At 32.0% G+C, this 72,089-nt stretch overlaps 3 protein-coding genes across 6 annotated transcripts; 1 reads left to right on the forward strand and 2 right to left on the reverse strand.

The window, feature by feature from the left end:
- The first annotated feature begins 3,467 nt into the window (after positions 1-3,467).
- LOC117923472 (BTB/POZ domain and ankyrin repeat-containing protein NPR1-like) lies at positions 3,468-13,131 on the forward strand. 4 transcript variants are annotated; one of them, XM_034841771.1, is made up of 4 exons: positions 3,468-5,063; positions 9,282-10,035; positions 10,967-11,164; positions 12,306-12,585. In XM_034841771.1, exons 1-4 carry the CDS (start codon positions 4,515-4,517, stop codon positions 12,530-12,532), a joined length of 1,728 nt encoding a protein of 575 aa, XP_034697662.1. In that variant the 5' UTR covers positions 3,468-4,514; the 3' UTR covers positions 12,533-12,585. The 4 variants fall into 4 exon arrangements, with proteins under 4 accessions (XP_034697662.1, XP_034697663.1, XP_034697661.1 ...); XM_034841772.1 differs by having other exon boundaries at positions 3,472-5,063; positions 12,349-12,464; XM_034841770.1 differs by lacking the exon at positions 12,306-12,585 and adding an exon at positions 12,715-13,131 and having other exon boundaries at positions 3,475-5,036.
- A 4,125-nt stretch (positions 13,132-17,256) lies between these two features.
- On the reverse strand, positions 17,257-19,963 carry LOC117923302 (transcription termination factor MTEF18, mitochondrial-like). The gene is made up of 2 exons (XM_034841527.1): positions 19,532-19,963; positions 17,257-19,384 (listed from the first exon to the last, which is right to left on the reverse strand). Exon 2 carries the CDS (start codon positions 19,131-19,133, stop codon positions 17,385-17,387), a length of 1,749 nt encoding a protein of 582 aa, XP_034697418.1. The 5' UTR covers positions 19,134-19,384; positions 19,532-19,963; the 3' UTR covers positions 17,257-17,384.
- Positions 19,964-55,917: 35,954 nt separating this feature from the next.
- LOC117923918 (60S ribosomal protein L8-1-like) lies at positions 55,918-56,428 on the reverse strand. The gene is made up of 2 exons (XM_034842407.1): positions 56,057-56,428; positions 55,918-55,980 (listed from the first exon to the last, which is right to left on the reverse strand). The coding sequence occupies exons 1-2, from the start codon at positions 56,426-56,428 to the stop codon at positions 55,918-55,920; spliced, it is 435 nt and encodes a 144-aa protein (XP_034698298.1).
- Positions 56,429-72,089: the final 15,661 nt, after the last annotated feature.

The following is a 72,089-nucleotide window of genomic DNA, read 5'->3' on the forward strand; positions in this document are numbered from 1 at the left end:
AAAATATAAGCACAAGTTACTTAATGCATAAGTGATGATAAAGGAAGCTAAAAACACAAATAAACAAATTTATTAAGAAATCTAAATTTGTTACATTATGTCATATTTTCCAAGGTTCTATCCCACCAAATACAACTTGTCATTTTTACCAAAATGCTCTTATCCACACTTATGAATTACAAACCTATAATACCTTAAAAAAAATTTGTCACCATGAATCTAAAGCTCAAATGAAGACCATTAGGACCTATAAGAAAATACTAACTCACTCAAAATCCAATTATGAAGTTGACTCAACACCCCACTAAAGAAAGTTAGTTAAACTATAATATTCTATGATTTATAATAAAACAAAGTTCGGACTTGTGACCTACTATTCACTACATGCAGACTCCCTATGAATTGGTATCCATAATCTAATTATCATCCTATTATGATTACCTATACCCTCCTATTATGTGATTAACTAACATACTCTACCTCACAAGAAGCATATGTCAAATTACACTCAAGGAATTACTATGACCATAATTTTCCTTATCACATGTCCTTAGGATCACCCTATGGGACATGCCTTCTTAGTCCCATGAAATATCATGGTGTTTCTATTGAGAATACCTATTGCCGCCAAACTTCATCAATAGTGACTCAATTCGTAGGAAATATATGACCTCCTTAGGGTTTTACCCATATGTCAAAGTCTTTTATTAATTTCAACATAGACTTGCTATTTTCTCAAGGTTAAGAATCCATGCAATATAGTAGCTTGGTGAATCATAACTATCTGATAGCTAATTTCAATATTCATCAGAGGTCTTGTTCAATGTGTAACCATACACACTAGTACACTCATCATAGGAAACCTATTCTAATGATTAAGATAAGTCATCCCTCAAATTAGGAGGTAGCACACTACCATCTTTGATGGTTTACTTAAATCCATTAATCGATTGTGAACAACTTATCATCCTGCATAAGAGTTGCATAGAAGATCTTCTTGTTGGGATTGATCCCTAAAAATCATGATGTGATGTAACAGATATAGGTTCATTTATAAATTTATTTATTTATTTTTTTGTTTTAATTAATTGGTTATTTGACCATGCATGCTTCACATCACTTGCATTATTCATAACTTGGGTGTATTAAGAGTTGCAAAGAAGATCCAAGTCATGGGTTCCTTGTAGAGTGATGAGTTATCCATAGTCAGTTCATGGATTTAGACAATTCATCTGATATTGTAGTGTACTATCTCCTAATTAGAATGATGACTTATCTTAGTCACCAGGATGGTTTTCCTATGGTGAGTGTACTAGTGCATGTGATGTTCAATTGACTAGACATGCAGTGAATCACAATGTAAGGCTATCAATTGTCATAATTCACCAAACTACTACTATATGGACTCTTAACCTTGAGAGGATATTGAGCCTGCACCAAAGATATGAGGTTTTGATGTATGAGTAAGACCCTAAACTGATCATATATTCATATGAATTGAGTCATTATTGATGGAGGCTGATGATAACATATATTCTCAATAGAGGTACCATGATATTTCATGGATTAAGACAATGTATCCCCTTAGGTGATCTAAAGAACATGTGATCTGGAAGACTATGACCATAACATTTCTTTGTGGAAATTTGACATATGCTCCTTGAAGCTAGAGTATGTCAATTGATCACATAATAAATGAGATTTGTAACTTAAGGATTTGAGAGGTAACCTTGATAACACTATCTTGTTAGATTACAAATATTAGTTCATGGGGAGTTTGCATGCAGTAGATAGTAAGTCACATACTTGATATTCATTTCGTCGTTATTTACATAAGGTATTGGAGTGCAGTTGATTCTTTTTAGTGCAATATTGAATCAACTTCATAATTGGGTTATGAGGGAATCATTACTCTCATAGTCCTAGTGGTCTCTTCTTTAAGCTCATATACCATGATGATATATGGTTCATAAGGATTGGAATGACTCTTGGTTCACTCTTATGCATAATGGCGTTTTGGTAATTTCACACAATTACACAAAAGATATTGAACAAGTTCTCTAGATTAGGCTAATTGATTAATTAGATGACCCTTTGTGGTTAACTAATCAATTAGAACTCATTTGGGTTAGATTAAGTGACCCAAGCCTTGATGGGTTAAAGTCACTTAAGTCTAGTAGGAACACCTTATAAATACCTCTTTAGTGGTTAGAGTTTCCATCACTTTTTGGTGTGAACCGTTTTTCACCTCTAGAAAGACAAAGCTTAGAATTCCTCCGTTCCAAAGCCAACACTTTGGAGTATTAAGATTGTGATTTCAATTCATCAAGAGGAAGATCTTGGGTGTACGAGACTTTTAGACTTTTCACGCTTTATCTTCACCAAGCGAAAATTGATTTGAGAACGTCAAAATCAAAGGTAAAGTTTTATAATGATTTTTTCTTATGTTGCATAGGATCTAGAGGCCTAGGATAGTTTGCATGCACTTATACGATCCAAGGCATGAGAATGGAGTAATCCAGGGTTCCCAACATTTCTATGCAACTCTAAACGCATTCAAATCATGTACAATACAAATGATAATCAATTAATGCAAATAAGATAGTAAAATGAACCAAAATCATAAATAAATAATTTTATTAATTAAATTAAAATCTATTGCATCATGTCATTCTTTATATGACTATTGAAGGTTTGAGCAACTTGATGAAACCTGGACCTATTCCTTATTATTTATTTAATTTAACTTAAATTAAATTAAATTATATATAGGTATGTATATTATTTTATTAAAATAAACTATAAATTTGATAAATCTTTTCTTCATTTTTAATTATATTAGACTAATGAATTTATTATTTTTTTTAACTGTTAAAGTATTAAAGATAGTTAAAGTTTGAGTTTATGAATAATTATTTATGTTCAAAAGTAGTAAGAAATGTTGGAGAGTGTTGTATAAAGATGTTGATTGTGAAATGAAGGTGGGGAGTGTTGATTAAATCATGTTTTGATTTTCAAGAAAATAATGTTGAGAAAGCTATGATGAGTTCATATGTGCATGTGATCCTAAAGGATGTCGACACAGGAGAACTGCTCATCCTATTTCTACCTTATCTATCTCCTGTAGCGTACAACCATATGTTGAGACTCGGCTGCATATAAAATTTCAGAATCCAGAAATGAAGAATCCTTTACCTAACATTAGAAAATTTAGAAAATACGTCCGCACAGTACCATGAAATGATTCCCGATAAGATAATAGGGGGCATCGTAGGAGGTGAGGCCCACCCAATTCTTTGCCGACCACTTCGCATATGGTATCTTTTCCTCTTTATGAAATCTCTTTCGCTCAATCGAAATGCGAAGACTTTTGACCCCAAGGGTGACGCCAGTGAGGACGCAAGCCAGCCCCAGCAATAAAGGGTGACACCACCTCAATCGTCATCAAAACGACTTCACCTTCCGAACCTCAAAACGCTGCGTTTTGGTCCCATCAAGGAACCGACGATACCCCTCCCCCATCTATTTCCTTTCTTTGAAAGCGCTGCTATGAAACTTCCTTGACTTGTTTGGACGTGTCGTACCTTCTTATCCTCTCAAAACAACGCTGCGTTTTGGATTGTTCGATTCAATAGGGGCTTGGGTTTATTGGGATCGAATGGGAGTGCAGAGATTTTACTTTTTTTTTAATGGGTGTTGTGTTGAATCTGATGTGCTGAGATTAGAATATGAGTTGGTGGAGGTGATTTGCGTTGCCTCTTTGGATGAATTTGAGGGCGCCCTTGCAGTGAAATTATCATTGAAACGCTTGGAGGACGGTTTTGAATGATATCCCATATTGATATGATGTTCTTCGTATGGCTTTTGTAAGGTTTGTGAGATCTTTTCAGATTTACAAGTTGAAGAATTTTCTGGGTCTTTAATTTTTCTGTTATGTTGGTATAAAATTTTTTATGAAAGAGAACTGTTGTGATCATGGAATTATACAGCAGAAGAGTTGGGTCAAATAGATTTGAGTTTGAATTTGAATTTGTCGGGATATTGTGATGAGTATTTGGGTATTTGATGTGGAAACTTTACGGGTGGAATTCGTAATTGGACGGCTATTCACACGAAATTCGGTTATAGTGTGGCTCAAATTCCTCCATCTTAATTCACTCCGGCAGTCCCATTAGTTCTCGTTTAGAATTTAGCAACATTACTTCTCTTTTGGAGAAGTCGGTTTCGTGTTTTCCGAGTGTTCAAGTGGTCGCTTATCATTTGCAGTTGACTTGGGGTGTGACCCAATTCTTTGAGCTTGTTATTGTAAATTCTGTCCAGCCTTATATTCCATATGTTAGTTTTTCCAGGCTCGTATGCTTAGGTTTTTTCTATGACTAGTAACTAGAACCAAAACTTCATGGAACCATAGTATTCCTCAAAGTATAATTAGGTTCTTTGGCGTAATTCACTTTGGGTGGTTGATCTGTGTGTGCATTCTAAAGTGTATACGCCTTCAGTTCTAGATTAGATTGATGGCCAATTCATCTGAGCCATCATCATCCTTGAGCTTTACATCATCTTCCCATATATCAAATGCGGTCACCAGTCATAACATGTCTTCCTCCTCTGGCTCTGAGACAGGGCCTAGCCTCGAAATCATCAGCCTAAGCAAGCTCAGTTCTAACTTGGAGCAGCTATTGGTTGATTCAGGTTGTGATTATAGTGATGCAGAGATTATTGTTGAGGGCATCCCAGTTGGGGTTCATCGCTGCATTTTGGCTGCCAGGAGTAGGTTTTTCTATGATCTCTTCAAGCGAGAAAAGAGTTCTTCTGAGAAGGATGGTAAACCAAGGTACTGCATGAGTGACTTTTTGCCGTATGGTAAGGTTGGATATGAAGCCTTCCTTATTTTCTTGAGCTATCTGTACACGGGAAAGCTGAAGGCTTCACCTCTGGAGGTGTCAACGTGTGTTGATACTGGTTGTGCCCATGATGCGTGTAGACCCGCTATTGATTTTTCTGTGGAATTGATGTATGCCTCTGCTATTTTTCAGGTACCAGAGCTGGTCTCACTTTTTCAGGTGAGTATTACTCTTTAGAGGCACCTGGTTTTACTAATGCTGATTAAAGTTAAGCTATTTAGCAAGCTCTTGTATGGATTATATGTATTATCAACTTGTCAAGGGAGTGAGTATTTTAGTGTTGAGTCAGTGTTGAGTTGTCTCTTTGATGTTCTACTATTTGATTTTATTGCTTGAGTTCTGGAACCAACTAACCAAAGAAATATAAGGGGAAACTTGTGCTTGCTGCAATTTTTATCACTCTCTCTTGATTGTATCTCACTAGCTCCAATAATGCATCAACCAACAACCTATTTCTTTGGTGAATGTGTTGTTGCCTCACAATGAGGTTCATGGTTCAAGCCCTGTGGGAAGTTTTGAGGTCAGGTGACTTGCAACCAATAGATGGGATGGGAAAGGGAAAGGTTAGAGTGGAGTGGATGCTTCTATGTAAACGATGTGTGTGTGTGTGTGTGTGGATATGTGCTTGCATTTGTATGCTATATTTCCTGGTCTCTAAGGAAATTCATATTGATAGTCTCTCTCTCTTTCTCTCCCCCTCCCTACCTCCCTCTGTTTGTGATAAGCAAAATTTCTATAAAAAGGCAAACCATAGTTCATGGATCATATACAAGGGGGAGAAAAGGCAAAAGAAAAAAGAGAAAAATAATGCAATAAACTCCTCCCTTTACAACCAATCATCCAAGTCTAACGTAGACGTCTCATCATTTATGCCCATGCTTAGCCCCTCCAAAAAGATACATAAAAAGGAGTGTTCTAGTGCTTGATCTGTTTCTTTCATATCTTCAAAAGACCTTGGATTTTTCTCCCTTTAAATATTCCAAAATAAGCATAAAGGGGCAGCCTTCCATGTTTTCTTTTCCTTCCTTCCGACTAAGGATCCTTACCAACTTAAGATGAGCCCTTTGACTAAAGATGACATCACCCAAATTAATCCAAAGAAAGAGAAACTAGTTGCCACAAAATTCCTTGTTTTGACGCAATGAAGCAGGAGGTGGTCTATTGATTTTTCCTCATATTTGCATAAAAAGCATTTATTCACCATGGTCCAATCCCTCTTGTTTAACTGATCTATGATAAGGATCCTAACTTAGGCTACTTCCCATTCAAAGAATCCCACTTTTGTTGCCAACAAAGGATTTTAAACCATAGCCTTGGGAAAAAGTTTAGATCTCCCTAATAACAAAAAAGAGTAAAGGGATTTTCCACTATACATTTCTAGCTGGATCACCCTATCCTCGCCATTCCTACTCATTGCTTTCCCTTGCAATCTTAAAAGAAATTCCTATATTCTTTTAAGCTCCCAATCATGGAGTTGTTGCATAAAATAAAGGCTCCAACATCCCCTTTTTCTTGACTACTTCCACACATCTACTACTCACTTAGATATAATTCCACCACACCACTTATCTTTCCAAAACTTTACCCTCCTTTCATTCCTCACAATGAAACTAGTTCTACATTTATTGGCATCCCATCCTCTCTTGATTGCCTTTTTCAGTCCCACTTCATAACTATTCTTTACAATGTAAGATCACCTTTTTTCTTCCCCAAACTTCCCTACTACTACCACCTGATTCCACAAAGCTTTCCTTTCCAAGGCAAATCTCCAACTGCATTGCTAAGTAAAAGCTGTTTGAGAACGGACATATTCTTAATACCAAGACCAGCCCCATTTTATTTTATTCGTGCAAACATTGGATCAGTTTTACTAGGTTAAATCTTTTCTCTAGTGCTTTAGTCCTCCCCCACCCCCTTAGAAAGTCTCTTTGAATAGTCTCAAACCCTTAAGTTCGTCCTTTTTAGAATGTTGAGAACAAACATGTAAGTTGGAAAATTCAACGAAGTACTTTTAATCAAAGTGAATGTTCCCCACTTTTGAAAGATAACAGTCTTTTCCACAATGCTAACCCTCTCTAAAACCCTCCACCACACCCCACATTGATGACAATTTATAAGAGGCACTCTAGCCTTCTTTGAAATCTTTTTTATACTACATCCCACGCTAATGACAATTATGAGAAGCACCCAAAGGGAGCCCAATTAGGTGGTGGGGAGCTCTCCCACCCTACAATGCAACATAGAAACCAATTCCTCCATATTAGTTACTCCACTAATTAGGATTAACTTTCTCTTTTTTAAATATAATCCAAAAATTGGTCCAAGCCATATGAAAGTCTAGCTTAGATATGTTAATGGCTCATGGCTAACATCATAGTATATAAGAATATCATCAATAAATAGGAGATGAGACACCTTGAAACTCGAGATGAAACTCCCTTCTCTTGCGTTCTGCAAAGAAACTAAGAGCCTCTATTGAGATTATATAAGTAAGAATAGAGAGGATTCCTTGACCTCAAGGTCCTTGAGCTCTAGAAGAATTCAATGGGAGTCCCATTTACTAGAATTGAGAATTTTTCTTAAGATATGCACTATTTTATCTAGCCTATCCACTTCTAAGCAAAGTCCATGTTTTCCATAACAGAGAGAAGGAAAACTCGTCATAGACCTTTTCCAGCTTACAAAGAACACGCTAATAAAGCTCTTTAGTCTTGAATCTATGACTTCAGTTTTATTAAAAGGCACTTCTAAATTTTTCTACCCTCTATAAACGCATCTTGAGAGCTAGATGTAACTTTTTTCCCATGACCTTAATTCTATCACTTAGCACCTTTGTCAGGAGCTTGTATAGATCTCTCACCAAGTGTATGAATTTAAGGTCTTTCAAGTCCTCTACACAGCCCTTTCATAGGAATGAAAATCATAAATGTGTCGGTTCGACTTCTTTCAAAAGAGCCTTGCTCATTAAACTCCCCAAAGATACCCAACACCTTGTACTTCACAAACTCTAAGCAAGGCTGGTAAAAAGCCAAAGTAAAACTGTTTAATTTGGGGGCTTTGCCCCCAAATAGAATGGAAAGAGCTAAGAAGACTTCTGCTTTTGAAAAAGGGGACTTCCAAACTCCTTAAATCCCCAGTTCCCAACGAGGCGCTTGACAAGCAGCTGATTCCAAGCCAACCAATCCTTTGACTCAAACAGGAGGCTTTTAAAAGCATTAGACACCCTGTCTTTGATTTCTGACTCCTCGTGCAACCAAACACCATTTACTCTTTAACTAGGCGATTCTTTCTCCTACAGGTATTATCCATCTTATGAAAAATCTAGTATATCTATCCCTCTCCTTCAACCATAATTCTCTGGACTTTTGTCTCCAGCAACTTTCTTCCAACCTGACCCATTTATTTTACTCATCCATAGCTACCTTTTAGCTTCAGCCTCTTCAATAGAAAGGACCCCTTCCCTCTCCTTGGTGTCCCAAAAATTGATCTAATTTAGGGCACTTGCTTTTTTGATGGAGACATTCCCAAACTTCTCTTTGTTCCAAGATTATGCTTCAGGATATGACTTAAAGAGCCTCCAAATAATTCATCAACATTTTTTTTCCCTTTTTTTTAGCTCTCAAAAATCCTCTACTTTCAGCCACCAATTTTCAAATTTTAATTTTACCCTTCCTCATCCCATCTCCATCTAACAAATTGGGTGCATGATTGTTCAAACCACTGCGCCACATGAATTTCCCTCCAGTCAACTGAAGGCCACACAATTTTAGCTCCTCAATAATTGCCAGAAAAAACCTCATTGCTGAAATAAACCTGGTACACTTCATCCTTTCCCTTAGGAACCTTTATATTTCTCATCTTTCTTTTCTTGTTCATTTACCTTCAAGGGTGTCAAAACAATCTTGTAACATTTGGATAGCTCAACTATTTAATTCTTGAGCACAATGTACCAAACAAGCTTTATCAATGAAAATTAAATCAATAATGCAGTACACTACATATAATTTATAAAGCAATTTCTGTTAAAGAAATACATAAAGTGCAAACCACCCTCACTGTCTTGTCAGACTTTTCCTCGATGATTAGCTCATGAACTGGGATATGTGACCTGTTGATGGTACAGCCTGAAAAATAAAAAGGAAACACAATGACTGAACCCAAACAGAAATAATTGAATGTGCATAAAGGTGTTAACAGCCTGGTATTATGTCCCTAATAGTTCTAATGGATAGATGCATGGCTACTACACCTGATGAAATAGAATTATTAAAATAACTATTGCTTCTAAAATGCATTTTTCCCTTTTTTTCTGGGCTTCAATAGAGGCTTGATGAGGTTGACAAAAATTCTTATTTGACATTTCATGTATGATTGCAGCGGCGTCTTACCAACTTCATCGGAAAGGCTCTTTTGGAAGATGTTATCCCAATCCTTGTAGTTGCCTACCATTGTAAATCAAGTGTTCTTGTCAACCAATGTGTTGACAGAGTAGCCAGATCAGATCTTGACAGCATTTCTCTTGAGAAAGATCTCCCTTATGAGGTTGCAGAGAGCATTAAATTGCTCCGCCTCAAGTCTCAGCCTGATGATGAATGTAACACTGTACCTGTGGACCCTGTGCATGAAAAAAGAGTCAGGAGAATACTTAAGGCATTGGACTCAGATGATGTTGAACTCGTGAAACTTCTTCTAAGTGAGTCTGGTATAACCTTGGATGAAGCTTATGCCCTCCATTATGCTGCAGCATACTGTGATCCCAAGGTTGTCTCTGAAGTGCTTAGTCTGGGTCTGGCTGATGTCAACCGTCATAATCCTCGAGGTTACACTGTTCTCCATGTGGCTGCAATGCGTAAGGAGCCATCAATAATTGTTTCACTTCTGACAAAAGGGGCTCATGCATCAGAAAGGACTTCAGATGGGCAAAGTGCTGTTAGTATCTGCCGCAGGTTAACAAGGCCGAAGGATTATCATGCAAAAATGGAACAGGGGCAGGAAACAAACAAGGACAGGATATGCATTGATGTTCTGGAGAGAGAAATGCGGAGGAATCCACTGGCTGGAGATGTGTCAATCTCTTCACCAACAATGGCTGATGATCTGCACATGAAGTTGCTGTACCTGGAAAATAGAGGTGATTTACTGCAGATGTAGTCTTTGTTTCTCTATTTGATTAGTGAAAGGTTTTTTCTTTTCCTTTTTATTGGAGATTCATGACTTGTCATTGGTTTTCACTGCAGGCATTTATCCATTCTAGAATTATTTTGTTTTCTTTCTTACTGGCTTACTGTATATCTTCTTATAAGTCAGCTGTTTCTATTTTAATATAAAGTTTCCATGTTTATTTCATTTTAGGCCAATTATTTTATGGGAAGATTGATATATGAGATCTGTCCCAAGCATATCAGTTGACTTTTGCACAGTAAGCAAAGAGATTCTTGCACATGAATAGAAACTATTTGTCATAGATGTAAAACAAACCAAGAATTTTTTTGGATAAATGATCTTCTTTCTTTCATGTTTTTTTTTTCTTAATTTTTATTTCCTGCTTTTCTTTTTGACAGTTCACCTGAGAAAATCGTGATAATGTGGAAAATGTGATAATAAGCGGCAAATACTTTTCTCACATATTTTTCTAAATGCATGCTTACATTGGTTTTGGCTAATGTTTCTATCATGAAATGTTCCTCCTTATTTATCTGGCTTTGGCAACAGCTGTGAAAGTCCACTGAAAAAATTGGCAGACTTCATAAAGATAAAAGTTGCAAATAGGCAGTTGAACCAGTGGTGCATCTGCTGGTGTTGGAACTTACTAGTAAAGAGGTCCTGACCAATAATTCTGTCTGATCATTAGAATTTGATCATATATTTTGGTTGGAGCTATACCTTGTGAGATTTGTATGACAATTGGCTTAATCCCATCCATATTTAACACTTTTTAAGATTTCAAGTAATCCTATTTATTAAGTTATTCCACAGGCTGCTTTCTGGCTTCAACTTCTTCCATTTCTTGAATTCCCCTGTTTCCATGGATTAAGATTTAGACTTGTTATTGAATTTCACAGTGGCATTTGCACGATTATTCTTCCCTAGTGAAGCGAAGCTAGCCATGGAGATAGCGCATGCTGAGACAACCTCCGAGTTTGCTGGCCTTTCTGCATCAAAAAGATCTAGTGGGAACCTAAGGGAGGTTGATTTGAATGAGACACCCATAATGCAGAACCAGAGGCTTCGTTCAAGGATGAATGCCCTTGTGAAAACAGGTATATCCAACCTGTGAATCTCTTTGCTTTTTAGATGCTTGGTTTTCTGTTTTGAGTCGATAGTGGACTGATGCTTAATCAATCCCATTTGCTTGTTTAAGGGAGGCCCCGTGTGTTATAAAAAATGCTTTCCTATAAATTGCTTTTCCTTCTGTAGCTGCCCAGGTTACTTACTCTAAATCGAGATGATATGATGCCTTGGTAGTATAGGTTAGGCTCCTTCTATCTTTAAATTATGTCCTTGGTTCATTTTACATCAGCTAGTACTTTTTAGGAAATTAGAGTTTAGAACAACTCAATAGAAATTACACTTATTCACATCAGTTGAAAAGTAGATTAAATAAATTAAATTTTCTAATAACTTAACACATAGTATGAATTTTTTTTTTAAAAAAAAACAAACCCTTTCTCTAAGAGGAGATTATTTAATCTTTTGCAATTTACTTTTAATGTTGGGGATTGTAATGGGTCTTCCGGTCCCTGCATGCATGATATTGTGATTGTGATTGTGATGGATCTTTTAGCCACTGCTTCTATAAGGTAGTCATCTTATGTGAATTTACCATAATTAAATATTTTTGTTGTTTTTAGCCTTTGTTTACTGAATTCTGAGATGCATTGTTGCGAGTGGATTTCGATGATCAAACCTAAATGCTAGTGTTGCTTCCTTTGATGATCAAATCTAATAATACTCCAGATAAAATTTCATCATTATTCATGCTTTATTATATTTATTTAACAGTTTCTTTGATCTGAATATTCATTTTTTTCCCTTTTTTTCTTGTTCCATCTTACTTGGTAAGTGAACATTTTTGGTTCCCAGAAAATTTGTAGGATATTTTGAGAAAAAGTAAATAGAGGAAAAAAAGTAGAAGGAAAGAAAATAAAAAATAGATTTAAAGTTAATAAATTATAATTCTATACTTCTTCAAGTCTATTTCATTTATTTTCACTATTTGATATAAAAATTAAATAATTTGAAAATATATATATATACATATTTTAATATTTTTTATAGAATAATTGAACATAAGAATATCATTTTCTTTAAATTTTTTTTCTTTCCTTAGTACTTTTCGGGAATCAAACATAATCTAATATTTTTTTATTTTTTAAATTTCTCTTCTCTGTTATGGTTTAGCACATTTATCTATACACCCATCACATGTATATTGGTTGAGCAGCCCAGACAACCTCAACAATCTGAAAGACAAGAAAAGAAGGATTCTTAGTGATTTCAGATGTCAGATATTCAACAAATTGCCAGCCGAAATGCCCCTGAGTTCGCAGAAACTTATTAGGCTCATTTTATCGGCAAGCCAAATAAATATGGACCTTAAAAAGTTAAAACAAAAGAATTCTACCTGAACTACTCAAGCAATGATGGGATGAATTGTGGGAGGGCTCAGGGCGGAGGCCGGGGGGGGGGGGGGGGGGGGGGGGGGAGAGAGAGAGAGGAAGGTTTACCCGCTAAGGAAAAAAAAAATCTGAACATCAACATTTTATTCTGCAATGACTTATTTTTAGTTTTGTGGTTGGCTTTGTGACAGTGGAGATGGGTCGACGCTACTTCCCACTTTGCTCACAAGTCCTGGATAAGTTCATGGAGGACGACCTTCCTGATTTGTTCTACCTTGAGAAGGGCACTCTGGATGAACAGAGGATTAAGAGGACGCGTTTCATGGAGCTTAAAGAGGATGTTCAACGAGCATTTACGAAAGACAAGGCTGAGTTCAATCGCTCCGGGTTATCTTCATCTTCATCTTCATCCTCCCTAAAAGACAATTTAAGTCACAAGGCTAGAAAATTATGAAGTTATGTTGCCTATTGTAATAAGCCTATTGAGGTAACTCCAGTTTTGACCAAAGTTTCTGGTGAGAGCCTTCTGACCAGGACTGGCCCTTGTTTGTAAAAGCATCCATAATATACCTTTTTCCTTGTGTGATCAACCACTAAAGCTTCTTACATTCTCGAGTTCATGGAAACTTGGGTCTACTTTTCTAGGAATTGTTTTGCAGATGAGAGAACGCATTCGATAGAAAACAATTTTCCTTCTGGAAACTAAGTATTTTTTAATAATATATTTTAATTATTTTTAATTGCTTTTATTTATTTTCTAGAAATTGTTTTAAAATAATTTTATAAATATAAAGAATAATTGAAAATGAAAAATTATGGCTAAATATTATTTTATTATTTAAAAAAATATTTGAAAACATAAAAAACATGATAAGAATATTTTTTTATATTTTCAAGTAGATTTTTATTTTTAAAAACTGTTTTTCAAGAATTGTTTTCAAAACAAATCTTTAGGCTATGTTTGGTTCCCGGAAAGTACAAAGGAAAGAAAAAAAATGTTAAGGAAAATGATTTTCTCATGTTTGGTTGTCCTATGAAAAATATCAAAGAAAATCAAATACAATTAAAACTAATTAAAAACTTATGTATTTTTAAATTATTTAATCTTTATATTGATGAGTTAAAATAAATAAAATGAGTTTGAAGTAACAAAAAAAATAATTTATCAACTTTTAATCTATTTGTTTATTTTTCTTCACTTTTTCTTTCCTTCTACTTTTCCTTTGTATTTTCTTTCCCTCACATTTTCCCTCAAATTTTCCGGGAACCAAACATAGCCTTAATGTTTTGAGATTTGAGCGTGCAGTGCGAGGATGGGAGTAGGACCTCAAATAACTTTTTTTGGCGTGCAATTATGCCATATGGATAAGGCTTTTACTTAGCCAAAAACCATGTGCTCTCAGAATCCTGGGCCACCATCCTCAGAATTTCAGCTTATCCATCTCCATGTCTTACAACCAAAACCATGGTCCCTCCCTCTGAGCCTTTTAGTAGCTACAACAGTTACCAACAGAATCAAAATACATAGCATTATGCGCATGATGTAGCAAAAAGTAATTTCATCGTCTTAATATTCATAAGAGGGATGGCTTCTGAAAACAAAAACTAAACTTCAACCTTTCCTGGCGTGATTAAGGAAGATGTTAATCATGTTATTTTATTGCAATGTTCAACCATCCATTGCTGGACCGGCTAAAAAATAGCCTAGCTTGACATGACTTCATCCAAACCCATATCCTCCTATCTACTAGCTGTTAGGGAAAAATTCAGACCTGCAATCGTTTTCTTAAGAAAAATGAACTGTACAAACATAGTTATGTAAAGAGAATACACCCTCAAAGAAGCACTCTTAATGTCTCGTTTCATTCTCCAACTTGTGAGAATAATACAAAACCCATCATGAATTTCAATTTAAGAAACTGGATTCTAACTACTGATCATGGCAGTTCAAAACTAAAAATGTTTGCATATATTTATTTCTTCAATGCTCCACTTCATTTCAGCAGAATATTTCCAGGGAGAATCTTTCCCATGGAACAAAGAACTAACAAAATTTCAGTTGCACTACTACACTGCCAATTTGAAACCTTTGGGGCAAAAGGATGATGGTGGAGAGAACTGAGCAGCTTGCCTTCATTTACTACAACATTGTGCATCTGCTATCTCCAACCATGTACTGGAAAATAGAACTAAAACCAAGAAGAGATTCAGGTGAGGTATGGATATTGTTCTTTTGCTAAACAGGAGATCTACAAGAAGAGAACTTCTGGACAGGAGATTAGGTGAGTTTGGTTTTGAGAAGGCATATGAAGCAAAAGAACTAAGCAAGAGAAATAAAAGAGCATAAATTGAGGAAGGGCAACTCCTGGGAATCATAGCAGCCATGTTCTGCCTGGGCTTAAAATGTATTGTCTGAGGGAATAAATGTCAAAAATAGGTTGGATTATAACTACTTTAATTTCAGTAATCTTTGATCTTTGAAACCCGTGTAATAAAAAATAAAAAAAAAAGGTATGTCCAGTAAAGCACCTTCTAACAATGCCTATGAAAGCTCAATCAACACATAGATCAGAGGCAGGAAGAAAAAAAACTTACATAGCTACCTGATGTTGCTTTGCAGCCAGCTGCATGGGTTTTAGCCCACATGCCATGCTACAAGCTGTGTGAATGAAGCACACTGAGGTGGTTACTAGATTCTACGCTAAATATGTTTATCAGCAGAAATTCAAGACATGCAGGAAATTTGAAACTCATGCAATCACCAATAGGAACATAATTTTTTTTTCCTCTTTTCAATCTATTACCATGCTCTTGTCATATTTTTAGAGCTTCAACTAGCTAATCCTAGCTGAAAACTGGTCTGCCTAAAACCCAGTTTGATGAGTTCTAGCGGAGGTTGAGCTTTGACCCAAGCATAATTAGTCTGTTCAAGCTTTGGATCATTTATGATTCGATACTATGCAGAAGCTAAATTCATGAGATTGAGCAAGCTTGCTTGCTCTAATCCAACATTCATTTGTCTATTAAAATTCTACTCTCCAACATATGCTAATTAAACAAATTTCAGACTGTAGGATTGTGCTGTATATGCTTAATTTTACTTGGTATATGTCAAGGAGGAGGACTTGCCAAGTGAAATTAAGTAAATACTGCACAATCTTATACTCAGAAATTTGCTAATGTAAGCTCATTTTGTCATACTTCACTGGTTTTACGTTACTTTGTCTACTTTTTCTTGAGTACATAGGCTTGTGAGAGGCAGCAATGCAACATATAACCACTTAAGAATTTACACAAGGAAATACTTCATAGAAAGTGTGGAGAAAACCAAATAAACCCGCATGGTATCGAAATAGGACAAATGATTCAATATAGCCTCAGATGTATTGCAATCACTAATTTGCAATAGTAACAATATGATTGTACGGACTTCAATGCTGGATTGGAGAAATCAATGAGTTTTGTCAAAGTTGAGATCAATAGAAGTAAACAAGCCAAGCCTGATCATGTCAGTTGAGCTCAAGTCAAACCTCAAGCAAGGTTTGAGCACAATCAAAATTTACCAGGCAGAGCCCAAACAGCATAGTTCCACTTGACTCAGTTCATTTGCACTTCCAGAAGCTAATTGTGACTTCACATTTATAACAACGTTTTCATGCTATTGATTCTTAGGGGTGGTGCTTCTTTCACTATGTTTCCTATTGGAACTAGTTAGGGCTGCAACTTGGGCAGGTTGATCAGGTTGATAAGTAACCCGAGCCCAACCCAAATTAAGAAACATTTAACCCGAGTTCAACCCAAGACCAACCCAACGTCATTTTTCTAAGCTTGGGTTTTTCAAGTTAGATTCGGGTTAATCTGTTGAGTTTGGGTTAATCGGGTTGCATAATTCTAAATTCTTCTATAATATTTTTTGAAAAACTTTTTTTCTATATATTTCTATGAAATTTAAATAGTAAATAAGACAAAATTTCAAGATAGCAATAAAAAAAAAAAACATAAATTTATATATTTTCTAAAAAATGAAAAATATATAATATAATATAATATAATATTTTTTTATTAAAGATATTATAAAAACATTACATCGAGTTTAGGTTAAGGTCGGGTTGTCCAAACCTTGGGCCCAAACCCAAACCTAGGCCTGAGCCCAACCTCACTTGAGTTCGAGTTGAAAAAATCTAACCTAAGCTCAACCTAAGTATAAAAAACGATTGTCCAAGCCTGCCCAAACATTGGGTTGGGTTGGGCTAACTCGCCCAAGTTGCACCACTAGTATTAGTGGAGTAGGATTAACCTTGAATTGCATATTAAGAAGAGGCATGGCACATTGAATTGGAAGTTAAGCTTCACCAAGTGACCACTAAGTAGACATTGAATCGTTGCCTCAACTAATGACAGGCACCAGTGTGGAAAAGAACCACTCGCCAACTGTTGCAAAATTTAGATGACACACACATCTAGCAAATCTTACCCCTCAAGACCAAACAATAGATTGAGGCAAGGGACTTTTAAGATATTTAGTACTTTGTTTTATAAAAAGTTGATTTTTCCCCCTAAAGATCTGAGTGGTAGAATAATGAAATATAAGCTTCTTTCAAATACTTATAATAACTTAATTTCTATGCAAGTTAAATACATCTTTTAAAAATATAAGCTACCACTTACTGGAACTTAAGCAACCAAAATAAGCAAAAAGTTAAAAGCAAATGAAAATGTAATGAAATGATCCATGAATAAATCCAATGAAAAGTAAAACAAGCTAACAGATTCTTAGCAAGTAAGCTTATTTATATCTGAATGTTTCATTTTCGGTAAAACATCATGTATGTATGAATGAAGATTGGAATAGCTCTTTGCTTCAAGGTAATGATTTCCTTAATCTTTCCCATTGGGCAGGCCCTTCTGGGTGGACATCTACAAAATACTTCACAAATCTTGCATCTGAACATGCAAGGATTGTGCTCAAAGACAAGTTGGATTTTGCTGCACCTTTATCCCTCAGCCACACATACATTGAAAATCTAAGATTGATCCTCTCAATGTCGTAACATAAATATGATGGAAATGCCACAACAGATTGCAATGGGTAACCTAAGCAATTTCTTAGGCAGTCAATCTTCTTCTCAATCACATATTTAGTCTGGTTTAGCACTGATGGAGCTTGTTTAATCATGTTTGAAACAACATTGCAATCCAAACCAGCTTGTACCAGGCAGTCAAACCTCTCTTGTAATTGATCCCCTCTGCCCCTGAACAGTTTCAATGCTTTGAACATCTCATCCGAGTTTTCAACATATCCTAACCTCAACAAGAATGTTGTTTTCTCTAAATGTTTACTTGGACTTTGGCAAGTTACATGTTCCATGCTATTAATCTTTGATTTTGAAGCCAATCTTAGCAACTCAGATGGGTCTTCTTTTATAATTTGACATAAACCCTCTCTCCCAACTTTTAAGCTCCTTAAAACAGTTCTGGGTCCTTTCAGAGAACATGAACACAGAAGTTGCACATGGGAAGATACTATACTTACAATATCTTCTACCTTCATTCCTATCTCAAAGAGAAAACCCACTGCCTGCCAAAGATTCTTTGCACACTTCTTTGACAAGATTTGAGGGTTTTGTAAGAACAAAGACAAAACCCCCTTCATTTTGAAACCCAATTTAAGTAACCGTCCAATCAACACATAGAATATCTTGCCGGAGCCTTCAAACAGCAGTTCAGGATTTGTTTTAAATAAACTCACCATTTGCCCCTCACTATATCCCACTTTCTCAAGAAAATCAATTGTATCATGCATTCTTTTCCAATTGTATGAGCTTTTACCCGATAAATATCCACCAATCCAATCATTCTCAAAGCCTAATCCATTTACCCTCTTAAGAACCATAACAAATTCACTATTAACGCCGCCAACCAAAAGCCAGGGGCAGCAACTAACAAGCTTAATAACTGTGGATCTACTCAAACCTAGTCCTTCATATGCTCGAACCTTTGAACCCAATAACCCAAGCTCATACCTGAAAATGGCTTGCACCTCCTTATACATCCTACCAATGCTACTCCGTGCAATACCATAATCACATAGAACATGGTAATTCTCTATCATGACACAATCATCACTCAAAAACATCAAATTCCGAGGGAGCAGAGCAGAGATCTCAGATGGGGCTAAACCCAAGCTCTCGAAAAAGGGCTCAAATTCATTAATGGGATTGTATCTAAGGAATTTCGATAAGGACCGAGCAACATCCTGCTCATTTTCAACCTTGGACAGCAATTTCTGAAGAAAATGAGGTGAGTTCTTGCTCATGTGTTCAGCATCTGTTAAGTGGAAGCTCCTAGTACAATGCAGATAATCAAAGAGCACATCCTGAGCTTCAGTTCTAACCACCCGAGAGACTCTCCTTCCAGGGACAGATGACTCGAGTTTCAAGTAATTGGCAGGTCTACAACAGTGAAAGTATCGAATCCTCAGTGGAGTAAAAGATAGGGTGTGTGCAGAAGTGGGTTTTCTGAGAACAACTCCATAGTGGTTCAATTGACAAATCATTTCATAGAAATAAGATAGTAACGCCTTTTCCCGGATTTGTGCAATTACCACCATACCAAGTTGTTGTAGCGAAGGGCAAACACGATCGAGAGATTACTCTTTGGAGTTCTGAATAATGAGCTGGTGCAAAACAGCAAAATAATCTGAATTTCAGAAGAACAGAAGGATAAGTTTGTTCAGCAATGAGGTTTCCAAGAACTAAGCTGCGGTAGTTCAAATGCGAAACTGTAGAAATGCCCTTCTGCGGATATGGGTAATTACCAATCTACCGACTTGCTACCCAAGGTGTATATATGAGATCAACTCTGCAGGCAATGAGCAATAAATTGGGTTTTGAAGGATGAGCAGGAACAAAACACCAAAGAAATACAATTTTCAGAGAAGAGGAAGAAGAATAAGAAAGAAGTTTCAAAAAATCAGGAAACCATTTCAAAGAAATGAGATAGGCATACCCTTTTGCAGCTTCTTGTGATTACAGCCATACCAAGTTGATATTTCAAAGTGTGCATGTATGAAACCGAGGCTCCACAGCTTTGACTCATAAGCAGGTGTAGAACAGCAAAATGGTTGAATCCTTAACAAAACAGAAGATGGTTTGTACAGAATGATGTTTTGGAGAAAAGCTCGCTGGAGGTTCAAGTGGGAAAACGTTTCAGAGAGAAGGGACAGAGATCACCCTTTTGAGGATTCAGGCAAGTATCCCCATAAAGACTGGTATTACAAAGTAGATATCGGAATGATTGGATTGACTTGTGGGATCAAGCTTTCCATTGTTCCACCGGAAATTGCAGAAAATCAGAGGATCGGATGAAGGCTTGGTGGATTGGGTTCTGTTGTGAAGAATCTGAGAGCATCTCACACTGATGCAGCCGACTCACTAGGCTTTCAGGGAAAATGGATGAGAGCTTAAACCCTGAATCACCCAGGGCATCGGCCATCGAGTTGGGTGGGCTTCGCAATCACTTAAGCCCAACCCTAACTTATAAACTAGCCCAATACTTCACCGATCCCGTTTTCAATCCGATTCCAAGTAGCCCAAATGGCTTGAGGACATGCCAAGGAAACAATATATATTGTTAAAAATTAAAATGGTGATATACTCATTTATAAATTCAGAATTGTATAATTATTTAATTTTATTTTAATTTGAAATTATTTGTGGAAAAAAATGGATGAAATATTAAAAGTGTGAAGAGCAATATAATTGGTATTTCAAATGGAAAAAAGAAATTGCATTCTTGCATTCTTTCAATCAATTGTAAGTGTAATTACACTTTTTAAAACATATGAAAATGAATTTAAATAAATTAAAATAAGTATACATTGTTAAAAATAAAAATGGTGAGGTACTAATTATTAATTGAAATTTGTATTAATAAATTATTTCTTAAAATTTAAATTTATTTGTGGAAAAGATTGGATGAAATATTGAAAGCATAAAAAAATAATATAATAAGTATTTGAAGTGGAAATATTAATTGCATCATTTCCATAGATTTTAAACCTATGCATACAATATCACAATAATATGAAGTCTAAAAATATTTTAAAAAATTCGAAGAAGTGGAGATTTCGGAGGAATGAAGAATGTGAGGATTTGTTAATTTTTTAATATTTTTAATTCTCAGATTTTCAAGGCATTAATTCTACAACCTCTAAGTCTAATAAGGCTATATAAACAATATATAAGTCATATGAGGTCCAATTTTTTTTAAAAAAAATTCAAAGAAGTGGAGATCTAGGAGGATACTAAGAATGTGAGGATTTCTCACATTCTTCATACCCTTACTAATTTTTTAGTATTTTTGGTTCTCAATTTCTTAGGGCATCAATTCCACAACCTTAAGTCTAATAAGGCTATATAAACAATATCTAAACCATATGAGGCCAAAAAAATTTAAAAAATTTTAAAAATTCAAAGTGGAGATTCCTTTAAGTGTAATTAGTCTATTTACACAATATCCAAGTCATGTGACATCAAAAAGATTTTTAAAAATTCAAGATTTGGGAAGGTATGAAGAATGTGAGGATTATTTTTGGATTTCGATTTTTTGGACATCAATTTCACAACCCCTAAGTATAATTAGCCTATTTAAATAATATTCAAGCCATGTGACATAAAAAAAAATTAAAAAAGTGGAGATTTTGGAGGATACGTAGAATGTGAGAAATCCTCACATTCTTCAAAGCCTTGCAATTTTTTTTAGTATTTTTGGATTTCGATTTTTTTGGGCATCAATCCACAATCCCTAAGTGTAATTAGTCTATTTACACAATATCCAAATCATGTGACATCAATTTAAAAAAATAATAATAATAAAAAATCAAAGAAGTGGAGATTTGGGAGGGTACAAAGAATGTGAGGAATCCTCTCATTCTTCATACTCTTGCTAATTTTTAAGTATTTTTGGTTCTCGATTTTTTGGGGCATCAATTCCACAACCTTTAAGTGTAATAAGGCTATATAAACAATATTTAAGCCATATAAGGGCCAAAATGTTTTTTTACAATTCAAAGAAGTGGAGATTTGGGAAGGTACAAAGAATGTAAGGATTCCTCGCATTCTTCGTAACTTCCTAGTCTTTTTTTTTTTTTTTTTTTGCCTTTTTAATTTTTGGGGCCTCAACAAAAACTCACCAGGTCAATACCATACATGAACAACTTGCAAAGTTTGGAACTGGTGGACCATTTTTTAAGAGGTTTCAATATTCAACAACCTCTAAACACTGCCACTTTATGAAATATGGAGAACAAATATAGGTCGACTTCTACTGCATAGTGGTTTAAATTTTTTCTTGTCCTTTAGGCATTGCTAGTGTTTGTTAAAGTTTGTATTTATATAGGTTGACTACTTAATTTTAGCGGTTGAATTTTTTTCATCCTCTAGGTACTACTAAGTTATTGAATGTTACCTATTGTTACCAGTCGACTGTTATACTAGGTTGGCTACTTATAGATGTAGAGACATAAGCTAATTGAAATCCTGAATTTTCAATTATGTAAGAAATGCACTTGTCTGGTTCAAATAACTAACATTGAAGCCAATTACGAAGATGTAAAATAGAAATTACAATGACCATATATACTTACAATAGCAATCAAATAATATTGAGAGGAGTAGTTAATCAAGTGAACCAAAGTCCAACACCATATCAAAGCATTAGTGCATGAAATAGTAGATCATGAGAATATAAGAAATCTCAGCTCCAAGGCACTTCAAAATTAACTAAACCATGAACATCAATGACAAAATATGAAGAAGTCATGAGGATGGACAAGACCCTAAAACCCAAAAAACCTGCAAATATCAAAACTGAGACAAGCAGTGAAACTTAAGGCGGTTGGTTTCTAAGGAAACACAGAGAAAAAGGCATGCACCAAGTGCATGAGCCTTCTCAAATCTTCATAAGCACATGCCTTACAATATATCAAAGGTAATGGATTATCAAAATTCATAGAAAACTCAAGGCTATTATATCAAATTAGGAAGCTTGGGAAGGTTAGAAGATAGGGAAGAAACAAACTTCATCACTACTTCTTTCAGAGCTCAAAGAAATATGAGTGAGGATGAAAGTCACAAAAAGGAAGCTACAAAACATTATGAATAACATAAATGTAAAATGATTTCATTCAACTCATGGAAAAGTGGGAACTAGTTAGAATTCAATTCCTAACTTCTCTTAAAGAAGGGTAACATTAGTAAGTAGATAGAATCCATGCAAGAAACAACTCTATTCTTAACTAAGGATAGAATTTAAAAATCTAAAGGAGGTATTTGGAAATTAACAGGTAATAATACTTCTTCTCATTCATGGAGTGATCGGCTTCAAAGAATTTAGAGGAGTAGCATGCTCATTTTGGATTTGACAAAAAAAAAAAAAAAAAAAATCTAGTGCATTTGACTCTCTTGGATTAGCTTGCATTTTATTCTTATTTCATTTTGCTCTTCTAGAAAAAAAAAAAAAAAAAAAAAAAAAAAAAAAAAAAACAAAAAACCATACCGAAAGTATCTCATGAATAGATTAAGATATAGTAAACCAACACCTAGTATTTAGGTAAAATATTCTTTAGCAACTCGATCTAGTAAATGATTAATGCTTGATCCCTATTGAAATAAGGGGTAATAGCTAACTATTATTCACCTATTAAAATCTTGTATTTTCCATATTAGCTTTATGGAATTGATGTTAACATTAATTGGGAATTTATGAGAAGACACCACTCTCCAAACTAAAATGAAGCTAGAATGGGTCTAAGCTTTCGAACTAGGTGAGACATAAGGACCTCGCATATTTGATAATTTTTGTAATTTTGGAAATTTTCTTAATTATTAAGGGGATATTGACTAAAGAAGTAAAAATCAAAGAAGGGTTTATCAGCGCCATTTTAGGGCATAAAACCATTTTTAGATAGAAAAACCAAATAAAAAAAGGAAAAAAATTGTTATTACAAATAATTCCAATCATTAACAAAAATAATAACCAAATTAAGCTCTCTTATAAATAGTAAAAGTGATCCAAATACATAATAGAAATAGAATCATTTCGAAAGTCATCATTAATGAAATATACACATTTAGAATGCCACATGGAACATGATGGAAGAATCCATTTCCTTGGGATGCTAAAAAAACCAAAGATTCATGTAGGGAAAATGTGTAACACCTCAAAATTTAATCTAGGGGCAAACTAGTGATTTATAAAGTAATTAAGTAATTAATTAAAATCATTAAGGGTGAAAGAGTCCTTTTACAATTAAAAATCCTAGGTATAAATTGGATTTTTCCTCTTGTCTTCTTCATTAAGAAAACCCTATTAACCAGAAGTAGAGAATTGGAGATCGTAGGGCTCAAGGGTTAGAGATTCAAAGTTAAAGTTCAGGTTTTTTTTTTTCCAAGTAAGATTCTAACCCTAAATTAATATATTATATTCGTTAGTTAGTTCTGAATATGCTAATTGTTCTTTGAATTTTTTTATAATTTAGATTAGGGTTATTTTATTTTTTTAATTCGTTTTAATATCAAAATATTGGAAATTTAGGATTATTGGTGGTTTTATTGTTAGAAATTGGGAAATCTTAAGTTTTTGGAAAAAAAAAAATGATTCTTTGGAAGATTTCGATTTAGGCTAGGGTTAACCTATTTAAAACTTTTAGGTCAAAATATTGAAATTAGGAATATAGATTGTTCTATTAATGAAAATAGGGAAATTCAAAATTTCTTAGATGAATAGATCTAAGTAATGAATTTTTTTTTTTTAAAAAATAAATGAGTAAATAAATATATTGTTATATGTGGCTTAAGGGATTAGAAAATATTAGGGAAAAAAAGAAAAAGAAAAAGAAAGAAAGAGAGCGTGTGTGCACTAGAGGAAGTTTTTTTTTTTTTTTTTAAATGCGTGCTTGTGGAAGATGGAGAATGGTGAAAAGAAAAAAAATTTGTAATATTAATAATAAAAGAAGATGTGTATGGATGGTGTTTGGTGGTTAATATATATATATATATATAATGGAGAACTGTTGGGGATACAATTTATGTTTAGTGGAAAAAAGAAAAAAAAAACTGAAAGTGAGAGAATAGAAGTTATCAATATTATTATACTAATGATGAGTGTAAGTTAATAAGTAGCATAAAATTTAATTAGTAGAATAAATTTAGTTTAATTAAATTATGTTGTGTCCTAAGAAATAAATTGAAAATAAAATTTAAGTTTTATATAAATTAGAAATTTATTAATTTTTCTAAAATAGGAATAGATTAAATTATCTTTCATAATTAAAAACATTAATTTGAATACCTAAAACTTTAGGATTGTCAAACCTATAATTTTAGATAAATAGTAATGGTTATTTATCTTATACTTTGTTAGGTGAAGATTAGATTTTCCAGAATTATTTTTCTCCCAAGTTTTTGAGGTAAGGGAAATTAATACAAATTTTGCAAAAGAAAATAATTATATATATATATATATATATATATATATATATATCTTTAAGCATGGATCAAATATATTTTTGTATGGAAAAAATGTGTTATAACATTTATTTTGTTTATATTGAAATATTTAGGAAGTTTCTACTTTTGTAAGTTAGAATAAATAAAATAAAGAATTTGACTCTAGTTTGTTTGGCCCTTGTCAACGGAATATAATAGTTGACTTTTTTTGGCCCTTGTCAATTGTTCTTTACATTTTTGTGGTGGGAAATGTAATTGATTTGGACCCCAATCTCTAGGTGATTGGTTAGAGGTTACTAGTACTAGTAGTGTTTGGTTTCGTCCACCTTAAAAGGAACATTTGAGGCTAGCTACCTATTTGTAAAGTCCCACTTAAATGGGCACTATTTGTTATTTGATAATCAGAATGAAAACAATTGAAATGTATTTGATTTGAAATGGATATGAAATGATTTGATATATAGGAAAATGTTTAGTTAAACACCTTAAAATGTATTAGCATATTTGTACTCAAACATTTTTATGAGAATGATTTTACACTAAATCTCCTATTTCCAAGTATGATTGAAACTATTTGATCCATGAAATTGTATTAATATTCCTTATTAGGCTTTGAGCTCATTGCCCTTTGTTGATAATTTTTCAGGTACCCTTAGTTCGGGTGAGGAGTGATGACTAGGTTGGGGAATGGTCATCATTAGGATTTTTCTTAGGATGTTATTTTTGGAAATTATTAGCTTATAAGTTTATGTTCATTTGGATTATTTGGTTTTTGGAAGCTATTTAGATATTGAATTTTTTTATGATAGTTTGAAATTGAGATTTGGAGATTATGAAAATTTTTGTTAGCACTTGAATTGTTTGAGTTTGCAATCTATTTGGATAATGAATTTTGGTTGATGGATGCTTAGTTTTAAAGTTAAGTTTTGAAGATTTTAGAATTTTGTTCCGCTACTCTGAACAGGTATTTGGTAATTGGTAATTTCCAGTTACAAGATAATTGTTTGGGTCAGGTTACACTTTAAGCCTTCAGGTTTGAGGTGTGAAATGACCGTCACGCCCTTGAAGTGGGTCTTGGGGCGTGACAAAATGCATACAAGCTATTGAAAAGCAAAACCAATTAAACTTACCAACCAGACATCTGCACATAATAAGGTTAGGGGCTACATTGTCATTTTTGGCTTAAGAAAGTATCATAAGACTTGCATCTATATTATTCTTTCTACAAAGACAGGAAAAAAATAAAATTAAATATATCTTGTCAAAAACTATAGGTTGAAAAGGAAAATTGAAAGCCAAAATATAAATGAATAATATTTAGAGAAATTATTTTTCACTAGATACTAAAAAAATGGAGTATGTGATAATGTTTGGACATAAGCCCACTTTTTTCATCTTGGACAGACTTCCCATACCTTCTCCAGTTGATCGCCTTCAACTGTGGTGGAGCCTACCTATGTGATTTCTCAATCCTATTTTTGCCATCATAATTCATTTCAAACAAAAAAAATCAACATAATATTTCCAAAATTATGTAAGTTCCAAAAACATCATTTTTTTTTCAAAAAAAATGCAGGAAATACTGCATTAAATTAAACAAAATTGCAAATAAAGAAAAAAATTACATATGTTTAAAATGTAATAACGATTTATATGCTAGGATTTTCTATTCATCAAATTCCTAGTCCAAAGGTTTATCATAAATCTAGAAAATGGGACATTATATGACATTAAATTCTAGGTTCAAGTCCCACTAGGGAAAAATAATACACGCATGAAGACATAAGGCTATTATATGACATGAAAACTTCAATTCGATGTTTGAGAAAACATCTATTTTCCTCATACTTGGAAATCAACAGACATGGTATTACACCCACATAGTATGAATTTTACATATTAGTGAATAATTTGGGGCCAAAGCAAAGTAGGCTTGGTATTTCAGTCTCTACTAATATAGGAATATGGTCTCGTAATGCACAAGAATAACCTTACACAGTAAATGATAAAATAATAAAAACTTAGAATGTACTCAAGTGAAGTAGAATTACTTGTGAAATTGCTATTTCTCTAGTTATTTGTCCTTATGCCAATTCCCACAATACGTAAAAATTGAAAATGTAAAACAAATAAGCAGTGACAAAGTAGGTTTTAAAAGGGTATAATGCTTTCATTTGGCAATAATAGCCTCATCGTGAAGTGAGCATGGAAAGCAGAGCTTGGAGGAACCAGAGCCTAGAGGTAGATGATCACTGCTATTTAGATGATAATTCATTAATACTAATTTAGCCAATGACTAATTGCTAATTTTGATGTCATGTAAGCTTCCAATGTTCTAGAGCCCAATTGTCGACATACTAGAAATATGATTATTAATATTTGAAAAAACAAACTAGGGAAAGAAATGAATAAGTAAAAAAAAAAAAAAAAGTGAAAACATTGGGGTTTTCTAAAATGCATGATGAAGCATGCAGTGCACTTTACCAATGATTCAAAGTATTAATATCTAAGTATCTAGTACTCCAACTGAGTCTTTAAATAATTATGTTGAGTCATGTTGGAAACGTTTATATCATATTGGAACAAATCAATGTATAAATCATATTAATACATAAAGAAAGTTTGAATATAAGTTGTACTTTAATGTAATAAGAGATCAACATATGTACTTGAACCTTACATAAAGTGACTTAAATCTTTCTAGGAAAGAAATGAATCTTACATTCTTGTAAGCGCTTCTTCAATAGATGGGTAGAAAAACAAGCATCTTGCAAATTTAGTTTCAAGTGACAAATTTAAAAAATTAAAATGGGAAAAAGTTGTGCTTGCCCAATTGCCTTTATTAGCCATATGTGGTTACCAAGGTTTTAAATTCGGTACCTCTTCCTTTTTCCCACATTTTCTCCCCAAGGAAAATAAACTACAGAAAGTAAAGAAACTAAAGTGAAGATGTTTGGAAAATCAATACAAGATATCATGTAATGCATAAAGCAAAGTAGTAATAATTTATAATAGGTTAATAGCAACTAAGTAAAGAAAATAACATTTAATGATTTAGTAGAAGAAATGGGCAAACATTATTGAAATTAAAGCAGATGAAATGCATAAATCTAAACTAACAAGTAACATAAAAAGGGGAAGGTAAATATATCATCCATATGTGTTAATGACTTATTAGTAGCCAGATAACTAACAAGACCAAGTGTTAAATACAAATTAACCATTCATTCCCACAATGTCCAAAAAAGAAAAAAAAAAAGAAGGTGATTATATAATCACTCCAAGCTGTAGGAAAGGGTTAATGCTAAGCTAGGTCATGAGATGGGAATTAGGCTTTGAGAAATGCCATCATCTCTTCATATTTCCCTCTTAAAAGTTGCATACTAGCTTTGAAATCCTCCTTGAACTTCTCAATTCGCCACTTCAAAGATGTCAATAGTCCATCATTTGCTAAAGTCATTTCCTCTAAGTGTGTACCAATGGAGTTGATTTGGACATTTAGGTTATCCAAAGACTCAACATCTTTCATAGTTGTATGATGGGGATGTTCCTCCATGACCTTTATTGTTGCCCCATTATCCTTTTGTAAATTAGTGGCAATTTCATTTTGGGTACCTCCTCCCTATATATAGTGATTGTCTTTCTCCTCAACTGAAGACACCTCGTTTGAAGACACATTATCCTCTATAGGATCCACAGCAGACTTCCTTGCCCACGAACCATCTATCTTATGCACAAATTGCATATGACACATGGAGGATCGATTGCATGTATCAAAGGACTTAAGCTTTTATCCATCACTCTCTTAGCACAAATTAATATTGTAGAATTTCACGATCTCTATGATAAACTTCCTATATGGGAGGATGGAATCTTCAACAAACAAACTTTTGTATGCTGAAAATTGATATAACCCATGTTAATTTTCCTCTCAATTACATTGTTGTCTACCAAAAATGCCTTAATGAATGAAACACCATCCTGATGTTTGCTTTTGGGGATAAATATACAAGAAATCATGTGTTGTAAGATCCTACTCAACATAGTTAACATTTGAGTTGTTGGTCTATTAGTCATATTGGTTTTTTCATAGCCACACAACTCTATACAACTTTTGTAGGTTTGAAACCATCATCCTTTGGCCACTTCTTCGGTTCATATAAACACAACCCGTCATTCGAAATATCTAAAAGCTTATAAAGCTAACCAACATCAAACTTAATTTCTATACCATTCACGTTTGTAGTAATGGGTTCATTTTCTTTCAATTTCATTTTTCAATAGAAGCATTTCAATACCCTAGGAAAACAAGCTCTTTGATGGACACAATAGGTAGCCATATTCGAAAAAAGGTTATCAAATATGAAATAACCTTTTTGTGAAAAATCCATGTTCCTACTCGAAATAACATTCCTCTTGGTGAAATGTAGATTGAATATTTGTGGCAGCTCTGGGGTGGTGAACATACCTCTATCAAATGTCATATTTTTTTCGCACCTCAACCACTAGCCTTTTTCCTTTGCCTCTCTCTTTTGCAGCCGAAGCTTGTTTGGGTGCCATGACTAGGGATTTTGAGTAGAGGGTGTGTTTTGTAGGTATAGAGGGTGGTGATGTTGAAGGGATGGGTTTCGAGTTTCAGTTGGCAACCCAACATTGGTTGACCATCAACCATAGTGACTTAAATGGAATGAGAGATTAAAATTAATTTGCATAATTTATTCTAAATTTGTATTTTAATTAATTTGTCATAGTTGTTAATGGAAACACTTTAATGTATTTTAAATTTCCATATACGAGTTTATATTATATGAAATTAGTTCCAATTTAACTTATTTTAAGGCTTAATTCCATATTTTCTATAATATTATATATTCTAAGTTTGTATTTTACTTAATTCCCCATAGTTCATAATGGAAATACTTTGATGTATTTTAAATTTTCATAAAATTCAAATTATATTAATTTAAATTATTTGGAAATTAACTTATATTAGTGAAAATAATTTCATGAAATTTACAAATTATCATTACAAATGAAAATAACCAAAATTTCTCATTTTATTATTGTTCTAATTAATGTCACCTAACAAAATATACCAAAAGTAGTAAATTTCAACAACCAAATGTATAAGTGTATATATTTTTTTTTCATAAATGTGTAGGAATATTAAAAAAACTAATTAATTCACCTACCAACCAATATACATAAGTTACGAGTTTCAACAAAGGGAAATTTTTAAGGGAGATGGAGAATGTGAGAAAATAAGTTTTGGAATGACACCCATGAATGTAAAAAATCAAAGATATTTCTAGCGATGAAGATACCTCAAAGTTGAAATATTGATTGTTAAGGTAAGGTTAATGTCTCACCATACATATGTTAACAAAAACATATTATTTATTTATTTTTTAATATAATTACATCTAACCTTCAATATGGGAAAATAAATCATTCTCAAAGGTAAACTTTATTATTAAAAATTACATTAGGTCCAAAGAAATATCTAAACCATCTTTACAAGAGCACATTATTTATTCATTCATAGTAATTTTTTTTTTTCTTTTTTACATGAAACCAAAACTTTCAGTACATATAAATTGTGAAATCTCTTGACCAGAGAATGAAATCATCAACTGCTATCCATTGTCGCAAATGTAATCGAGTGGAACACAATCGATCGATCGTTCGCTCTTCCTATTGGTTGAATTGCATTACTCAACTGTTACACACTACACAAGATGTGCACCAAAATATCAGTCACTGGTCGACCACTAAATTGGTGTTGGTTAGTCTAAACCGTGATCACTACTCACCGTATAACTAGAACATCCATATGAAGTTATACCGATCGACTAGTATTATGCAATTGGTGTATGATTTTCCATTTGCTAGGCAGTGTCTATAATCGTCTTATGACCAAAATTTGTTGGCTATGAGATAAAAAAAAAAAACAAAATATGGTGTAATAAATTCCAACCTCATCAATGTAACTTTGACGATTATAATATGTTTTTATTTTGGAATTTTTAGTTGGCATTGTAGCATATAAATGAAGGAAAAAGCAAGGAATTTGTAGTCAACCTTGAAGATGAAATCATTGAGGATCCATATACTGATGAGAGTTATAACCATTATTCATAGAGTTTGAATGAAAAGATGTTGAATGATATTTCAGGTGAAAAAGTGTGCAAATTGGAATTCAGTTGTATAGATAAAGTAGAAGAATTTTAAAACATGTTGGTTGACAGAACAAAAATGATCATTGACTTAAATGATTTAGTGTTCAGAAAGATGATTTAAAACAGGACAAAAATGGACATATCATTTCTCGAAAGTGGGTATGTTCTAGGGAAGGACATTGATTGACAAAGTTTTTTTTTAAAAAATAAGAATTGACAACATGACCCATAATCATTGGCTTTGTCAAGCTTATTTTTGTATTGGTTTTAATAGAAAACTGGAAAAGTGGTTTGTTTAAGAGTTTAAGGGAGATCATAATCATCTTTTGGTCAATGCAATCGACACACAATTCCTTCGATCTCATCTGGCAATAAGTAATTCGAATAAGGCTCAAGTTAATGTAATGCGCATGTAGACCCTCAATTTTGTCCCTCGACATTGGCATTTATCCTTTGGGCGTCACCTGCACCCATCGTTCTCATATGGCACCACTAGGGCCCCTTTCGGGCTTAGTCGGTGTCCGAGCCTCATGTGGGCTTGTCTGTGGTCCATTGTGGTGCGTATGAGGTTCATTTTAGAGGGTCATCGTGGTCATTTTCCTAGTCATTCACATCACCCTATAGGAAGGAAGTGGGGTCATCCCGATGTTTTAGCTTAGTTGGAGTTTATAGGGGCATGTTGAGGTTCGGAGCACTCGGGCTTGTTTTGATCATATCTCCCTCATCCAAACTCAGAATCAAGAACTGTTTCTTTTTATGGATTCCTTATTCTTTCAGGAACATTCTGTAAAATTTTCAAAATTTTTTGCAACCGGTCGGCTGGTTGGCAGCCGGTTCAGCCGGTTCATCGAGTCAGCCGGTGTAGAACACTGATTTTTTGTAATTGTTTTGATCATATCTCCCTCTTCCGAACTCGTAATCATGCACCGTTTTTTTTCATGGATTCCTTACTCTTCTAGGAACATTCTATCAAATTTTCAAAATTTTTTTCCATCGGTTCGATCGGTGGGCATCCGGTTCGTCCGGTTCAGCCGGTTCATTGAGTCAGCTGAGGTAAAACACTAATTCTAGTAATTTTGGGGCCCAAATTCTACATGGCTCAGGCCTGTAAGCTCCAGATTGGTTTTGGGAAATGTTGTGGGTCCATTTTGGGCCTTGGTTTGGGTTCCTTGCAGCCCACCACGAATCCATATGGATTCTTGGTGGTGAAGCAAGCTGAAAGCTGAAGGGAGTGAGCTGGCCTTGTAAGTTTAAGAGAAGTAATGAGGGGTGTGGTTCCCATGCTGATGGAGGGGATTTCGGTGCTGAAGGGGAAGGAACCCAGGAGGCTCAAAGGCTGAGAGGGGTATGAGTATAAAAGGTGGGAAGAGAGGAGAGCAATGGACCTTTTGGCATTTTCAGAAAGAGGGGAAATTTTGCTGGTGAGAGAAACAAAAAGGTCAGGAGCATCTTCTGAGTTGAGGGTGTGGGGGAAAGCTTCAGCACTGCGGTTTCTTTGAAGAGGAGAATGACAACATCTTAGTTTTGGGAGTCATCATTGGCATACACGGATCTATTTGGTGGAGATTCTGAGGTAAGCATGCTGAATTTTCTTTGCTGACAGTTTATCTTCCTCGTCTTCATATGTTTTTCTCCTTCCTCATCATCTTTTCTTCCCTTTGATATGAATATTGTATTGCTTGGGTGTGGATAACAAAGGCCACACATGATTTTTGTTGATTGGTTATGAATGGTTTAGGAACTTTCTAACTGAATTTGGGATTTTTTTTATTAACCGGATGAACCGGTTCAACCGGTTCAGCCCCATAACTGGCTGCCTCTGTCAGCCATGGGGAACACCTGCCTTTCTTGGTCTGGTTCTCACTCATCTGGGCTCAGAATTGAGAACCGTTTCTTTTTTTTGCTTCCTTACGCCCTTAGGAACTTTCTGACCAAATTTGGGATTTTTTATCAACCAGATGAACCAGTTGGTAACAGGTTCAACCGGTTCAGCCCCATAAGTGGCTACCTCTGTCAGCCATGAGGAGCACCTGCCTTTCTTGGTCTGGTTCTCACTCATCCGGGCTCGGAATTGAAAACCGTTTCTTTTTTTTGCTTCCTTAATCACTTAGGAACTTTCTGACCAAATTTGGGATTTTTTATCAACCGGATGGACCAGTTGGGAACAGGTTCAACCGGTTCAGCCCCATAAGTGGCTACCTCTGTCAGTCATGAGGAGCACCTGCCTTTCTCGGTCTGGTTCTCACTCATCCAGGCTCGGAATTGAGAACCGTTTCTTTCTTTTGCTTCCTTAATCACTTAGGAACTTTTTGACCAAATTTGGGATTTTTTATCAACCGGATGAATCAGTTGGGAACCGGTTCAACCGGTTCAGCACCATAACTGGCTGCCTCTGTCAGCCATGAGGAACACCTGCCTTTCTTGGTCCGGTTCTCACTCATCCGGGCTCGGAATTGAGGACCGTTTCTTTCGTTTGAATCCTCACTCATTTAGGAGTTTTATAGAAAAATTTGGGAATTCTTCTCAATAGGTTGTACCAGTTGAGAACCAGTTCAACTTGTTCTGCTGAAGGACTTTAGGTAGCCCTCGTTTTTGGCATTTTTCGAGCCCTTATCCATTGGGGCTCAAACCCATTTGCTATAGGGCACTTGTGAGCCATCTTGAAGGTTTAAGTCAGTGTTTGATTTTAGTTAGTATGGGAAATTTTGAAGTTATGGGTGGGGTGGTCTAGGTAAGTCTAGTTTGATTTGTATGACATTTGGGGAGTCCATTACCTGATCTCAACCAGCCTTCTTCCTTTTTGGCACAAAATTTGATGCTTGATTCTGAATACATGTTGCATGGCTGACTCACCCTCTGCTGTAGCACATGGCTAGGGACCACAGGTACACATCGTTGGTTTTGATTGTTGAATCATATGCATGCATGGTGCCTAATCCTGAATTTTTGTTACATGTTTATCTATGTTTGACTGACCGTTTATGCAGCGCATGGCTGGGGACCACAGGTACGCACCCATTGTTTTGGGTTGGTTGAATCCATATGCATGCCAAATACCAATTAGGATTGTGTGATTCATGACATTTATTTAGCCTAGGGTTTCATCTTTGACCCATATGCTCCCACATACCCCAATTCATTAGTAGAGACCGAGTTCCGGGCTTAGAGGGGTGCTACCTCGCATGAGGTACCTTCCCAATGGGTAACCTGATCCCCGGACCCAGAATCTAGTTTTCGCAGACCGCTTTTTTTTCCATAATGGGGTCATTAGGGGTTTTGGTTCTTACTTAATTTTCCCCATTTTAAAAGTAAAAATAAAAAGTAAGTGGCGACTCCATACAACACCGTCTCTCACCGGGGGCGGTTTTTTCAAAACTGGAGAACTCAACTTTTTCATTCCTTATTTTCTTTTAAAAGTGAGTCGCGCCGGTCCGGTGGATCGGGTGAGGGTCCACAACGTAAAATTGGTGTTAAAACTAGCCAAATTATGGATTATATGGTGTTAGAATGACATGAACATGTTGGTTTCACACCAAAAGATATACACAATCATGTTGATGCAATGCATAAAATTGAATTAAAGATGATGATGTAGAAACAACTTTAACTTGTGCAGGAAAACAGAAGCATATCTTATTATTATTATTATTATTATTATTATTATAAATTCAATGTTGATGAAGAAAGTCGACTATCAAACTTGTTTTAGGCTGATTCTGCATCTCGATTTGATTATATGTGTTTTAGAGATGTGTTGAGATTTGATATAACATATCAAACCAATGCATATAAGAAGTCATTAGTCATGTTGGTTCATGTTAACTATCACCACCAAACTTCAGTTTTTGATTGTGCGCTATTAATGGATGAAAGTATTGGTACATATGAATAGGTATTGGAGATGTTTCTTATATTAATGATGAACATGAAGCCCATTTATGTTGTAATCGATGAGAATAAAAAAATGCGTAAGGCGATAAAAAAAATCCTTCATGATACGTGTCATTGCTTGTGTGCATGGCATCTCCAATGAAATGCATGTACAAATATGTATATTAAGGACTTCACATCAATATTTGCAGGGTGCATGTTCATAAAAGGGAATCCTGAAGATTTCAAACATGCTTGGAATGATATGGTTGAAAATTTGGGTCTTCATGAGAATTGTTGGGTTATAGAGATTTATGCGAAATGAAAAAGAAAGGCAAATATATATTTGCGGGAAAATTTCCTTAGAGGGGTGAGCACACACAAAGGTGTGAGAGTATGAATGCTTATCTAAATTGATTCTTGAAAATTTGTTTGAGGCTATATGAGTTTGTATAATAATTTGATAAGGTGATAATAAGAATTCAACACAATGAGACAAAAGTAGAGTTTGAGTCTAAAAATTCTTGACCCGTTCTTTCAACCAAACTAACTATTCTTGAAAATCATGCTACCACAAGGTCTATACTAAGGAATCCTTTCTCAAATTTCAAAATGAGATGAAAAATGTAAAGTTATTCTTTATGGTCGAACATATAAATAATGATATATTTCGGTTATACACATTATCTAAGTTTAGACACTTGAACTCTATATTAGAAATCGAATTTGGGTCAGATATAGTAACATTAAAAGGCTCTTGCATGATGTTTGAATCAATTGACATCCGTTGTTACATGGTTGTTGTTATGAAGGTTAAGCATTTGAAAGAGATTTCTAGTTTATGTATTTTGAAGAGGTGGACAAAGTTAGCAAAGTCGCATTTGGAATCACCACCTGTTAATGAGATGGAAAATGACTTGGTTCACATCGTACGATAGGGTTCATTGAGTTCTATGTGCAATAAACTCTCTTACTATGCTTCACAGTCTTCAACTTTTTTTTTGAAAGCAAATAATGAAATTGAAAGCTTAACGATGAAAGTGGAGGAGCTTTGTAATATTAATTTAAAGAGGAAAAATTTAGCAATAAATAGATGCATAAGTTCCCACAAAGTTCATGATCCAAATATAGTGAAGACTAAAGGAAATCCAAGCAAATTTGGATCATATATTAAAAAAAGCATATGGTGTAGTCGATGTAAAAAAGTAGGTTACACTATTCGAAAGTGTCCACAATCTAGGATCTCTCATACTATTAATGATAGCAATATGGTATGTAAGATCTTTAATGCATTACTCATAAACATAAAAATTTACTTGTAGTTACATCTATAACTAACATAATGGTTTGGAATGCATTATACTTAAGGTGCAGGAAACTAATTTGTCCTCCTAATGACACATTTAAATGAAACATATGGCTTCATGGAATTGTTCACATGACGTCTTTTTTACTATAAGTCATGTATGATTACTTTCTAATATAATTTAATAAACTTTTAGAAAACCTCAATATACCTCAATTTACATGACTTAAACTGTGTAAATGCTGGGAATGAGAACAAAGCATAATTGGAATCACCCACCTAACATGTTTATGGATTTTGATGTAGTGACAAATGTACCCTTCTCAAATTAACACATTTTGATTATGATTTTTTTATAATAATGTTGAAGTATTGGCAATGAAATTGGCGGTGTAGATTATAACCATGGAGTGTCAATGTGTAGGAACTGCAAATTCAACATTATGAAGAACTTGTTAGAGAAAAATGTCATTGTGAGGACCTAAACAACACTCAACATGAAAATGATGTGCATAGTTATTGTCATTCCTTATTTGAATAAGTTAGGGTAGATCAAAATGAGAACTTGTGTTTTCTTTTGTTCTAACTTAGGGTAATTATTAATCCTAAAGATAATATTGCATAATTGTTGGAATGAAGGAAAAAACACTTGTGGATTGATAATTGATCGGGGATGATTGTTGTGTACTCTTCACTGACCAAGTCATTGTCCCTTTTCTTATTAGTTACCGATCGACTACTTCATTTCTACTAGTTGAGGAATTCTCAATTGGTATATACTAGTAATTATGATGAACCCTATATGGTATTCCAATGTTGCTACTTCTTCCCATGAAATTAGATGACCATATATGGAGATGAAAATGACAAAGACAAAAAAAAAAAAAAAAAAAAAAAACAAAAACAAAACAAAAAACAAAAACAAAAAAAAATTCATAATAATAATCTTCTCATTGCTCTTGTGGATGTATTTGTACATACAATAGCCAAAATCCTTTCATTCTCTTTGTTTCCCTTATATAACACTAAATCAATTACTATTTGCTAACATATTTGAGTCAAACTTGATATGCTAGAGGCCTTCATGGGATCCAAATTCTCAAATGTTTGCATATGTTTAATCACATGGATTCCATAATCCCACTTAATAAACATAAAAGAAATGAAAAGAATGTTAGTAAAGGGTTGTAATCATTATAATTGAAATAAACAACACTATAGTGAGTCATATATTACAACTTACCCATTATCTTGAGTTGGGACCCAAGATGGTCAATCAATAGGGAACTAGAAGACGTTTTTCCCTAATTCATCAAGCTTGAAGAAGGTTTGATAAAATTAAACCTGTTTATTATTAGTGTTAATAATATTAAAAAAGGTGCAATAGAAAGGATACTACTACTTTCACCCATTATATCAAAACTCATTCCTACTTTTTGATCGCAATGGATAAAAAATTTGGATATTACATTTTTGAAAATTAATTACACATAAATACCAATGATCCGAACAATTGTTGTGCATTGGAATGAAAAACTACAAAAGATGAAAAATCTTATATTATCAAACTCTATTGAAGGTCAAAACTGTATGTGCACTAAATTCGTTATAATAAGACATTATAAATTATTATTAACCTTCTCACAATCGTCTAATTCGATAATTTACTTACGATTTATTTATTTATTTATTTATTTATTTTTATTATTTTTTATTTATCAAATATAGGTTTTTGATTCTCATACAAAATCATTTGTTAATCATATAACATAAAACAAATGTTAGTATATTATACTTAATATATACCTGAATAACAAGAAGAAATGAGCTTATTGAAAATGTTGTCAGTAGATAGCATCTTATACTTTGTATCCTCTAAATTGCCTTTTAAAAATATTAAGCTTCAATGCTTCTAGATTTATCACCCGTGGTGCATAATAAGTTTAATTACAATTATAAAATATAATGAAGTAATAAATTGATATGAATGAAATATATACTTACTACATCTAATAGATTTTGTCTAGGATGTAAACACTTGAAATCACCTCAAACTCTATGTTCATGATCGAAATCAACAAGAAGCTCACTAAAACAATGGTATAATACAAAATTTTTTAGACACGTGAAAAAAATTACATAAAAGTATTAAAATATATCTATGAATGTTGAGGACACTACAAACCTTCTTGACAACGATTTATTGAAAACAGAATCACTAACAAGAGATTCAAGTATAATGAGTGATTGTGAATCCACCACGTCTTCCCAAATGGATGTAAGGATTGACTATATGGAAAACAAGAGACAACTATTGGCTAAAAATATTATGTTTGACAAACAAGAGAATGCTATGGGAGTAGTTGTGTTATACTTCACATACTTTACACTTTACCATCTTCGCTAAATTTTGAACCAATAGAGATACCTTAAATCTACTTGACTTTCTCTCCTTAGACGTGCATTTTTTCATTACATGACTAGGAAAACCACATAGTGATCATAATGGTTCCTAAGAAGGAAAATGTCATTAATATACATATATGTATTATGTCTTGGAGAAGTAGTCATAAAAAAAATAAAAAATAAAAACACACATCTCGATATTATTTATACCTTGCCATTATCATTGTTAGACCTTTTCATTTGAAGTGGTAAGATATCAACATTTTCTTTGGAAACGAGGTGTATTTTTTATGATGTAAGAGATGTGTCTTTCTCATTTCCAATCAAGTTCTCTATCAAGTACTTGTCAATTGAAAAAGTTTCAACAGAATCTTCATTTTCATTTTCTTTATCCTTTTCTTCCAAACATCTCTCGCATGAAGCTATGTTACTCTATTTTCCCCTTTTGTTGTCTCTCAAATGTTTTTCTCTTGAAATAAGAAATAGTTCTCAAAGATTGTGTATTTGACCTCATGTTCAACAAAAGCACTTTCACAACAACTACTACTCCCATCATGACACAAATCAAATTCTTGTGTCCTCAATTATTCTAAAGCTTTATCCATATCCAATAAGCTTCCATCATCATCCTAGTGATATATAGGAATATTGATTAATAACAAGATAACATGAGGGTTAACTACTAATATTTATAAAATTTAAAAGATATTGTAACACTTACTTGCTTAAGAACATCTCTATGTAGAGGGATTTCCAGTTTTTCATCTTTCTTAGTTTCCTCATTTGTATCACTCTCTATTCTCATCTCATTTTGCTCCATGCCATTATCTCCCTCATTTTGTATGACTTATATTTTCACTTACCATATGTTAATGAACATATTAGACATATCCAGTTTAAAATCATTAAAAATAAAATAAAATATTCAATCAAATTGCTTATTATAGCTTGCATTAGGATTTGCATAACCATCGAGTTTTTTCCATCTTCGTTTCATCTATAGTACCTCATTATCTCCTCAAGTACCAATTTGAGGAGAAGGTCGAGTAGATGGTAGTGGAAAAATTTGTTCAAACAATATATGCTTATGGTAGAATAACTTCAAATATATTTTAGAAGGACATATACTTAGTTTACAAAAGCTTTTATAACAAATTCCAAATTCACAATGAGATAAATTATATACAAGGACATTACAACAAAAAATAAAAAACAACCAATAAGGCCACTTTGTTTCTTCATCTTAAACTCTTCAATTCCATGTAAAAGATAAGATAAGACAAGTTCATCCTAATTCATCTTCTTTATTGAACCGATGTCTTCCACAAGATGTAGTAAGGAATAACAAATAGCTTCATTGTTGGAGATAACAATACACCCAAAATAAGTAATACAAAAAGAACTTTAAAATCATTCCCACCTTCTCTATCCTCCCTAATTTGATTTTCTAACATAACTAATGACAATAACTCATTTTTATCACAATATTTATTAAACAAATCATTCTTATTACTAATATATTTGTTTATATCAATTTTCCACTCTCTTGCCTTTAATTCCATAATAAATTCTACATCAATTGGTGACAATTTAATGCAAGTCTTATATACTTTTAATGTGTAAGAGTATAAATTGAAACTATTTACCAACCAAAGACACAAACCATGATCGATTTTGGTACATCGAAGTTGCAAAAGACTACCAAATATAATCTCTTCTATGATCACTTTTTATTTTGATTCTAACTCTTCAATAATTCTAAGCACTCGCTCAGGTGAGCATTGTGTCTAAAGATATAACTGAAAAGATATGTAAACATATTTAAATTAATGAGGGTGAAAACTTGTGCGCCTCATAAATCAAACTTCAATTGACCCAACGCATGACTAGACTCAGCAAGACTATATTGGTTGCCAACATGGATTCGACAGATAAGAAAGAGGGCAAGCTATTTGGAACTTCAAAAGAAATCCCATGATGAGACACATTTCCTAGGAATGGTTTAATAGGAAATGGAATTCCAAGGTGTAGGCACTACAAAAAAAAAAAAAAAAAAAAGGTTTTTAATGACGATTATATTTAGTCACGATCACAAAATCTCGCCACCAAAGGATATTATTTTGTCACGACCATGATAACATTGTGACTATAAATGTTTATCAACTTTCTAGGGAAAAAAATGGGGGGATAATTTGGCGCTAATATTTTTAGTCACGATGATTTTATCAACTATCACCCAAGAAGGTATTTTAGTCACGACTTTATTTGATACTGTGACTATATGTATATTTGGTGGAGGGAAATTCAGGCGCTAATATTTTTAGTCATAGTGATTTTATCAACCGTGACAAAAGATGTGGTGAATGAGTGTTTTAGTCACGTTTTTTTGTTAAACTGTGACCATACAATATTTTTTAATGATGTTTAGTCACGAATTTTGACCGTGACCTAAGGTTATAATTTATCTTAAATATTCTAAACCTATGGTGATAGGTTCACCCGACTGTGACTAAAGTTTGTTATTTATTTTAAATGATTATTAAGTTATCTATACCTATAATTTCTTAAAAGACCTTATACATACATACATACTTACAATCAATACTTTGATGAAAAGTAAAATAAAGTTTAGTATATTAGTATAAAAATATGATGGTTCAATTTAATATTATTTGATAAAAAAAAATTAAATGCAAGTGTGGGTTAGGTAAATCAAAAAACAATTTTGATTTTATATATGATAAATAATTCTTTTTGTATTTAAAATACCAATAAAAGTGGTAACTAAATTTTAAGTAACAAGATAAAACTATTAACAATTAAGATCTAATTAACTTATTTATTGTTAATAATAAGTTTCATATAAAGACATTGGGAATCTCATTGTCAATTGATATTTTTTTGTCAAGAGAATAATAAGATGAGTTATATAACCTATACATTTGGTATATAAAATCAAAGATTTGAAACTAATAATAAACATTATCTAATTAAATTAGAAAGTTTTCATTTTTACAGTTACTCAAATATATATGTATATATATATTTTGGAAAAGTGGGTTTTGAGTCACTAATTTGAAAAAATATAGAAAAAAAATCCGAACTTTTATAAATCATATTTATTTTCACTCATTTAAATATATTTTTAAATACATGCACTTTTTCATAACTCAAATAATTATTTCTTAAAATGACCTTTTTATATATTAATAACGTCAATTAACACTTTTTTTTTTTTTTTTTTTTTTACCGTGAGAACTGATTTGAGATTAATAAAATAAGAAATTTTAAAAATTAAAAATATAATTAAAACTAAAAAAACTTTAAAGCTAAAAATATAAGAGCAAAATATTAACTTTCACTTAATTAAAGTAGTAGAGAATATAAATATCGATAAAGAATTGGAAATACAATGAATGTAATTTTTAATTAATTGGAGACTTTATTTTTTAATTTTAATTTTTTTAATTGTATTTAATTTTTATATGTTTTAGTTTTATGTTTAAAATTTCTTATTTTATTGTTGACGTCAACTAATAAATTTTTTATTCAATTTTATTAAATAAAATGAGAAGATGAAGAGATTTACATAATGCACGATATAAAATAATTATTAACTAGGGGATTAGAAATATTTTATTTATCATTTGAAAATCCTAGAGAATTTTTCCACAATAATTTATATCTCATATTATATAATTAAAAAAATTATAATATATTTATTTGCAAAACACTTTTATCAAATTAAAATAAGAAATTAATTTTGGATAATTTTATTTAATATTATCAAGTAAAAGGTTATTTTAGGAAATAATTATTTAAGTTATAAAAAAGTGCATATATTTTAAAATATTTTAAATGGATGAAGATAAAACTATTTTATAAAAGTTGAGGTTCTTTTTTCTATATTTTTTTTCAAATTAATGAATCAAAACCCACTTTTCTCTTCTTTTTTTAAAGTTCAAAAAGTTTTTAATTTAGAAAAATGTTTAGTTGTCACAGTTTTTAATTATGAAATTTTATCATCATTAATATTATCTATTAATTCATAGTCATTCAATTCAATCTTATTTCTCAATTTCTAATTACTTCTTTCTTCTATAAACTCATATTTACTAAATATTTAACAAAAATAATGCTTTTAGTTAACTAAAATTTTATGGATACAAATATATTTAGAAAATATTGTATTTTTTTAAAAATCAATGTTATTTGTTTTCAATTCAAATAACTTAATTTATTTAAACTTCCATTTTTTTTTCTTTTTTTCCTTTTTAGAAATATTTTTATATTTTTAATATTTTTTATATTTGATTAATTTTAAATTTTTATTTTTAAATTTAAATTTCTTTTGGTGGAATTATTAACTTAGAAGGAATTTCATTAATAAAGTCATGTTATAAGACATTAAAAATTTTAAATAGGCATGAGAAATTGATGTTCCTTTAGAAAGTGATAAAAGGCTAAGGGTAATTGTTGTACTATTAGTATAAAATTACTTAATTTGAAAATACATATCAATAGTAAATTATTTCATTAAAATGAAAATTTAAATTTTCAAAGCCCACTTTGAAAAGTTCATCCAAGCAAACCATAAAACATGCATCTTGAAAAAATTGATGAGAAAAACATAAACAAAAAAGTTATTTGATTTTAGAATTAAATTAAATAAAATTTAAAAATAATATAATTTTAAATTAAATAAATAAAATATGAAAATAAATTTAATACTCTATTTATTTATTTATTTTTATAACTTTATGAAATCATTTTTCAATATAAAAAAAGCTTAGAACTTTTGGCTTGAAAAAACTTAATATAAAAGTGTTTTTTTTTAAATAATAATATTATTAATATTTTAACTTTGCCAAACTTAAGAACTTTGAGATTATGAAATTTCCACAAACTTATAACTCTCGGTGACTTAGAACCACATAACCAGAACTAAGGGTTTCTTCTCACTTGCAAATCTCTTCGCTCTTCACATCATTTTTTGGTATTTCTTCAACCTGCTCACCCTTTTATCAATTATCTTCCTTTAGTTATCAGAAAAACTCAATAATGGTAAACAAACTTTGTTGCTTTTTTATTATTGTTTTGATATTTTAGAAATCTAAAAAGTAGATTTTTTCCCCTTTCATTTTATGTGTGTTTTTAGCTTTAACTTTATTATTTTGATTATGTAAGTTTTCATTTGCTAATTCCTGTGCAAGTTCTTAAAGTTTCATGCTTTCTATGTCAGATTCTTTTGGAGATTTTTCCTTGAAGAATATAATATAGCATTCTCTAACATAGTTTCTTCAATAAATACACAACTCACCTCCATTATAATCCAAAAGCTATTTTCTCGGGAAAATCCAAATGGGTTGCAACTTTCTTTTATGTGGTTATTTTTCTCACAAACGAAACAAAAAAGTATGAAGAAAACTGAGTAGAAGGTGAACCTATGATGGAGTAGTGGGTGTTGCAAAGGCGAAATAAATTTCCATGGATGCGAGTGAAGAAGGCCCATACAAGATTTAGCTTGTTTGGTTTTCCAGAAAATGACAAAAATTGTTGTAGAGTTAACATTGGATGAGAAAATGCCACGATTGAATTTTTGGGGAAATTAATTTATTGGGAAACGTGCAAGACAATAATAATGATGCGTATGGGTTTCTACTAGCTTCAAGTACGTTGTGGGGACATTGGGATTGCCTTCACATCTTCACAACAACTACTTTATTTAACTATTCTACAATATTTTTTTATTTTAAGTATATATATATATATATATATATATGTATATATATATATATATATATATATATATATATATATATATATATATATTATATATATATATATATATATATATTAATTTCATGTGATGTTTATAATATATAGAATATTTGTAATGATTTTAACTATAAAAATTATCTTTTTTTATGGTGGGGACCATATATGTTGAAGGTAAAATAATATATTTTGGATTATTTTGGTAAAAAAAAAATTAAAATTATTTCAATTGGATATAAGGAACAACCTTCCAAAAATCCTAACAAAAAGATATCAAATTCCACTTGCACTTTAAAAGTAAACAAATAACAATATTTATTTTACCATTAAAAAAATTAATTTGAAACTTAATAGATGAAATTGACCTAGGGATAATTAATGTAGCTAACTTTGTTAGTTGATATTAATTTTAAGTGTTAAAGAATTTTCATAGTACTTGGTAATTGATAAAATTCTATTGAATTATAAATCCATTATTTTATAGGTTGATATTAATTTTATGTATTAAACAATTCTGTTAGTGCTTAATAGTTTATAAAATTCTATTGAATTAAAAATTCATTATATAATAGTAATAATTTGACAGGAACATTATATATAAAAAGGATCCATATATATTGCAGACATTAACTAGTAAATAACCTTACAAATTAAAAATAAAAGATCGGGTTATTTAGAAAGTTTTGGGTGTAAAATCAGGTTTTAAAACTAGAGTCTTTAGTCTTAACCCTTGACCTTTAACCCATTTTTTCCAGAAAATTGGTGTGTTAGGGAGACTCTGTCTGATCAAAAGGGGGGTATCACCTTGACACGAAGTGATGTTTTAAAATTTTGAGATTATTCTTTAAACTTTTGAAATAGCTGATCTTTAAAAATTTAACTTTCATGTCATAAATGCTTTCACACTATAAACTGATAGTTTTAAGTTAAATATATATTACAAAGCTAGTGGATGAGAAAGTCGGTATTAGAGCTCTGTATATTGTTATTATATTAATTAGGAAAAGAAACTATTGATTTAAATTAATTTTCAGAGTACTGAACTTTATCTTACCCCATTAAAAGTCTTATTATTATATTTGCTTGATTTATTTTGCATCTTTATTTAGTTTGCTTATTTGATATGAATTGGTGTCTTTTATTCCTTATCCTCTTGGTATATTAATATAATATAGATTATGATCGTGTAAAAGAACTTAATAATAGGTTGTATGCTCAACGTAAAGAATTTAGGGAAACTTGGGATAAATTGCATAATCTAAGAACTATTGTAAAAGATTTAACCGCTGATATAAAAAACCTAACCTCTCTTAAATATTTGAACGAATACGAAGTAGCTATATAAGAAGACTTTGACGAACTTTTTTGCTATAGAAACCTTAATTAAAAAAGAAATTATAAAATATTATATTGATAATTTACATGCTAGTTCATCTAATTATTAAAAACTAATGAACCCTCATCTACAAACCCAAGAGGTAAAACAATTAAAATTTTTATTAGAAACACAATTAAAAATAACAAACGTAGTATTACAAGAATATTGGAAACAAAGTAAAGAAGAAAACAAAACTAATATTAACCAAAATAATATTAACCAAAATAACATAGATTGTTTAAAAGAAATCCAGAGAAAACAAATAAAAATCTGTAGAAAAACAAAACATAGTCTTAGGAATTAGAAAAGAAGCTAGAACACTTTAAGAACCATAACTTGCTAAGAAATAACCTAGATTATATTAAAGAACAATTAGTTAGAGAAGAAAATTTTGTTAGAAAGGAAATAGAACAATAAAATTAGAACAACAAAATTAAAAAGAAACATTAGAAAAGGTTAACCAAAAGGTAGATAAACTTTTAGAACAAAGAAATATAGGATCATCAGAAGAACAAAAATTAAATAACCTTTTAAAACAATTTGAAAACTTTAGTTTAGGAGAAAAACCAGTAATTAGAACAGAAAGAAAAATAAATCCTTTTGAACCAAAAAGTTTAGTAATAAAACCATGGAAATAGTAGACGTTATAAACCCCAAAGATAATGTAAAAGAATTTGTTGAAGAAAAATTAAAAAAGACAGTAAAGGAAGTAACACCTAACAAAAAACAATTAGTTCAAAATTCTAAAATAACTAGATTTTTAAACCAACATACTATAAGTTCAATAGGAAATATTGTATATTTAGACTTAGTATCTCTAGAAACAAAACATAAACTATTAAAAAACAAAATCGATAAATATATGCATTTAAGAATAATTTTAATAGGAATAATAGGACTTCATCGTAAAGAAATTGGAGCACTTATAAATATTAACCTTTTAGATACTAGAAACAATACAGTAGGACGAGCTCTTTTAGCTAGCACAAAAATTAATATGAACCAAAATTACGCAGTTATTGGCTGTATACCTCAATTTTGTATAGATATTAAAGAATTCACAGAAAAAATAAAAATAACTGTAAATACTAAAGGTTATGATATGGAATTAGGAAGTAAGAACCTTAGCATAACTATAGGATTTATAGGAAAAACCACTAATCCTTTAAGTTTAAAATGTGTGATGGAATTTGATGATATAGTAAAAACCTTTGGAAGTAAGGATATAAATATGATAGAAGCAAAACCTGTAAATATAGATTATTTGTTAGGATGAGAGTGGGAATTACCTCAAATAAAAAAACCAGTAATAAAATATCCAACATCTAGTATTTTATATGAAAATCAAGATGGAAGTGTAAGTATCACCTTTGGAAATTATAAAACTGTAAATGTAGAGGTAGAGTCAGATAGTGAGATAGAAACTGTAAATGTTATACAAAAAGAGATTTTATTAAATATTGAAATAGTAGAAAACCTATACAAAAACTCAAAGCTTGTTAATATAATGAAAGAGGAATTCAGGAACCCAACGTTACTAGAAGAACATGTAGATCAAGAAAACTTTGTTGATATAATGTGTAAAAATTATACAGATGAGCAAATAATAGAACAACTTTATAAAACCAATTTAATAAAAAAAACTTATAGATATAGAAACTATAAATCAATTTACTATTCAACCAAAAGCTAAAAAAAACTTAGAAATAGTCTCAAATGAGTCAGTAAATATAATAAATGAAGAAAAAGAATTTGTAAATGTAAAAAATGAAATAATAAGATATAATAAGCCATATAGTAAGCCAAAAGGACCTTAATGGAAAACTAAAACAAAACTTTCTAGTTCTTTACAACCAATATATGGATATGGAACGATATTAGATATAGATAATACACAAGATCTTAGGAAAACCATAGAAAATTGGGAACAATCTTTAAATTCAGCAGGTGTAGTAGTATCTTTTGAAAACCAACAAGAAATTTATGAATTCTGTAAAAGCACCCTTAGAGGAACTGTATTAATTATTTAGAAACATGGAACAAGAAAACAATAGTTATTTTTAAGAAGTTAGAAATAATTTTAGCATATTTGTTTTTATAAATTTAATAAAACTATATCTTTTAGGAACAACTCAAGAAGATGTAAAAGAACATACAACATATCTCTATAAGTGAGAACAATTGAAGTTATGTAACCTTTCTTATATAAGAGAATATGAACAAAAATTTAGAAAATATGCAATTCTTGCTAGAGTAGATAGAACCCCTGAATAATAAATTTACATTATTCAAAATATTATATGTTTAACTTAAAACTATCAGTTTATAGTTTGAAAGCATTTATGACATGAAAGTTAAATTTTTAAAGATTGGCTATTTCAAAAGTTTAAATAGTAATCTCAAAATTTTAAAACATCACTTCGTGTCAAGGTGATACCCCCCTTTCGACTAGACAGAGTCTCCTTAACACATCAATTTTCTAGCAAAAATGGGTTAAAGGTCAAGGGTTACGACTAAAGACTCTAGTTTTAAAACCTGAATTTATACCCAAAACTTTCTAAATAACCCGATTTTTTTTTTTTTTAAATTTGATGGGAACATTATATATAAAAATGATCCATGTATATTGCAGATATTAACTAGTAAAGAAAATTGAAATATAATTCAAATGATTTTCATTTCCCTACTTTATCTTTTTACCGCTTTTACCCCTTAAGGGTAAGAAAAAGACACAAAATAAAATAAATTCGAAATAAAAAGAGAGCAGAAATTTAACAAAAAATTCTTACTTTCTTATTATTGATGGTATAAATTTACAAGGCTGAAGATACAGCTCATCGTTCATTTACTACTTTAATCTCACTTTTCACACTCTTTCTTTCACTCACACCATTCTATCTCTATGACTTATTTATAGACAAATGGATTTACAAAAGAAAAATTGAAATTTAATTCGAGTGGTTAGGGTAGTTGATGGATGGCAGGACAAATATTTACAAAGTGTTCAAAGGTTTGGTTAACAATAAATACAAAATGGATACAAGGATGGAAAAGTCTTTATGAGATTTGACTTTTGTTTCTCTTTTACCATTCGTCTGGTTGCTTCCTTCTTGTCTTTTTCTTCTCTTTTCTATCACATGCAGAATAGGTAGCTTGTACATATTTATTAGTTCTAAACTTCTATTGCTATATCAAATTCTTGTAGTTGGAGACACATTTACTGTTTCAATGTCGTCATTGCTAACATCAACCTTCCATTGCATTTTGTAGATTGTAATAACTTTCATCATCAAGGTTGTCTCAAAATAATGCGTCATCTCTAAGGTAAGAATATGGTTATGGTATTTCTACACTGAGTTCGGTTATAAAATCCTGTTCTTCAGAAGTAATAAAAGGTTTTGGAACAATAATGTGTTCTAAAGGTTTGTTTCTCCATATGGAAATAGGTTTTGTTTCACCAATGAGATGAAATAATTTGTTCCGAGTTGGTCTAAGATCATAAATTTGAAAAGCTTTAAAATGAGTAAAAAATTTTGGAAATTCATTTCAACAGGTCTTTCCCATTCTGGTTCTTGTTGAGGGATGAGTGGTTCTTGATTGTGTTTTATATATACATGGTGATAGGCTGGTATTACTGATCCATCGGTTTGAAACAAAGGTGGAATGGTTTCAAAAGAAATATCTATCTATTTTTCAGTTTTAAAAAGATAGGTTAAAATATCTTTCAATTTTTTTGGAAAATTTTAAGGGATTTGAGATACATGGTTCATAAAAACAATTTTTAAAATTCCTTGATCCATGAACTGGGGTCCTAAATAAAAAATTTCTTTATTTATAGTAGACATATTCACATAAGCTAAATATATAACAAAGAAAAATTCAAGGTCATGATATGTCATATACCCTGTTTTTATCCCGACATTTTTTGTTTTAAAATGTTTATACAAAAGTTCTTGATTTTTAAACACTTTGTTATATTAGGTTTGCAGAAAGAAAGTTTCGACTAAAGAGTAGTTATTAACTCTAATTAGGTTTTTAACAACAAGTTTTTCATATTGTTCAGACAGAAGAGTTGATTTCTTAATTAAATTAAGAATTTCTGGTTGACCATTCGAACAACTAGTTTGACTGGTTGTCACTGTACTAGTTTTCAAATCGTTTATAAGTTTTTCTTGATTTTCTTGGATTTTGAGGTTTTGAAATTTTTGGGTTTCTAAAGCAATCAGTTGGTTTTGTAACTGTTAAAGTTGACACGGTTTTTCCATAACTATATTCTAAATTTTGGTTTGGGAAGATCTGTGGTTTTAGAGACCAAAAGCTATCTACAATAACCTTATGTTCTTCAGATGGTTTTGAGAAAATAAAGAGTTAAACCTCAAATTTGAATTTAACACTTCGTTTAGACATATGGTTCCATATTGAAAGGTTCTAGCTTTAGTGAGTTTTCTTTGAGCCATGCTCTTGTAACATAAAATCAATCATTAGCATTATTAATATTATTAATTATTTGTATACTTAACCAATCTACTAATATCTTTTCCTTTTGTTCAAATTTAGGTTTGAAACAAATTAAAGAGTTTTGAAACTTTATCCATCTTTTGGTGGACAATTTAGAAGAATTTTTATTTTCAAAGAATTTTTTAATATTCTCATAGTCAGTTCTTATAGTAAATTGTTCTTGGTTTAAAAATAATTGGAATTTTTCTAAGACAAATATTATTGCTTCTATTTCTATTTCTGTAGAACTAAGGTTCTTTTGATAATCATTAAAAGTTCCACTACAGTATCTACAAAGTTTTTCTTCTCCTATGTTAGTTACTACTAAAAGTATACCTCCCCATCTTGTTTGGCTAGCTTCAGTTTGAACTATTTTATATTCACTCTCTAAGGGTAGATGTAAGGTTGGGAGATGCTTCACAAGTTCCTTTATTTATTTTTTACAAGTTTAATATCTTCTTGGTTAAAATATCTTTGCCCTTTGTTTTTTGTTTTACTATAAAGGGGTCCAACTAATCTACTAAGGTTTTTTTATATATGGTCCAACATAATTTAATAATCCTAAAAAACATTGAAGGGTTTTTAAATTGTCGAGTTTATCTGGAAAATTATTTTTTTTTTGTACTATATGATCTTGTAGTTTTATTTGTCCATCTTCTAATTCTAATCCTAAAAATTCTATTTGGGTTTTAAATAATTTCAGTTTCTTTTTACTTACTATTAATCCATGACTAATTAGCTTTTCAAAAATAAGTTCCAAATGCTTTATATGCTCTTGAAGAGTATAAGAAAAAACAAGAATATCCTTAATATATACAAGAACAAAAGAATATTTACCAAAAATACTATCCATCATTTGTTGGAATATCCGAGGAGCATTTTTTTAGTCCAAATGGCATTACATTCCATTCATATAATCCACAAGGACATGGAAATGTTGTCCATGGTTTACAATCTTCTTCTAATCTAATTTGCCAAAATCCAGTTTTACTATCTAGCCGAGAAAAGTATTTACATCATTGAATAGAATTAATTAAAGAATCTTTATTTGGAATTTTATAGGCATCATCATATGTATTATCGTTCAATATTTTATAATTAATAACCATTCTAGCTTTTCCTTGTTTTTCTTCATTATGGTTTCTAACTAAAAAGGCTGAGGATCTATGGGGACTGAAACTTGGTTTTATGATGTTATTCTGCAATAGTTCTTCTATTTGAATTTTAAACTTCGTTGTATCTATAAGGTTACATGCTATATCTGTCGTTTTTATTGTTAAATCTAGATTTTTAATTGGTATTTTACAGGTTGTTTTATTTTTATTCCAATATTTTTGTTGATCTTCTCCTATAATTCCATTTTTTTCCTGCTTCTATTCTAAGGTTTTTTAATCTATCTGCATTTCTTAATTGTTCTGAGTAATCACTAATTATACTATCCTTTTGTGCTTCTACTTTGTTAATTTGATGAGAGGTTACATTATGATTTTTATTTAATACATTTTCCATGTTTGTATAAACAATTGTTGTGGTTTTAGGATGAAAAATGACTTGGTTATTTTGTATTGTTATTCTTTCTTGTAAAGAATGTAAAAAATTTAAACCTAAAATGAAATTAAATAAACTTATAGTAGGTACAAGATAAGTTTGGGGTAACACTAAGGTTATGTTATTAATTATTATTGGTACATTTGAAATATACTTGCTTAGTATTAGTTTTTGTTGATTATATTGAACTAACTCTACTGGTTTAACTAATGTTTGTTGGTCTTCTTGAGGTACTAAGGTTTCAAGTAACATTGCATCTACCTTTAATTCTATGGTTTTTAACTTAATTATTGTTGGAAAAAAAATGATAGATTTAACTTTATTTTCCATATTTACTTGTTCAATTGTTTGCATAATTGTTTTTTCAAGATTTATTGGCTCTTTTATTTCTTTAGAGTTTGAACTGTCTTCTTTTTCTTCCAAGATTTTTCCTTTAATTATTATTTGTAGGTCTTTCACATATTATAAGGTTTTACTTTACTTTCTAAAGGTTGTACAAGGTAATCTAAATTTAAAGGGGTTTTCTTAGGTTGATTTTCCTTTTTTTCAATGATCATACAAATTTCTTCTTTTTCAGTTTCACTATCATCTATATTATATACACTTGAATTTTCACTTTCAAAATCTAATTCACTAATGAGTTCTTCTTCTTCACTATCTATCTTATACTCATTTATTAGGTTTATTTTTACTTGGGTTTTTCTACTTCGTTCATTTAATGGTTTTTTAAGTTCAGGACATTCAAGTCTTATATGGCCTTCCTGACCACACAAATAACATTTACACTGTCTTTTTCTTTCTATAGTTCTTTTTCTCTTTATCCAAAACTTTCTAGGTTTTTTATATCTTGTTTGATATGATCGTTTTTTATAAAATGTTCTTGACTTTCTTCTTAAAAAATTATTATAGTTCTTAGGTTTTCTAAACTTATATTCTCTACATCCCATATCTATGTTTTCTCCTATATGTAATTTTCTACAAAGTTGATTTATATCCTGTTTCTTTATTTGGCTTCTTTCTCTTATGCTTACACATCCTCTTTCTAACCAATTTTTTTTTTACAAATTCTATTCTAGCACCTATATAAGGAGAGTTTTTATATCCAGAGGTTAAAAATTCATTCCATAGTTAGAGTCCTACAGGTCCTTGTATTTTTAATATATATTTATTTAAATATTTAGGGGTTCTATCTACTCTAGCAAGGATTGCATATTTTAAAATTTTTGTTCATATTCTCTTATATAAGAAAGGTTACATAACTTCAATTCTTCTAACATATGGAGATATATTGCGGGTTCTTTTACATTTTCTTGAGTTGTTCCTAAAAATTATAGTTTTATTAAATTTATAAATATAGATATGCTAAAATTATTTCTAACTTTTTGAAAATAACTACTGTTTTCTTGTTCCATGTTTTTAAAGAATTGTAATACAATTCCTCTAAGGGTGCTTTTACAGAATTCATAAATTTCTTGTTGGTTTTCAAAATATACTACTACACCTGCTGAATTTAAAGATTGTTCCCAATTTTCTATGGTTTTCCTAAGATCTTGTGTATTATTTATATCTAATATTGTTTCATATTCATATATTGGTTGTAAAGAACTAGAAGGTTTTGTTTTAGTTTTCCATTGAGGTCCTTTTGGCTTACTATATGCCTTATTATATCTTATTATTTCATATTTTACATTTACAAATTCTTTTTCTTCATTTATTGTATTTTCTGACTCATTTGAGACTATTTCTAAGTTTTCTTTAGCTTTTGGTTGAATAGTAAGTTGATTTATAGTTTCTATATCTATAAGTTTTTTATTAAATTGGTTTTATAAAGTTGTTCTATTATTTGCTCATTTGTATAATTTTTACACATTATATCAACAAAGTTTTCTTGATATACATGTTCTTATAGTAATGTTGGGTTACTGAATTCCTCTATCATTATGTTAACTAGCTCTGAGTTTTTGTATAGGTTTTCTACTTTTCAATATTTAATAAAATCTCTTCTTGTATAACATTTATAGTTTCTATCTCACTATCGGACTCTACCTCTACATTTACAGTTTTATAATTTCCAAAGGTTATACTTGCACTTCCATCTTGATTTTCATATAAACTACTAAATGTTGGATATTTTATTACTGGTTTATTTATTTGAGGTAATTCAACTATCGTCCTAACAAATAATCTATATTTATGGGTTTTGCTTCTATCATATTTATATCCTTACTTCCAAAGGTTTTTACTATATCATCAAATTCCATCACACATTTTAAACTTAAAGGATTAGTGGTTTTTCCTATAAATCCTATAGTTATGCTAAGGTTCTTACTTCCTAATTCCATATCATAACCTTTAGTATTTACAGTTATTTTTATTTTTTCTGTGAATTCTTTAAGATTTATACAATATTGAGGTATACAGCCAATAACTGCGTAATTTTGGTTCATATTAACTTCTGTGCTAGCTAAAAGAGCTCATCCTACTATATTGTTTCTAGTATCTAAAAGGTTAATATTTATAAGTGCTCCAATTTCTTTACAATGAAGTCCTATTATTCCTAAACGCATATATTTATCGGTTTTGTTTTTTAAAAGTTTATGTTTTGTTTCTAGAGATACTAAGTCTAAATATACAATATTTCCTATTGAACTTATAGTATTGTGGACCCCGCATTTCGGCTCATGCGTTTTACACTCGAATGGCGAGCTCGATTTTTATTTGAAAAATGATTTTTATTGATTAAGAAAATGACTTGGAGTCGCCACTTATTTTTTTTTTATTTTTAAAGGGTTAACAAAATAAGAAAGAAAAACCCTAAGTGTGACTCCTTATTTTGGAAAAGGTGGTCTGTGAAAAACTGGATAAAGTTCAGGGGTCAGGTTACTTATCGGGAAGGTACGGTAAAGACCGTAGCACCCCTCTAAGTCCCTAAAGTCGGGTCTCTACTAATGAGACGGAGCAATCATGGCAATGGATGAGTAAATCAATGGATACCCCGAATAAATCATGCACATGTGAGAATCAGAAAATGCATAGACAACGACAAGAGGGAAAGTGGGTACGTACCTGGGCAACAAGCTGTTATGCGCTATCAAGAGAAGGGGGTTACTGCACAATTAAGGAATAATTTCGAGCATGTCATAGAGCATAATAAAATCAATCATACATGGCAATTAAATCAATCAATTAATCAATCAATTATAAAGTCACTTATGTAGGGCCCCCACCAAAGCCCGTTTATTTTTGCATGAATTAATTCCATAAATTCCATTATTTAGAATTACAAAATTAAAGTCTTGCTTATTTTAAAACGTTTTAAAAAATAGAAGAGTTGTGAAAATTGCTTGCCAGAAAGAAAGATGGCAGCAAAATTTTATTGGAAATGAGACTCTTGGGTGATCTTAAAAAATTCTAAGGATGAAAGATATGATGCTTTGAAATGGTTAAAAAAGAAGAAGTTATAAAATCATTTGAAGATGGGGTTAGGAAACTATTTTTGGAATCAAAGGGAAAGAATTTTGGGGAATGGCACGTGGCCTAGAAAGTGGCCATGCTAATGATGTAAAAGACACTTCATATTTAAAGGATGAAAAATGGGGAAATTAGGATTATTTAAGAAACCAAAAATCCGGAAACTTATTTGAAGAAAAAAAAGGGTTTGGAAAGTAATTTTCAAAATTAAAGCAATAATGAAAAGGGAAATGAGGAAATACAAGGAGAGAACACATGGCATAAGGTGGCTTTACTAAAGGTGGTCATGCAAGCCATATGCAGTGGGCTCGGGGTAGAGTAATGATGACAAGGTACGAAGACTTGTCCTTATAAGTCTAATCTTCACATTTAAAGTGAACAACATCAGCTTGTTGTGTTTGATGTCTTTCTTGGCTATGTGGTGCCAGTTCCTTAGAGCCATGGCTATTCCCTCATTGAAGATCGTCGGCTTCATGGTTGAACCCATCTGTGTCACTAGTATTGCGCTCTATCCTCTGTACATATCACAATTGCCTTTGTTCTAATGCATTAGTCAATCCCATCTTCCACGTGGCAATATCCCATGCAAACATGCTCACAGTCGCTCATGCTTAATGAAATTCGCTTCTCTTCACCTGCAACCTGCCCAACCATTTCTTTGCATCCACTTGGAACAATCTTCTTAACCCCAGATGGGAGCTTGATCCGGTTGGTGCCATTATCAGGGTTGTGGCTAACGACAATAGCATGATCGTTGGATGCCCTGGCAAGGACACCTCGATCACCAACGTGATCTTCAACGTTACAGACCTCAGCACCTTCGGGAGTAGAGTGCCGGAGCATAACGTTACCGACAATGAGGGTGGCTTTCTTGCTGCAATAAACGAACTGGTCCGTGTACATGCCCTCAACCGCCACGATAGGTTCATCATGATTGCAACCCCTACTAAACCATATCCCCATTTCAGCATCAATAACCAGCTAGGTACTGCATGTATCACCAACATCACTATCAAGGTCCATGGCATCCGAGAAGCTTGGCATTGACACCATCAGGGAGAATCCGGTTCTCAGACTTCCAATTGATATACTTAGTCTTGTTAAACTTTGTGAAACCCCACTGCCTGTTGACAATGATCTTTTGATGGCCAGGTAACTTGAATTCTGCACGACAATCTCGGCAGTTGCAGACAGCTCCGAACCACCCATTTCAAAGCCGTCGTAAAGGCTCCAGTGGTGGTATTACCTCCGTTCAAGTCCGTACGATGTCGAAAAGCACGTTCCCCCAAGGACGAAGCATTGACGATGGGAGTGAACGCCGATAAGATGAACCATTTACCCTTCTTGCTCTTGTGCGCTTCGGAAACAACGCCGTTACCGGTGGCAAAGCAAGGCCACTGTTAATCCCATTATGGAGTTGTCCGCTAACTTAGGTTCTATTGAAAATGAGTCTTCTCTAGCTTCTGGAGATTCATCAATATCATTCTTCATGGAATTAGCAGCTCTAGTATTCAAATGAACCTGATGAAGTACCCTCCTTAATGCCTATCCATTTTAAGCACTGAAGCATACCGTAAAAACCATGTCATACCATAAATCACGAGCACAAAATAGCATTTCAGCCATGTTGCTGCCTCCAGTTGCAGTTCCTCCCATTCTGTTTCATTTCCTAATACCTTTGTCCAATAGTCCCAAGCTTCCTCTTTTCTCTCTTGGCTTCTCTAGTCAGCTAGCAGTGGTGGTGAGCAGTCATGATCTCCACGCGCAAACACAAACACAAACACTGGTCTCTTCAGAATCTTTTTCTCTCTAGCTTTTCTCTAAAACCCCACAAGCTGTCTCAACTTGGTTCACCAGACTTTACATTCTTTCATAACACCAAGTCAAGGGAATCTCATTTCCTTGAATTAAAGGCAACAGGTTAGCTTATTTCTTGGCAATATGTCACGGAGTTCCTTCTGTACCCAGAATTCAGACATTTAGGAAAGAAGCGTTCTATCATCAATCTGGAGAGGTTCCTCCAACATTTGATCGAAGTGGAGATTGTAAGTTGTTTACATGCTATATATATATATATATATGATTCCAATGAATTTGCAACATGGATCAAAACTGAAAAAGACTAAGAATAGTCTACTTACCTCCAGCCATTGTAGTCGATTTCAAAAACTTGATTTCCAAACTTTGATCTCCCTTTGTTTAGATGGTGTTTCTGAAAATAACAGCAGACGAGTTCAGGACCATTTTTCTGTATAAAATCTTTATATCCGTGGCTTCCATCATACCTCTTGCCACCACGTTGAACAGTTGCTGGAATGTGCTCCTTAACCGCAGTGGAAGTGAGATGGTGTCGGACGTGGTCAAAGTGTTGGACCACATCATGAAGTGAGAACGTGTGAACATGTATTCAGCTTACATTCTCCCACTTGGTCCACACCTTTAACCTAATGTCCTAATTCAGTCCATCAATTGTCCCATTAAGTAACAAATACATGAATCATGGCGATAAGTCCTCTATTTAACGAGTGTTACCTTCCATGTATTACAGTGTACTCATTTCTTAACATTATACTTTATGTGGCAATATTACTTAATGAATAAACCCTATGTTCATTCTTGGTCCAATGAAGTTGAATTTTCTCAAAATTAAATAAAAGTGCACATCAATATGAGAAAACATCATAATAAGAGTTTGTATAATAGAAACTATATAAAGGAACTAAGTCCCATGTTCACTACATGATCCTTGAATTTCAATGGTGGCATGCTCTTAGTCAAAGGATCAACGATCATCAATTCGGTGCTAATGTGCTCAATAACCACTTTCTTTTCTTTAACATGTTCTCTTATGGCTAGATACTTAATGTCGATGTGTTTGCTTCGACTTCCACTTTTATTGTTCTTCGCCATAAAGACTGCAGCTGAATTGTCGCAATATATACTCAATGGCCTAGATATTGAATCCATAACTCTAAGCCCAGAAATGAAACTCTTAAGCCATACACCATGTGAAGTAGCCTCCAAACAAGATATGAACTCAGCTTCCATAGTAGAAGTAGCAATCATGGTCTGCTTAACGCTCCTCCAAGATATAGCTCCACCGGCCAATATAAAAATGTATCCAAATGTTGATTTACGTGAATCAACACAACCAGCAAAGTCTGAATCTGAGTAACCAACAACCTCTAAATTGCTTGTCCGTCTGTACATAAGCTTGTAATCTTTGGTTCCTTGAAGATATCTCATCACTTTCTTTGCAGCTTTCCAGTGGTCCTTACCTGGGTTACTCTGATATCGTCCTAACATTCCAATAGAAAATGCAATGTCAGGCCTTGTGCAGACCTGAGCATACATTAGACTTCCAACTGCAGAAGCATATGGAATGTTCTTCATTTGTTCCCTCTCAAGATCGTTTTTCGGGCATTGGTCCATATTGAACCTATCACCCTTCACTATAGGAGAAACACTAGGTGAACAATTCTTCATCTGAAATCTCTCTAAAACTTTATTGATATAGGTCTCTTGAGACAAACCTAAGATACCTTGAAATCTGTCTCCATGGATCTTAATGCCAATGACATAAGATGCCTCACCCATATCCTTCATGTCGAAATTTTTAGAGGAGAATTGTTTTACCTCATGAAGTAAACCCTTATCATTGGTTGCAAGTAAGATGTCATCCATGTATAAAACAAGAAAACAAACTTTACTCCCACTGACCTTAAGGTATATGCATTGATCCATAACGTTTTCTTCAAAACCAAATGAAGAAATTATGTTATGGAATTTTAAATAATATTGGCGGGATGCTTGTTTTAAACCGTATATGGATTTCTTAAGCTTACAAACCAATTGCTCACCATCATTAGAGGGGAATCCTTCAGGTTGTTTCATGTAAACCTCCTCCTCTAGCTTTCCATTAAGAAATGTTGCTTTCACATCCATTTGTTGCAATTCCAAATCAAAGTGGGCTACTAATGCCAATATAATGCGCAAGGAATCTTTCTTAGATACAGGAGAAAAGGTTTCCGTGTAATCGATTTCTTCTTTCTGAGTGAACCCTTTTGCAACAAGTCTGGCCTTGTATCTCTCAATGTTGCCTAATGAGTCTTTCTTTGTCTTAAAAACCCATTTACAACCAATAGTTTTTGCACCATTAGGCAACTCAACAAGGTCCCAAACATCGTTGCACTTCATGGAACTCATCTCATCCTTCATGGCATTGTACCACGATTCTGATTCTTTACAACTCATGGCTTGTGAAAAAGATTCGGGATCATTTTCGGCTCCTATATTGTAGTCACATTCCTGTAGATACACTACATAATCATTAGGAATTGCTAACCTCTTAGTTCGAGTAGACCTTCTTAAGGTTGCACCAATATCTTCTAATGAAGTATGAGGTTCAACTTGTTGTTCAGAAGTGTCAGGAAACTCCTGATCAACTTGATCTACTGGAATATTGTCAACAGCTTGTGGAACTTCAACGACTGGTTGAACTTCAGCGATTGTTCGTTCTACACCCGATTGTACTTGAGGGGTGTTATGAACAATAAACAATCTATCACTTGAAGTGGAAGGCTGAGACTTTGTATGTTCAATATCAGAAACTATGTTTCTGAATTGATCGCTCCCACTGACCAAGTCATATTCAAGAAATTTAGCATTTCTCGATTCCACAATCCTAATGTTGTGAGATGGACAGTAAAATCTGTACTCCTTAGACTTTTCAGCATATCTAATGAAATACCCACTGATAGTCCTTGGGTCCAATTTCTTCTCCTGTGGATTATAAATTCTCACTTCAGACGAGCATCCTCAAACGCGTATATGTCGCAAACTTGGTTTCCAACCTTTCAATAACTCAAATTGCGTCTTTGGGACAGCCTTGGTTGGAACTCGGCTTAATATATATACTGCTATCTTAAGTGCTTCAGTCCACAAGAATTTAGGAAGTTTGAGGTGCTAAGCATACTCCTCACCATGTCCAATAAAGTTTGGTTTCTTTTTTCTACTGCACCATTTTGGTCTGGAGAACCAGACATGGTGTATTGGGCAACAATCCCATGTTCTTGAAGAAACTTTGCAAATGGCCCAGGTGATTATCCATCTTCCAAGTATCTACCATAATATTCTCCACCTCTATCTGATCTCATGATCTTAATTTGTTTACCATATTGTTTCTCTACTTCTGCCTTGAAAACATTAAAGGCTTCTAAAGCTTCATTTTTATTATGAAGTATGTAGAGATACATGTATCGTGAGAGATCATCTATGAAAGAGATGAAGTATTTCTGACCATGAGAGTCCATGTCAAGACTACATATATCAGTATGTATGATCTCTAGTATGGTAGAACTCCTAGTAGCACCTCTCTTTGACTTGTTGGTTTGCTTTCCCTTAATGCAGTCCACACAAGTCTCAAAGTCAGTAAAATCTAGAGTACTAAGTACCCCATCATTCACCAATCTTTTGATTCTATCTATGGAGATATGACCTAATCTCCAGTGCCACAATGTAGAGGAATCCTCATTAACAACACATCTTTTAATGCCAGTTTGGACATGTAATAAATTATGAGTGGTATCATTTTGTAAGAATATGCAATAAAGACCATCAGACAAAATATCATTCCCAACACAATCAGATTTATAAATCAAACTGAAATATGTTTCTGAAAAATGAAAGAAATATCCAAACGGTACAAGTCTAGAAACTGAAATCAAGTTTCGTGAGAAACTTGGTACATAAAAGGTCTTTTGAAATTCTAAAACAAAACCACTATTTAAAGTTAAATAACATGTCCCTATTGCTTCCACATGCGAGCCCATTTTGTTTCCGGATAAGATGAATTGCTCACTTGTCACTGGCTTCCTTAGGTTTTGCATACCCTGCAAGGAATTTGAAATGTGGATTGTAGATCCAAAATCAATCCACTATGTGTTGGTATTTACATTAACCATATTAGATTCATAACAAACAAATGAGGTAGGGTTACCTTTCTTCTCAAGCCATTTCTAAAATTTCAGACATTTCTTCTTCACGTGTTCTTTCTTTTTACAGAAAAAACACTTTTTGTCTTTCTTAAAGTCAGATTTGGGAGGAATTTTTTGCTTCCCTTTCTGACTATCTTGAGATTTTCCTTTCTTTCCTTTCCTTTGCGTCACCAGCATGGCACTTTCTTCTTGTTCCATCAATAACCTTCCTTCCTCTTGAACACACATGGTCAACAATTCATTGATAGACCACTTATCCTTATGTGTGTTGTAAGAGATTTTGAAAGGTCCATACTGAGGTGGAAGAGTGTTAAGGATAAAGTGCACCAAGAAGGATTCAGACATTTCTACCTCGAGTTTCTTCAATTGAGCCACTATGTCCCTCATTTCCATGATGTGTTCGCGTACACCTCTTATACCGGTGAGCTTCAGGGATGTGAACTTCATAATCAGGATGCTTGCCAAGGCTTTGTCTGAAGTGACGAATTGCTCGTCAATAGCCTTGAGCAATTCGCGGACATTCTCATGTTGCTCGATCGAACCACGTATACCAGCACTAATTTTTGTCTTTATGTACATCACGCTGAGCCGATTAGATTTCTCCCAATGTTCATACAATAGTATTTCTTCAGGTGTGCTGGTATCAGTGATCTTATGTGGTTCATCTTTCCTTATGGCATAGTCTATGTCCATGCACCCTAATTGAAGAAGAATTCTCTCCTTCCATATCTTAAAGTTATCTCCTCTAAGTTCGGGAACCTCACAACGAATATCAGATATGCTAGGTAAAACTGCACAAAAGGATTACAAGCTTATTAAAAAATTTTGAGGCTTTAATATAAATTCATGCTTTACCAATGTAGAACATGCTTAAAATTTAATCTAATTTTATTAAAAATTGCCTGTGGGCTAAATCTTTAATTTAATCAAATTAATTATCTTTATGATAGACTTTATCAAACTATTTTATTGAATTATGAAATTTATTATGAATACAGTTTGATATTTTCTGTCTATAATTTTTATGATAAACTTATTAAATTAATTATTCCTAACTCCTGTGGGTAAATTAGGAAAAATTAATTTTAATATTTTATCCTAATTAATTATATAAACATAATGAAAACCCTGTGGGGTAAAATAATCATATTTATATAATTAATTACAATTAATGTCCATAATGTGATCCTTATTTACTTAATATATAATTTTTATATAATTAAGGATGTTGTGGCTATTCCTTAATTATTTAAAAAATCATATGGTTTCACTAGACATTAAAACTATATGATATAATTTTAATATATCTAACTCAAATTCAGGTAATAATTTCATGCATTAAGAATTACAACTTTATTTTAGGCTACAAACATATAAAACAATATATAATTATTTATTTTGCATGTATAAAATTTACATGATAATTTTAAAAAATAATTTAAAGGTTTCAGATTATGAATGAATGCCTAAATCCAAATAAAACTCAATCAATTCCATGCCCAATAAAATTAAAATAAAAATTCAAATCAGGCCAAAAAATGGCCTAAACTGACCCAATTTTAACCATCATTCAATGAACCAAAACTTAAAGCCCATAATTTTGTAAAATGGGCTATTGGCATGCAGTGAGCTTAATAAGCCCAATAGCCTCTTATGCCCAAATTTCCCATTTAATACATGGCCCAACACTTAATAGAACCCATTCTCTCTCTAGGTTCTAATTTGCCGCCACCCTTGTGGATTGCTTCATCACCAGCTAGCCATGGAGCCGCCTGCATCAGAGGCATAAAGAGCCTCACGAGTGCCTTCTGGCTACCAACATCACCAGCAAGTAAGTCCTCACTGGTGACTTCCACCAGCTGCGAATAGCGCCTGAACGGCACTCCCAAAGGGCGCCTCTTGCCGGTGTGAAAAGACGCCTGAAGTGGCTCTAGTATAGTGCCTGAAATGGATTGGTTGCAGCCCCAAAAAATGGACTTTCAATGGTGCTGCATGTGATGCCTGAACGGGGCTGGTATGGCGCCTGAAAATGGACTGGTTGCAGCCCCAAAAAATGGACTTTCAATGGTGCTGCATGTGGTGCCTGAATGAGGCTGGTATGACGCCTGAAAATGGACTGGTTGCAGCACCAAAGAATGGACTTTCAATGGTGCTGCAAGTGGTGCCTGAACGGGGCTGGTATGGTGCCTGAAGATGGCGCTGGTTGCAGCCCCAAAATGCACTCCCAATGGTGTCTCCAATGGCGCCTTAACAGCGCCGCTGAAGCACCTAAAAACAGCGCCTGAATGGCTGCCTGTTGAACGCCTATAATGGTGTTTTTTGAAAGAATTACGCCAACCCTTTAGATCGCCTCAAGCAGCCATTGTTTAAATAATTTAGAGAGATCATAATAACAAGAATTTTCATTCAGAATTAATACAAAACAGAGGTAAGATTTAACATGCTCTGATACCAAATGTAAGTTGTTTACATGCTATATATATATATATGATTCCAATGAATTTGCAACATGAATCAAAACTGAAAAAGACTAAGAATAGTCTACTTACTTCCAGCCATTGTAGCCAGTTTCAAAAACTTGATTTCCAAACTCTGATCTCCCTTTGTTTAGATGGTGTTTCTGAAAATAACAGCAGACGAGTTCGGGACCATTTTTCTTTATAAAATCTTTATATCCGTGGCTTCCATCATACCACGTTGTTCTTGCCACCACGTTGAGCAGTTGCTGGAATGTGCTTCTTAACTGCATCGGAAGTGAGATGGTGGAGGACGTGGTCAAAGTGCTAGACCACATCATGAAGTGAGAACGTGTGAACGTGTATTTAGCTTACAGAGATGACATCAGAATAGATTTCTTCACTGAACTATATTATTTTCGTCTTTAAAATCAAGGGAAGCAACACAACTCCCTATTAAGAGCAGATCTCCTCCAGGCCATACTTGCTAGTTAACCTTCAACTCACTTAACGTACAACATGACCATATATCCCAAAACTTTGACATCGAGCTTTCTCAAATACAGCCTCATACGAACAGTTAACCCAAACGATGGTATTTAATCATCCAAAAGGAACCAGAAACAGAGGATACCATGAAGTAAGGCATAGCATGCATAAGGGAGGATAATACCATTAAAACCCTACTTCATTTCATGAAAACCAAGAAGCTAAGAAAAACTGGTGGGAAAATCTGAATAATCTTAAAAGGCAAACAGATAACACAATCATCATACAACTCATGCATAGCATAGCCCTCATGCAACTCATATAGGGGAAAACAGGGGTCAGGCAAACAAAAAAATGAAAAACAAACTTAACATCTTAGACATCCAAAAAACTAAGGATCCCAAACATTAGAAATGAGTAAAATGTGACGGTAAAAGTGAAGAACCTCAAGTGGGAGATGATCAAACCTGAATTAATCCCTTGGAGCAAAGTCACTTGGTTTCAGTGAGCCGCAAACCCTCTCTTCTGTTCCCTCAAAACTCCTCCTCCCCTCTCTCCAGAGAAAACTCTCACTCTCTAAAACTCTGGTTCCCCTAAAGCAAAAGCGATCACCCTCAAGAAAGAAACCTCTCCCTCTTTACTCCAAACGGACGCCTCCCAAAAAGCACCACCACCCCACCCACCTGCAGCTGGCCTACTACAGGTAACAAAATCCGCTCCTCCTGCAGATTATGCTCCCCATACGTGTCTCACCCTCATTCACTCTTCAATTCCACTATTTCATTCCTCAGCAACCAGCCAGGAAACGACATGTGGCCTTATGAGATTATGACACTTGGCAAACATAGGCTGCAAGAAAGTAAGCCCCAAATGGGGGGGGGGGGGGGGGGTCTACAAGTATGTTGGTTTAAAAATCTAGTTATTTCAGAGTTTTGAACTAATTGTTTTTTGTTAGGTGTTAATTCCTTTACTGCTTTTTTAAATTTTTCTTCAACAAATTCTTTTACATTATCTTTGGGGTTTATAGCTTCTACTATTTCCATGGTTTTATTGCTAAACTTTTTGGTTCGAAGGGATTTATTTTTCTTGTGTTCTAATTACTGGTTTTTCTCATAAACTAAAGTTTTCACCATATATCTTATCTTCTCCTATTGCATATATATTATATTTCTTATGATAGTGATATTGTGATTATGTAATATCATAATATAATTTTATTCTTTATTTTGTTTTGGTGTTGTTTATAATAAATATGATATATATATATATAACATTAGAATGAAGAATTGGATTTACTAATTTCTAAAACACAATGAAACCCGATTTATTTATTTAACATAAGTTCATAAGAGATATCCATCATCTATCCCTCAAAACCCTATCAATATATATCAACCTCAATGGGGCCAATTATATTGAAGTTTCCACTCTCCATTAACATTTTGAAAAACTCCAATTGGGTAAAATTCCAATGATAATAAGCTCTGCATGTATTTTTAACTTTGTTGAAGACCTCAAATTGCAGTTGCTTGGCTCCTTGTAGACTAGCCTCACATACTAGTGTTGTAGGAAACCATGACCATATTCCGAACTTGCATTGACATGTCCAATTATAGGGAATTTGTTGATGTCTCATCCCTTAGAATTCTTTGAACAATGAAGATAGATGATGGTGCCAACACCTAGATTGTTAGTCATGTAGACATGGGCATCTAAGCTCAAACTAGTTGAAGCACATAGAGATATGATCATAACAATGAGAATGAAACCTTAGAACTTCCTCAACAAAGTCAAATCCATTGTTACTTTGTGTCAAAGTTGCATTAAATTGTTTCTGAATATTCATTTTATTGAAGTATTTATAATAACCATTATTATCTATGTATAGAACTTCCTCAACATTCTTTTTTTAAGCATTATTATTTGACCAAAAATTATTAGTACATATATAAAATAGGTAATAACATATACACTATAATCATATTAATTTTTTTGGTTTGATATAGCATGGGATATGATAAGAGAGAGGATATTATATCCTATCCCATGTTCGTTGGTTATAGAATAGGATAATTCTATCACTCATTTTATCTTATATTCAATCAAACGTAAGATAGGATAGTGGTGGGACATATTTTCCACTTTTTTTTTTGTTCCTTCTACATGGGATATGTTAATCCCATATATCATAAATTTATTCCTTTATTAATTTTTTAATGTAAATTAAATTTATGGTTAAAAAAGAAACAATAAAAAATAATATTAATAATGACATACATAATATATATATATATATATATATATATATATATATATATATATATATAATATATATATATATTATGCAGTAAAATAATAATAAAATTATTCATAAGGTTTAAATATTTTAATTATGAATATTGTTAAGCACAAGAGAAATTTCATTTTTTTAGATAAAAAAATATTTGAATGTGATACAATTTTTATTTTAAACATTACAAATAATATACATTCTATATTTCTTTTTATTCATTTCACAAATTAAATATAAACATAATATAATATAACATATCCCTTAAAATATCATTTCCATATGTATGTATGTATTTATATGTATGTATGTATATACACATATTGCAAAATAACAAGTATGAATTATTCTGAGAACATCCATATAATAATTATGGTATTGTCATTAGAACAATCAACAAAATTTACATAGTCGAAGCATAATTATTAAATAAATATAATATGCAATACAACAATTAAACATAAAATATAATAAAGGAAAAATGGATACCACCTTATTGCACAAGCATAATGTTCATTCTCATTTATAAGTCTAAAAACTTGGGTGATTGTCTTTTTTTGTGTTTCATTTGTTGTAAGAAAGAATATCCATATTCTTGATTATGATTAAAAACTTTGATCATTATACAATCTTTATGGTCAATTGATATGACTTATTTAATCTAAAAGCCCAAACTAATACCCCTAAGACGCATCTCACCTTAAGCAATATTCTTTTGGGACAATTGTCTTGTAGTGAATCCATTTTCTAATAATGGGACAATTGTTTTATAAGAAAACTTTGAATTCTAGATTTTGCTTCTAAGGCATGATGAAAGTTAAATCCATTTATGTTATATTTAACTTTTTATTTTTAAAAAATTACAATTAAAGTATTCTATTTTATGATAATCTATGATTTCTTTACTTAAATTCAATAATTCCTTTTAAATTATGTTTCTTGATTGTAGAATTTTGATCAAGTACAAACTTTTTGGATTCTCTGCGGCTTCATGGTGATTATATCCGATAAAGCCAAGAGCATCTACAATTACTAGTCATAAAGGGTTTTTTTTTTTTTTCATGAATAAGATTTGTGGATATATGATCATTGCTTTTATGCTTTTGTGTAATCAATTTTTCTTTTTCTCAATCTTAGTTATATAATGTTATAAAAGTTTCGATTTTATTTGGTGGTTCAAGAATGCAATTTTTGTTATGGCTTTGTGATGATTGGGCCATTATGTATGTTTTTTTTTCCCTTTTTAATCATTATTCTGTATTAGAGTTGTATTACATTTTTTCCCAATGGTTCTTTATTGTGTCCCTGTATATGTATAACTACTATTTAATAGCTTGATTTATAGATATAACATGAGGTAAGATAAAATGAGAGAGAAAATTAATTATTCAATGTATGTTAAATGATGAGATAACTTATCCACCATCTTTTTTTTTCATTTGTTCTTTTTGACTTTTTGTTTTAATTTTTTTTATGTTAGTCAAGTTATAAAACAAACTCATTGAAAAGTAATATATTTTTATTTAAATTTTTTACTTAAAATCACATGCAGATGGATAACTCCAAATAATACTAAACATGATAGAGATTTAATTTTTTTAAATACAAAATCTTGAAAAAATAATATATGTTTTATTTTTTTTTAAAATGTACTAACTATTAGGATGAAATGTGGTTATTCCATTTGTTTTTTTTTTTTCGATAAATCAAACATAAATATAATATATCTCATTTATGCATAATATCCTCAAATATTATATGCTATCACATTGAATATAAAAAAATATCTATATCTTTTACATATCTTATTCTATCCTATTGCATTTATGTTATACTCATTTTGATAATAGTATTATTATTATGTAATAATCATAATATAATGATATTATTATTATTTATCTAGGTTTTCCTTTCAACCATACATTCTTCTTTTAAGCATGATTGTTTGACAAAAAAATATTAGAATAGATATAAAATAGGTAATATTATAAACACTATATGTGATAAAAAGAGTAAAGCATTTGTCCTTTTTTTCCTCATTATATATCTATACATATATAATGTAATGATGATAGTACCTTAACCAATATATGGATGTGTGCTATATTAGCTAATACTTTTTTTTAAGCCACTATACTATATTAGCTAATAGTACCTTAATATTAATGTAATGACGATACCATAATCAATATGTGGATGTGTGCTATATTAGTCAATTTTTGTAATTAGATAACATTTATAATAATATTGCAAATAATGTTTAACATTTTTTTGTGTGGAAAGAATAGGCTAAACATTTGAAACTCTTATTTATTATACATATAACATATACAGTATTTTTTTTTTTTTTTTTGGATAGGTACCTTGAAATGATAGAAAAAAATTTTTCAAAAAAAAAAAAGATAAAAATAAAAAAACTAATTATAATTATATATTATACATGGCAGAAGCATAATAATATGTCATACAACAATAAAACATCAATATTACAAAGCAACAATGGACAATTGGGCATAATGAAAGCTAAATCCATTTATATTATATTCTAATTTCTATTTTTTTAAAATTACAATTAAAATCTTCCGTTTTATGGTAATCTCATTTTTTTTTTTTTTTTTTTTTTACCTAAGTTCAATAATTCCTTTTGAATTATGTGCTTGATTGTAGAATTTTGATCAAGAACCAACTTTCTAGGATTTTGTACAACTACATGGTGATTATATTCGATGAAGCCATGAGCATCTATAGTCACTAGTAATATTTTTTTTTCTTTTTTATGAATAAGATTTGTGGATTTATGATCATTGCTTTAATTGGCCCATGAAATTTATGTTTTTTGTGTAATCAATTTTTTTCTCAATCTTAGTTGTATAACATTACACAAGTTTTGACTTTATTTTGGTGGTTTGAGAATGCAATTTCTTCTATGACTTCATAATGGCTCTAATGTTACCTCGTTTTGTTTTTTATCTTTAATTATTATTCTATATTTACTTCTTTTTTTAAAAAAATTTATGTTTGGATCATGGAAAGTTTAAAAGAAAGTACAAGGAAAAGGAAATAAGGGGAAAAAAAGGAAAATAAAAATAATTTTGTGTTCAATAATTATTTTTCCTCCATGAATCTCAAATTTTATTCCTCTTTCATACAAAAATGTAAAATTTTAAAATGATTAAAGTTTTATAATTTCTATTATCACTTCCTAAATTTAAAACTATGGTTTAATCATAATAACAAAAAATTAGTTCAAAGTTCTAGGATTTAAAGTGTTTATTATGAATAAATACAATATTTAAAATATAATATGCTAACATTAGTTTCCACATTTAGGAATTTTAGTTCTAATGTACACATAACAATTATGAATTTTTTATAGTTATTATTAATCATATATTCCCAAATAATAACAATAGTATAATACTTCATTTTACAATTTTATTTCGTTTAAAAGTTTGGATAACATAGTCCAATGAATTAAGGGTTTTTGGATACACTCAATATATTGTTTTAGCTATGTAGAAATTTCACTAAGTATGGGAAACATACCATTTTTAAAAGTTTTAGAATTTAATATAAAAAGTGGTTTTTGTTATTTTTATGTTGCTAATACTCACAATAATTTCTCTAGATATTTTTATCTTCGATAATTTTACTTGAGTAAATTCTTTTTTGAGGAAACTAAATAAAAGCTATAAATTTATAACTAAAATTAGATAATCATATATATTTTGATTTACCAAGAATTAAGTTTTGAAAGTATTTTTATTGGATTCAAATTGGAAGTGTTCTAGTATTTATATTATAAACTTAAAGTAAATGGAGTTTGGAAAAATGGGTATTGCTCAAATACCATTCGAATAATAATTGAAAGTCCAATAGGGAATACCCAGAGAAGGGGGGGAGGGGAGTGATCTAAAAAAAAATTTTAATAAATCATTTATAAACTATGTCTAAACTTTATTTTAAGATTTCACCCCAAATAAAAAATTGATTTTTATGGTTAATTAATATCTAAAGACTAACAATATATGTTGAGATATGTTAGAGAAAATAATAATAACCACTAGAATAACCAACCTAACAAACTCAACAATAATCTCAACAGATTAATCAATAACTGGTTATAGGTATAACCACCACAACCGCCAAGATAAAAAATCAACTAACTCAATAACCAATTAACCAATCAAACCAAGATATTCAAAATCATCAACTAGAAAATATGTAGGAATAAATAAATGTGCACTTTTTAGGAAAACCTTGCAATATATTAGGATTAGTCAAATTAACTTAATTTAGACACTTCAAACATAATAACAAATACAAAGAAATAGACAATGAGGCACAAGATTTTTTTACGTGGAAACCCCCACAAACTTATGAAGATAAAAAATCACGTGGTCTAAGACTTACCAATCTAAATCCATTAATCGAAATCAAGTTACACATATTTACCTAGTCGCTTTACCTTAAAGATTTACTCTCTAGTACTTACAACTTGATCCATGTTCGTAACACAGTAACTCTTTATTACTCCCTAGTGGATCCTTTGGTCCCTCCAAAGGGATTTAGGTCTTTAACCAACAATTCAAAGATCCAAATCCTTGAATGAGAGATCGGGAATGGTGTGACAATAAGGCTTTCTCTCAAAGAGTCCTTTTAAAGAATAAGAGGTCTCTAAACTCTTAGATCTCTACGATCTCTAATCTCTTAGCTTAAATCTCTAACCTTCAAGGGGTTACAAGAGAGGTATTGATAGGAAAAAGCCATAAAGATTTCAATATCTTAAGTTTCCAAATTTGAGTTTGAGTGAAATTCATTCAAAATAAGTTTTTAAACTTAGCAGGACTATTATGATCGTTTGAGCAAGCTTAGACCGCTTGAGCGCTCTGTTTGAGCAGTTCCTACCACTTGAGCAACCCTTGCTTTTTGAAAAATCATTTTAAAAATATTTTAATTCCAAAAATGATACTAAACCTTTTTATACCTCAAAGAAGCCTTATATGTCCCAAGCCAAACCTTTTTAGACATATCTGTTACTTCTTGGTTAGACAAATAACAACTCTTGATTTTCAATGGAGAACAAGTCACTATCTAAAAAGATTTCTATGGCCAAACATTCATTGGAACAAAATTGTCAACATATAAACAAGACTCAATATCCTAACAAAGTCTATTTACACAACTATTTACAATGTAAAAAGAAATATAGTGTAGAAGTGGTCCACCATGCCCTATATACGGACACTCAAACTGTACACCTCCCAACATATGTACTAGTCAAATTGGGTAATTTTTTTTAAGCATTTTGCACACCACCAATTAACATAAATTATGCATCTTCACTTGAATTGTGCACCTCAATTATATGCACTATCAACTTAGATTGCACA

The sequence above is a fragment of the Vitis riparia genome, chromosome 10, assembly GCF_004353265.1.
Source record: "Vitis riparia cultivar Riparia Gloire de Montpellier isolate 1030 chromosome 10, EGFV_Vit.rip_1.0, whole genome shotgun sequence".
NCBI classification, from domain to species: domain Eukaryota; kingdom Viridiplantae; phylum Streptophyta; class Magnoliopsida; order Vitales; family Vitaceae; genus Vitis; species Vitis riparia.

Excerpts from the sequence above, each read along its gene's own strand:
- LOC117923472 (XM_034841769.1), top strand. The coding sequence starts at position 4,515 with ATGGCCAATTCATCTGAGCCATCATCATCCTTGAGCTTTACATCATCT. Across the intron at positions 5,064-9,281 it reads AGCTGGTCTCACTTTTTCAG|CGGCGTCTTACCAACTTCAT; the intron begins GTGAGTATTACT and ends GTATGATTGCAG. Across the intron at positions 10,036-10,966 it reads GCTGTACCTGGAAAATAGAG|TGGCATTTGCACGATTATTC; the intron begins GTGATTTACTGC and ends TGAATTTCACAG.
- LOC117923302 (XM_034841527.1), bottom strand. The coding sequence starts at position 19,133 with ATGGTGGTAATTGCACAAATCCGGGAAAAGGCGTTACTATCTTATTTC.
- LOC117923918 (XM_034842407.1), bottom strand. The coding sequence starts at position 56,428 with ATGGGGATATGGTTTAGTAGGGGTTGCAATCATGATGAACCTATCGTG. Across the intron at positions 55,981-56,056 it reads GCATGAGCGACTGTGAGCAT|AGGATAGAGCGCAATACTAG; the intron begins GTTTGCATGGGA and ends TGATATGTACAG.